At 39.2% G+C, this 72,089-nt stretch overlaps 3 protein-coding genes across 5 annotated transcripts in view; 2 read left to right on the top strand and 1 right to left on the bottom strand.

Annotated features, from left to right (window-relative positions):
- otofa (otoferlin a) overlaps window positions 1-16,278 on the bottom strand; it is a gene marked incomplete at both ends in the record, with an annotated part of 80,900 nt that extends 64,622 nt beyond the window's left edge. For both annotated transcript variants that reach the window (XM_081377703.1, XM_081377702.1), the window contains 2 exons: window positions 10,118-10,176; window positions 16,200-16,278. In XM_081377703.1, coding sequence (XP_081233829.1) covers window positions 10,118-10,176; window positions 16,200-16,278 — 138 coding nt within the window. The remainder of the gene's footprint in view (window positions 1-10,117; window positions 10,177-16,199) is intronic.
- A 636-nt stretch (window positions 16,279-16,914) lies between these two features.
- cimip2c (ciliary microtubule inner protein 2C) lies at window positions 16,915-17,726 on the top strand (the record flags this gene model as incomplete). Its single annotated transcript, XM_081378987.1, has 3 exons — window positions 16,915-16,988; window positions 17,333-17,561; window positions 17,649-17,726. The coding sequence occupies 3 exons, from the start codon at window positions 16,915-16,917 to the stop codon at window positions 17,724-17,726; spliced, it is 381 nt and encodes a 126-aa protein (XP_081235113.1).
- Window positions 17,727-22,155: 4,429 nt separating this feature from the next.
- On the top strand, window positions 22,156-62,918 carry fndc1 (fibronectin type III domain containing 1). 2 transcript variants are annotated; one of them, XM_081379543.1, is made up of 22 exons: window positions 22,156-22,263; window positions 26,258-26,452; window positions 26,555-26,641; window positions 30,003-30,062; window positions 34,850-35,059; window positions 35,239-35,337; window positions 35,447-35,567; window positions 36,093-36,280; window positions 36,762-36,869; window positions 37,451-37,639; window positions 37,737-39,941; window positions 40,047-40,162; window positions 40,632-40,743; window positions 40,831-41,193; window positions 44,948-45,112; window positions 50,313-50,549; window positions 55,601-55,709; window positions 61,078-61,157; window positions 61,241-61,270; window positions 61,548-61,709; window positions 61,923-62,045; window positions 62,162-62,918. In XM_081379543.1, the coding sequence occupies exons 1-22, from the start codon at window positions 22,191-22,193 to the stop codon at window positions 62,275-62,277; spliced, it is 5,148 nt and encodes a 1,715-aa protein (XP_081235669.1). In that variant the 5' UTR covers window positions 22,156-22,190; the 3' UTR covers window positions 62,278-62,918. The 2 variants fall into 2 exon arrangements, with proteins under 2 accessions (XP_081235669.1, XP_081235670.1); XM_081379544.1 differs by lacking the exon at window positions 26,555-26,641.
- Window positions 62,919-72,089: the final 9,171 nt, after the last annotated feature.

Genomic DNA, 72,089 nt, shown 5'->3' with positions numbered 1-72,089 from the left:
AGCCGGATGTATCCGGTTAAATTATGTAGAGCTTTGTCTTTGCAAGCGACTGTGAGCTTGTTGAAGATAAAATAATAATTGCTCATACATAAACAATAGCTGGGTCCATTCTGATTCAAATGAATAGTCTATTTGTGTGAGTACAGCTGAGACCTGAAAGGTGTACTCAGCTGCACACAGCAGGGTTAGTAAACAAGCTAAGGCCCTATGATTTCCGCGTTGCAGAAAAAGAGGACAGAGTTGTTTAATCCAATCATTTAAACGGAATGGAATGTCAGGGAATATGGCATTAATAAATGAAAATAGGGACATACAATTAATCAAATTCAAACATGGACTAGTGTCTGTGATTGTTAAACCGTAAAAAGAAATATGAAGTCTACATGTTCTGTTTGTCTGAGAATGAATGAGCAGCGCAGTTTCGTTTACTGCATATACTCAAGCACAAGTGATGCTCATGGTGTTTTCAGTGTCTGCTGTCTCACTTTATGAGGACATGAGCACATGAACGTCCCGGGTTACGTATGTAACCCTAGTTCCCAGAGGGAACGGACGCTGCGTGAAAACGCTGCGGGGAACGCCCCAGCGTGACGCGTCTGAAGCATGAATGAAATCAGTCAATGGAGAGATGTCATAGCGAGTGACGTCACCGACCAGGAAGCTATAAATATCCCTTGAGTAAAAAACGCCACTAGCTTCATAGTCTCTGAAGCAAGCGCCCCAGGGGATGCAGGGAGTATGGCAGGACACGCAGCGTCCGTTCCCTCTGGGAACTAGGGTTACATACGTAACCCGGGACGTTCCCATTCAGGAACTACCGCTGCGTGAAAACGCTGCGGGGAACGCAATACCAACGTCCCCATGCGAACAAATCCCCGTAGTGTGTGCATTAGGGAGCACAAACTGACGAGAGAACTTGAGCCCCAGGAGTGGAGCAAAAATCAAGACTATAGAATTTGATGAATGTATGTGGTGAGGACCAGCCCGCCGCATCACAAACATCCTGAAGGGCTACTCCGGAGAGGAGGGCCCTGGAAGCAGCCATACTCCTAGTGGAGTGGGCCCGTACAGCCAAAGGAGAAGGCTGACCGGCCGACTCATAAGCAAGCGTGATGGCCTCGACCACCCACTTGCTCATCCGCTGTTTAGAAGTGGGACCCCCCTTATTGGGGGACCCGAAGCAAACAAAAAGCTGTTCAGACTTCCTCCACAGGGCAGTTCTGTGGACATAGGCGTCTAGAGCCCTAACTGGGCACAACAAATTAAGCTTCTCCTGGTCTGGCGTAGTAAACGGAGGAGGACAAAAAGCCTGCAGTATGACGGGCCTAACTGAAGTGGTTGGGACCTTAGGAACATAACCTGACCTCGGGTACAGAAACGCTTTAGCCATGCCAGGCGAGAATTCCAGACACGAGGGAGCCACTGACAAAGCCTGAATATCTCCTATCCTTTTGAGAGATGAGATAGCAAGCAAGAAAATAGTCTTTAAGGTGAGGAATTTCTCAGAAACTTCTTCAAGGGGCTCGAAGGGAGCCAGGGAGAGGCCATCCAAAACGATGGCCAAGTCCCATGGTGGTACCCTCGTGCGTACTGCTGGCCTCAGCCTCAAGGTGCCACGGAGGAAACGAGATACAAGTGGGTGTCTCCCAAGAGGAACTCCATTCGAAGGGACGCGGTAAGCAGCTAGGGCCGCCACGTACACCCTCAGTGTAGAGTGGGATAACCCTGTAGAGAGACGGTCCTGCAGAAACTCCAGCACTGTACCAACCGGGCAGTTAACTGGGTCCTGCTGGCGCTCTCCACACCACGAGGTGAAAAGATTCCACCTCGCAGCATAAAGTCTCCTAGTGGCGGGAGCTCTGGACTGGAGGATGGTCTCAACGACCTCAGTCGAGAGACCAAGATCTATGAGCTGGGCCCCCTCAGAGGCCAAGCCCACAGCCTCCACAGTTCTGGGCGAGGGTGTAAGATGAGCCCGCTCGCCTGAGACAACAGGTCCCTCCTGACCGGTATCTCCATGGGAGAGCCGTCGAGAAGGGACACAAGGTCCGAGAACCATACTCGGGCCGGCCAGAACGGGGCTATCAGGAGTAGCTTGACTCCGTCCCGGCGGACCCTCTCCAGAACTCCTGGGAGCAGAGCAATCGGGGGAAAGGCATACAGGCGAGACCTCGGCCACGCCTGAACCATAGCGTCCAGCCCCAGTGGGGCTGGGTGGCTGAGAGAAAACCACAGATGACAGTGTGATGTCTCTCTGGAAGCAAATAGGTCTACCTCGGCACGACCGAAGTGCTCCCAAAGGAGCTCCACCACCTCGGGGTGAAGTCTCCATTCCCCGGGCCTCGGCCCCTGTCTCGACAGGATGTCTGCCCCTTGATTTAGATACCCCGGGAGATAGATCGCTCTCAAAGATAGAAGTTTCCCCTGGGACCAAAGAAGGATCTGACTGGCTAGTTTGTACAAAGGGCGCGACCTCAGACCCCCCTGATGGTTTATATAAGAGACCACAGATGTGTTGTCTGTGCGTACAAGAACATGGTGGCCCCTTAGGTCCGGTAGGAAATGTTTCAGAGCCTGAAACACCGCCAACATTTCTAGACAGTTTATATGCCATAGGAGATGATGGTCCTGCCATAGACCCTGAGCTGGGCGACCACTCATGATCGCCCCCCAACCCGTGAGAGAAGCATCTGTTGTTAGCACTAGGCGACGACAGGAAGCTCCCAACACAGGACCCTGGGACAGAAACCAAGGATCGCTCCACACGACCAGGGCTCGAAGACAGCGTCGCGAACACAGGATCGTGCGGAGCGGATTCCCCCTCGGGGAGAACCCCTTGGTTCTGAGCCACCACTGCAGCGGTCTCATGTGCAGCAGGCCGAAGGGTATAACGCTGGACGCTGCTGCCATGAGACCTAACAGCCTCTGGAACTGTTTTACAGTGATTAACTGGCCTAGCTTGATCTGTTTCACTGCGGCGAGAATCGAAGCAACACGAGCAGGTGACAAACATGCCTGCCTCGTCGTCGAATCCCACACTACGCCAAGAAAAGTGGTTCTCTGTACTGGAGAAAGCACACTCTTCTTGGTGTTCAGTCTCAACCCCAATTTTTTCACATGAGCGAGAACGACATCTCGATGCCGAACCGCTTGATGTTCCGACTGAGCTAAGATTAACCAGTCGTCTATGTAGTTCAGGATGCGGATGCCCTGAAGCCTCAGCGGGGCTAGAGCCGCATCCATACACTTGGTAAAAGTTCGGGGTGACAGTGCTAGGCCGAACGGAAGGACCCGGTATTGGTACGCTTGGCCCCCAAACGCAAACCTCAGGAACTTCCGATGTTGAGGAAGAATCGATATATGGAAATAGGCGTCTTTTAGGTCTATCGTAACGAACCAGTCCTCGGACCTGATTTGTAACATGATCTGTTTGAGAGTAAGCATTTTGAACTTTAGTCTCCCTACAGTGCGATTCAAGAGACGCAGATCTAAAATCGGACGTAACCCCCCATCTTTCTTCGGAACGATAAAGTAACGGCTGTAATAGCCTGACTCTCTGCTGGGAGGAGGAACCCGCTCTATAGCCCCCTTTTGAAGAAGAGTGATAACCTCCTGTTCCATTATCAAAGCTTGCTCGGGGCCCACCACAGTGGGAAGGACCCCTCTGAACCGAGGTGGACGAGACCTGAACTGAATAGCATAACCTCTTTCGATTGTTTGCAGGACCCAACGAGACACATTTGGAAGGTTTTTCCACTCTACCAAAAATTCTACTAAGGGAACCAGCCCCTCGGGGCTGGCCTCTGTTTGAATAGTCGGCGTGACAGACACAGCGCCCTGTAACGGCGCACCGGCAGGGAAACACTGGTCTGAACACACTAGAGCCCTCCTCGGAGGCGGCGAGCGTCCCTCGGGAAAACACTCGCCGGGCCCTTCTACGCCCTGTTTTGGCAGGGTTAGTAGAACAGGCCCCTGAGGGAGCCGGGAGAGACAGGGCACCATTAAAGGAGGTGGACTCGAGTCTCTCACGGCGGGGACCACCCTCAGAGCCCAGGTGCTGACAGCGTCAGGACCTTTTCGCCGTGGCCTTCTTAGCGACAAGAACTGTTCTCAGATCAGCCCTGTCGCGAGGAGGCCGCGCCTGAGAACGTCCCGTCTCATCCCTCCAGTTTGTCTGCGGGGGGGCACGAAACGCGACACTCTTTTTCTGCTGTGCTCTTCTCTTCTTAGCAGCCGAAGTACTCGGTGGCTGGGGCTGCCCTCGCTCAGCAGCCCCAGAGATACGGACTTTGAGGGGAATAAATTTATGAAATGCAGCCGTCTGCCTTTTATCTTCCTGGAACCTCTCAGTGACAGAATGAACGGCATCACCAAATAGACCCACAGGCGAAACGGGAGCATTTAAAAGAACATTCTTATCTTTCTCTCTCATAGAAGTCTGGCTCAGCCATAGATGTCTTTCCGTGGCCACCAGGGCTGCCATAGACCGGCCAATAGATTTAGCGGTCTCCCTGGTGGCACGGAGAGTGAGATCAGCAGACTGCCTGAGCTCATTAACAATATCCACGGTAATTTCCCCCTTATCACACGCATCTTTGAGCAGGTCGGCCTGATAAGCCTGCATAATAGCCATAGTGTGTAAGCAAGCCGCCGCCTGGCCAGCCGCCGAATAAGCCTTCCCGACCAGCACTGATGTATTTTTTAAAGGTCTGGAGGGAAGGGCCGGTGTATTAAGAGACGAAGATGAAACAGGAGAGAGATAGCTAGCAAGCGTCTCCTCCGGTTTCGGCATCGTTATATAACCCGCAGTTTTAGCCCCACATATATTGCCATAAGTGTTAGACTGTGGTGTATATATTCTGCTTGAAACTGGTGAAGCCCAGGTCTTCGACACCTCAGTGTGAAGATCTGGAAAAAAGGGTAAACACCGGCGAGAAGGCTGAGGAGGTGCAGACAGAAACCGATCATCAAGTTTGCTTTTATAAATAGACTCCTGCCTGTCAGCTGGCCACTCGATGCTGAGCTTTTCTACAGCACGAGATAATACACTCATCAGCTCATGATCGGCACTTGTATGCTGGAGTGACGAGTCACCAGTCTCTTCAGATGCGAAGCTTTCGACATCCAGCTCCTCAGAACTGGATAATCTAAGCTCCTGGACATCGTGTGCCTCGACCGGATCGGAAGTAGCCGCCTCAGCGCGCGCTTCCAGAACCGGGACAGAGGCACTGGATCCCGCCGGAGATGGCTGAGATAGGGCGGAGCCCGTCTCAACGTCTCCGGTGAGATCCATCTGCGAACCCCAAGTCAAGCGCCGCCGCTCTGCCTCAACAGAAGCGGGACCCGAGCCTCGGGGAGCCCGCAGCAGACCACTCTCCTCGAAGAGCGATCGCCGCGAGCGCAGAGTCCGAAGAGGAAAACGCTCGCAATGCTCACAATCAACCCCCTCGAGGGCTGACTGGGCATGCTGCATTCCCAAACAAGCAACACACAGTTGATGTGAATCCCCTCTAGTAATAAATCTGGTACAAGGGGGAACACATCGCCTGTATTCTGGCTCGCTCGTCACATTGACACTCATAACTGGTTTTTTTATATATATATATATAGTGAAAAACTCCTGCCTAGATTTCCTTTTTAATCTAGAAACAGACAAACACAATCGACAGATTCAGACACACACAGAGCGCTTGCTGAAGAGCAGAAAGCTAGTGGCGTTTTTTACTCAAGGGATATTTATAGCTTCCTGGTCGGTGACGTCACTCGCTATGACATCTCTCCATTGACTGATTTCATTCATGCTTCAGACGCGTCACGCTGGGGCGTTCCCCGCAGCGTTTTCACGCAGCGGTAGTTCCTGAATGGGAACTTCATCTCCAGAGCTGCTCTGAGAGTTCACTCCATGAGCATTTCATCACTGTTTCAAAGAAAGCTATCGTATAGCTATCACACAATCAAGAGACTTTTCTTGATTTTTCAAAAACCTTGGTCATTCCAGCCCTCAAACGCTCCTTCAAAAAATCCAACACTGAATCAATAGGGCAGTGGTTAATTATAAAGTTGTTACGGTTTTATGAATTAAATTGATTAGACATGCTTTTTAATGTTTACATTTTTAATTAAAGCATTCAGATAGAATCTAGAAAATTAAAATGGAACACAGAATTAGAGGAAAACTAGCTAATGCCTTGTTCAATTGTTCTGAGATAATAAGGCTGTGAGGAAAGAAATGGTGGGATACATGTCAGAATGAGAGAAGCAGTAGAGAGACGTAGCAGGGAAATTCGCTTAAAAGATCAGTTGACCCAAAAATTAAGACTTTGAAACACAAATAAAGATATTAATGTAATGAGAGATTTCTGTCCCAACAAAACATTGCATCAAGCAAGCACAGTTGAGCTTCCTTTCACCATAATAGATGTGCTTTGTGTGCTTTGATCAATGTTTATTTGTGAACAACTAAATTAGTTAAAATACTAAATGAAATCTCATCATATAAAGCAATCATGTTTCTTCAGAAGATTGGATTAAAACGCTTGATTCATATGGATTTTTTTATGATATCTTGTTGTACTTTTAAAGGGACAAAAATCACTAAAGTTTTATTAAAAATATCTCCATTTGTGTTTTGAAGATGAATTCAAGTCTTATGGGTTTGGAATGACATGAAAGTGAGAAAATGCTGACAATTAAATTTTTAATTTTTGAAAATCACTTTAACCCGGGTACGAATATGCATACTTTCTAGCTACAGAGTATATGCAAAAAGCAGAATGTGAACGTGAACCCACAAAATCTGTGCTGAACATACTTTCCATCTTGTGGATCGGTTGTTGTGCAAATGTACCCTGGTAATCCAGAGTTCTCGCGAGAGCTGAAGTTGAATTTGCTCAGTGAGTTACTTTGGCGTCGAGTAATGATGCTCATTAAATATGCCCTTGTATCTGAGCTGCACCAATCACATCGGGTTATCTGATATAGGCGGGGCAGAGGCGAGATGACGACTGCGCTGTGACGTCGAAGTCATTAGTGAACATTGCAAGATGGCTCTGGATGAACACCAGTTGTTTGAAATGGCTTTGGCCGCTACAATGAACGAGTTAGACTTGGCTTTTTATCTAAAAGAGGAACAGAAGACGCCGCTCGAATCGTTCCTTTGCTAGAAAGATGTCTTTGCTGTTTTGCCGACCGGATACGGCAAGAGTCTAATCTACCAGTTATCTCCGCTGGTAGCTAAGCGTATGGGGTTTATTGTTGTGATTGGTCGTAGTGTTATCCAATTGCGTGCCGTGAGATTTTCAAATGCATGCTTGGTGCCGCCCCTCGAGCTGGCCGATTTTCATTAGTCGACGCCAGATCATTAATCTTTTAGATTTAGGTCTGGATTTCCAGGCTAGTGCAGGTGCAGAAAACTACCAGAATCTGGCATGCAGACACTTATTGGCTCTTTACAATGCAGAAAGTGTGCTTGTCCACACGCCATGTCTGAATACATGCCCGGTTATAGCGCTCTTTGATCGTCATTGATCTTTGAATAAATGCTGTCATGATCAATAGAAAATGTACACAAACGTCTCTTCAAAATAAAGTCTGTTTGCTTTCTGATTATGGCCTGCTTTCAGTGCATGTCAGTATTAGGTAAACTAAAACCCACGTTACTTCTTATGAATATGAAACCTGATAGTGCGTGCCTGACAAACCTGAAAAGACAATGCGGGTGCCAAACACAAACATGCTATTAAAAAAAAGAGAAGATGGAGGGAGAGAAAGACAGAAAGAAAGCGAACATAATCTACAGTGCAGTAATAGGAGTGATAGTTCTGAACTGTCTTGTGGGGTTTGGTATGAGATCTGTGATGTAATCATAAGTGGCGAGTGGGTTCAGTCGATTTGAAGTGTGTACTGACCCACTAACCGCCTAGTAATGACTACAGTATAACCACAAAACTATGAGTGAGGGATAGAGAGGAAATAAAAAGGCTGGAGGTCAACCAGAAAGTTCATAGGGCATTTAAGGACAGCAAAATGAAATAAAAGACTGATTATGTCCCTACTTAGCAGAAAAACTGTCAATTTTATTTTTCTACATTTAGATAAACCCAAATTATAATTGTTTTGTTTATTGCCTTACTATGAGTCATTCTCTCGCTCCTTATCATACAGTAGAAACCTTCCTCATAAAAAACAATCAACAAGAAATGAAACAGCACTTGATTTTTAAATAGATTCAAAAAAGCAATTTTGTAACGCTTGCTGTTTGCAGCACAAAAAAAAAAAAAAAAAATCAACAACCCCGTCCAAACGTCAGACGAGGCTAACACTAGTGTGGGAGTTCCAATCACGACTGACAACAACACATAATTGAATTTCTGCCTACTATGAGGACACATGAAGAGGATATACAGGTATATTTTAAAGTGCCCCAATTATGCTTTTTTGATTATTACCATGCATGCAGTGTGTAATATAGCTATTTGTGGATGTAAAAGGTCTGCAAAGTCTTAAAGTGCACGACAAATAAAGTTATTGTCTCCTAAAATAAAGAATCGATTCTGAACTGCCCAAACCTGTTGTTAGCAATTCCAGGCTCACTTCCGTAACATATCTACGTAGGTTTATAACAAATTTGCATAATGCCAGCGTATAGGTCTTTATTGGCTGCCCACTAACAATGTCGACATAGTACTTTGACCCACCCTCAAACACTGTAGTTGTAGCTGAGAAGAAACAAGTTGTAGCAACATGTTGTGTTGTCGACATGTCGCGAAGACTGGAATTGATATGTTAAAACTGACGCTATATATAGAAATCTAGAAATATATATATATAGAAAGTCAGTGCACTTATATTACTTATGAGAAAAGTGCAACACAAAATGGCGGAATAGCCATTAGAAGCTGCGGTTGTCATAGAAACAGTCAGTGTTCTGAGACGCGCGCTAAGGACTGCACATGTGCATTGGCTGGTCTAGCCTGAAAATTTTTATAAATGCTATTTGAGCATAAGAAACAACATTTATGGGACAATTCATGTCAGATTTTGTTGCTGATTTGAAATGTGTTGCAAATATGACCACAGAGTGAACAGACTTTTCTTGAAAGGGACTTTGAATTCCAACACATGCTGTAAATGGTAGACCAATCACGACAGCCTGAGCCATCTGACCAATAAGAGCAGAGGAAGCTCTTGGAGAGGAGGGGTTTAGAGTCATGCCCCCCTTTAAAAAGCAACTTCTATGTCGAGCTTGTTCAGATGGTGACAAGTCAACAGTCGGAAGAATAACGATTCAGTGAAATTGGCTTTGGTGCCGTTTTATAAAGGCAGAGCGCAACAATTCTATTCACACACTTGAACTCCGTTGCAACGGCTGTTTGTATTTTTTTCAGCTGATCCCCTCCCCACCCCTGCAGTGCCCCACACTTTGGGAAGCAATGGTTTAGAGAGACTGAATCATTTATCGACCATTTCAGACACAGTGAGAAAAGAGGTGATGTGCCATGTATATTATGAGAAAGTGTTTTTTGAACTTGCATTTGGATGCGTGTAAACCCTATTGTAGGAGGCCTCCAAAACAAAATTAGGAAGATTTAAAATAGCATAATAGGGGCACTTCAAAAAGAACTTCTGCAAATTATTATCAATGCAAATAAAAAACTCTTTATTGCTACAGAATCTGAAACCATTCATGAGGACATGAGGTGCAAATCCTCAAGTCATATTTAAGAAGGAGAATGCAACAAAGCTTTTCCTGCTATTTTACCTATCAAATGTAAGGATGAGACCTGTAGCAGGGATATTTTGGAGTAAAGAGAGCAATCATTCAAAGAACTATATTAGCGTAATGGTAATTTAGTTGGTGTATCGACAGGCTTATTGCCACTTCATAGTGCTATGTTGCTTGCCTGAGGGTCTGTGCAAAATAGGAATCAGTGGGGCTAAATGTGATGCATTTGGCCATGGTTGAGCGGTTCAATTCCTCGTGTCATTTCTTCACCACATCCTCTCTTGGGGAGAGAGAAATCAAATTTGTAGCATATATGTGTATCACAAGATGCCCGAGTTAGTAGTAGAAGCCGGTGACATAGCCGGGGGGGGGGGGGGGGGGGGGTGTACTGACCTGCTCAAATCGAGCCTCATCCTCACAGTTTTCCAGCACCCGAGAGAAGAAGGAGAGACCTGCAGGGAGATAAATGGGGTAAAAGGTCAATGTGGCTCAGAAGAGACTAACATAACAGAAATAATTTTACATACAGTAGTGACCAAAAGTGATGTCCAAGGGATATTTGTTTTTAATGACAATTTGGCATGTTTTATTGCTTTATCACAAATAAAACAATTGACTCCCAGCACAACTACGCAATTTGCATTTAATCATTTAGCAGATGCTTTCATCCAAAGCGATTAACAAATGAGAACAACTGAAGTAATCAAACCAACCAAAGGGAAACAATACGTAAGTGCTGTGACTAGTCCCAGTTAGTCTAGAGGAGTACATATGCACATTTTTTTTGTTAATAAATAATTATAATAATAAATAGAATAGAATAGTAAGTGTTAGTATCAATTGAGCAAGTGTTGACAAAAATGCGTCTTTAGCCGTTTCTTGAAAGTGGTGCTCAGGTTGAGTTAGGCGTAACAGGTGAAGATGGCAATTTTCCAGCAGACATCAAACCATTATATATATTGTATATATATATATATATATATATATATATATATATATATATATATATATATACATATATATACATATATTGACATTGTGATAAAGTAGCAGTTAAAACAATGTTTTGCTGACACTATATATAACTCTCAGAAGTAAGATTTCATTCTTCATACCAAATCTCTTTACATGACAGAATTATGTACATAACCAGTTTATCAAGACCCTCAGTGTAACTCACTGAAGACCTGTTGTAGGTAACATTATTAGGATTATGCATTGTAGGCAGGTCATCACAGCCCTGACAAGTTTTGGAAACAGATAAGAAATATCATTCCAATATCATAAAACTGCAACATAGTTAAAATAGTGAAGTGTGAAACTGCTTTATAGAAGTCTGACTCTGTCTAAGAATAATACAGCTCGTTGTTTCTTGTCAGTGTGTGTTTGTGTGTACGAGTAAATATGAACACTCAATACAAATATGTTTACACACACCACCCTTATGCACTCATTCACATGTCTACACAAACACTTATATTGAGTGTTTATTTTAGTGTAAGGCCATAACTAATAATGATTTATGTATTTACCCTTTTTCAGCATTGAGAAACCAGTGTAAGTATAGGTGAAAAGGATTTTTCTCAATGCTGAAAAAGGGTAAATACATGCTGAAAAAGGGTAAATACATAAATCATCATTAGCTATGGACTTACACTAAAATAAACACAATGCAACATCAATTCACAACCATTGATTTTTATAACATGTAATCCATTTACAGTACGTTTTGTTGTGCTATTGTAGTTGTCACGTTTCTGTTTGTGTCTGTACTTCCTCATTGTTCATTGTCAGTTCTAGCCACTCAGTCCTTCATCAGTTCATCCCAAGCCTGTTTGTTACTATGGTTTCTGTCATTGAGTTCATTTGTCCCAGCTGTGTCTTGTTTCCCTCATCTGCTCTTTGTATTTAAGCCCTGTGTTTTGTCCTGTTTAGTGTCTGTCAACGTTAATGTTAAGCTGGTTGTTCTGTCCTTGTTCTTAGTCTCCTGAGTGTTTCTGTAAGTTTAAGTTTATCATTAATAAAGTCTGCTGCACAGAAATCCTGTTTCCTCGTTGTTGCAACCAGAAACCTAACAGTAGTTTTATGTAATCATACCTTGTAACATACATCAACTTGATGCTACCTGGACACATCACCAGTGATGTTACCTGGGGTCACAGAGTGTTTCGGGTCTTTCAAGCATCATACATTCGCACCCAGGCGACCCAGCTGGGGTTGATCAGGCTCCAGCTTGTGCCCAGGTAGCCCTACCCCACCCGTGGTTCTCGTCTCCTTATCCACAGCCACCTTGAGGCAACTTCTGCTGACTCCGTGACCTCCTTGATGGCCCTTCGTTTACTGGCCCCTATGATGCCCAGGATGTTGTAGGCCATGCAGAGAGACTGGCCAGCAAACCCTCTGCATCCCACATCAATGGGCTCACACCGCACTCGCTACCCATTGTTCCGGCACTCCTCCACTAGCTCAGCGTATTTTGCCCTCTTCCTCTCATTGGCCTCCTCGGTACGGTCCTCCCAGGGTACGGTGAGTTCCAGGATAATGATCTGCTTGGAGGTCTCTGAGATGAGTAACAGTCCGCAGTGTTGTAGTGGTGACAGTTTTTGGGAATTCCAGTTGCTTCCCCAGGTCAACTTTCAACTCCCAGTCTTGTGCTGTTGCTAGCAGGCCAGATGAGGTGGCCCTGGCAGCTAATGGTGGCTTCTTCCCAGCCCGGACGAAAGCAATGGTGTTCTTCACTCGGCGGAGGAGCTTGCAGTGGCCAATTCCACAGCTGATGGTATTCGCTATGGCCTTCAGGACTTGGTCATGGCACCAATGGTAGCGGCCCTCGCCCCGGGCCTTCGAACAGCAGCTGAGGATGTGCTTCAGGGTCCCCCTCTTCAGGCAGAGGTTGCAGGCTGGTGACTCCACCAATCCCAGCCAAACAGGCTCGATGGGCTCGGTAGTACATCGTAGACCGCCTGGATCAGGAACTGTATGCGAGGGGGTCTGTTTCCACAGCTCTACCCATGAGACCCTGCGGTCCACTCCCATCTTGTCCAGGCTCCCTGCTGCCGCATTCCAACCATCCTACTGGCCCGCTCCTCCTCTACTGCTGTCCGCACCTCTTGCTGCAACAGTGATCTCCTTTCCTTCCCCTGCGCCTTGTTGCAGTGAGATGTTGTGCCGCTACCCAGGCCAGCTCTCCCATGAGTCACTGCTCCCACCAGTGTCCTGTGCCATAGCCGCGACTCAGCCACATCCACCGCCTCTGCTGCCCTCCACCTCTGCCCTGTCCTCACCTCGATCCCAGCCTGGGAGACCTTCGGGTCCTGAGACTCTCTGTATTGCAGCACCTCCTGGCACGGCCCACCTTGAACTCCTCATTCAGGCTGCTGATAGGGAGCTTCAGCTTGTTGTTCTGGCCATACCAGTCGATGCTGCTCAGGCTTCGAGGTAGACCTAGCCACTTCCGTAGAAACCTCAGAAACCGTGGAGCCTCATAAATCAGAAGGGGCCAGAGAATCCGTGGGAGGATGCCATGTTGGTAAATCCAGGCCCTGAACTTGCCAGGTAGGCCTGACTTGTCCACTGCGGCTAACCAGCCTTCCAGTTCAAGGTTGGTTGCACGGATGGCTGCCGTGTCTTTCAGGCTGCAGTCGAACACCTTTCCCAAGCTCTTCACTGGTTTCTCAGTGATTGATGGTATCTGGGTCGTGCCAAGTGTGAAGCGGAACTTATTGGTAACCTTTCCTTTCTTCAACACCAGAAATCTGGACTTTGCTAGCTTGAAGCACATGCGAGCCCAGGTGGTCATCTCTTCCAGGCCCTTCAGGATCCACCTGCCCCTTGGGACGTGTGATGTTGTCACCGTCAGATCGTCCATGAAAGCCCTAATGAGCGGCTGGCGGACACCAGACTTGGTGAGGGGACCTCTACACTGGACCTCTGTAGACTTCACCAGCATATTCATGGTGAGTGCGAATAATATCACTGAAATTGTACACCCAGTGATGATTCCCTTCTCAAGGCCGTGCCAGTCTGATGTTGTAGACCCCGCAGAGACTCTCAGACTGAAACTGTCGTAGTAGTCCAGAATGAGGTCTCTAAACTTGTCTGGAATGTGGTCCAACCACTGTGTACCATGTCTAGTGTTGTCTTGATTCTTAGTTGAACAATTGAGCTGATAAATATCATGTAAAAATGTTTTAGAAGAGTAAAATTAAGAAAGTTATGTAATCTCATAATACAGACAGCAAAATTCTGTCTCAGAGAAACAATTAGCAGATCATCTCAAACTCCTTGCTGGCTGCTGTTGTTCACAAGTGCTTTTCCCCCAGGTAACATTTATAACCTCTATACACAGTGCTGTAGATCACAAAATTCAGATGGTGGAGGAGCTAGGGGGAAAATGGTTATGTAACATGCATAAATTGAGCAAAAACTTAAAGGTAGTGTAGGCAATTTTTGAGAGGCTTAGCAAACATGAACGCCTCCTCAAAACACATGAACGCGCACAGTAAACAGTTTCGAGGATGTGAACAGCTCCGGGTTGCCAGCTCTTAATTACAGTAATTACGAGATGGCGTGAATGCAGCTTGTTGTTTTGGTTCAGGATAGGGCTGAACAATTAATTGCATTTGCGATAATATAACGATATGATGAAATGAGATTTTTTTAAATTGCATATCAAATCACAATCGCAATATTGGTTAAAAAAAAATCACAGATTATTTTTTCAAAATCGTTCAGCACTAGGAGAAACTGAAAAAGGCAGCTACTGTTTGTCTGTGGCGCTCGGTGACTATCTAACTCTGCATGCATAGCCTTACAGAACAAGCTGATGACGTGTGATGCCTGTATAAGCAGGATGCGCGGAGGTATGGAAATACATGTTGACAGGCAGATAGGACATCCTATTATTGCATTTGGACCTAATGCAATGATTGGAATGATTAATATTTAAACCATTTCTGTCTGCCTACCCTACCTTCAATAAAAATGCATGGGCAACCTTTAAACCGACAGAACAATCTTAAACGGTAAGTTCAATAATGCATAGTCTTTACAAGGACTTTTCACATTGTAAAGCAATCAAATCTCATAATGTCTGAAAGCCAATATGTTTGTACATTGAATCATTTTCTATCTCCGATACTATGATAGAATCACATTGTGATTTTTCATTGTTCTCAGATCCACTCAGAGGTACTCAATCTAAGTTATGCAACCCACAGGGAAACAGGACACAGCTCAGTAGAGCCCTTCCGCTCCAGACAGCCTAGATCAGGCACACGGAGGCTGGTAGAGATCAGAGGAAGACCGAAAGGGAGGGAAGGAAAGGGTGGCAGGAGGAGAGCTTAATAGTCATTGCCCTCAGAGAGGGAGGGGGACAGTGGCAACAGGACAAAGCATCAAAATGGCTTCAATCACTTGCAGTGTCTCAATCAAATCACTAGATTGGGAGTAAGTTGAAGCAGACCGTCACCCTCACTGTCATTTCAAACAGAATGTCATTCTGTAAAGATGACAAAAAAATTCCCATTAATACCGGAAGATGTTTACTCTTTTAAAACATGCATCCGCTTTTTTATTACCAATAAAATGTTTGTCCTAGCTCATTTCTGCTTCATTTAACTAAGGCGATTCTGTAATTTATCTTTTTATATGCTAGAAACATACTATCAACACACATCTCTGGCTCTATTTTTCTCCCACCCTATTTCTCTCTCTCTCTCACACACACACACACACACACACACACACACACACACACACACACACACACACACACACACACACACACACACACACATTTTATGAAATAGAAAATGATTGTGTCAGATCAACACTTAGCAACTGTCCAAGGTGCTGAAATACAAATACAGCTGGAAAAAAAAAAAAGAAAAAAGAAAAAGAAAAGAGTCCCTGAGCCACACTGCATGACACTTAACTAATGGATTGTCAAGGCAAGCCTCATAAGACAAAACAACCAAGAGTTCAAACGAATTTGGTTCACTCTTATCAGCTTACATTTTAAGCTTAAACTTCTGGGGACCTTGAAAAAACATTTTGGAAAAGAATCCCAGTAGCTTATTAAAATGAATATCCACTTCTAGACTACAGCTAGAAATCAACAACGTATCAAACAATACTGCAGTGAACATTAAGCCTTGATACGAGAATCTAGACTAGTTACACTAGGCTATAATTAAACCAAGTAAGAAATTGTTGCGATTTATCAATAAACAGGGGAGTTTTCATCATCTAAAAAGCCCTTGTTCTTTGATAAACACATGCATTTAAGAATAGCATGGATTTCTACAACTTTTTATCAGACACGCGATTTCAAGTTACACACTGCGTACATGGCATAGACATTAAATAGAACATAAAACAATATAAAACCAACATATGTATTACCCAAGATGTTTAGTGTACAAATGCACACATTCAAACCCATTCACTGGAAATGAAAAGTATTGCTCTATACCTCTGAAAGTCACTTTTGCGATTCGGTCCCCCTTCCCACGAAGCTCCGTGACAGTCTTTAGGTACACCACTAAAGCCATTTCAGCTTGGAATAAAGGGGGGTAAAAAAAATCAAAAGCCTACAACAGAATAAAAATGTTTCATCACAAAGACCGCGGATCTATCTTGACCAACTTAACCTATAACATTATCTTAACTGCTTTTATTCACTGCATCAAACGAGAAAAAAATCCTCTCGTTGTACAGGCTGCATCCTCTGTGCGCAATAACATAGAAAGAGTAATTAATAATTAAAGAGCTTTCATTTTCTCTCGCTTTGCAATGCGCACACACATGTACACTCGTCAGATCCGCTGCGAGACTCTTTCACTCTGCTTTGATGCGCCTCGCCACTGCTCCGCACAACGCGATGACGGGTAACGCCAGCAGGGGGCAGGCACACACCGCGGACTCTCAGGAGGGGGTCGGATTCTTGCAGAAAACCCCACTACGTCTCACAAGCTTTTTATTATTTGAGAGGCAACAGGAACATACATTTTATATATTCTTTATCAATTAGAGTACAACTGACTTAATAAAAAACGCATAATGCTATACTGAAAAAATGGTTGCCAGGCAACCATTTGTTGTCTTATCTGTGGTGCAGGTCAGACGCTTTGCTGAACTTCAGCAGCTTATGATCGGATGATATTCGTAGTATCCTTGTCTATTCAGCCATGACTTTCAGGGGAAATGGGACTCTCATAACACATAACAACACAGCCTACATCCCATCGTCTCTGATGCCGGGGTAAAAACCTAGCTTATTTCTTGTTTTGATCAGGGCTGTGTCAGAAATACATTTTTAAAAGAATATTTGCCCCCTTGAATTGATTTTCAGGGGTAAGTTTTGACATTTGGGGACCTTGATTAGAGTATTTTTCTTTTCAAACATAGAAAATAAATGTGTGCTGTCCCTTAATGTTAAATATTCCAACTGAATCAATTCATTGACATACATTTGAATAAACAAGTCACCTAAGGTCTGTTTCTTCAGCATTTTTGACCTTCTCTGTGGTTAATTTCAGACAAATCATAAAATAATATTTTCAACAACAGCTAGGCCTAATTGTGCAACTGCTGAATCATTTAAAGGTACTGTGGACACATTCCTACGACAAAATTCCTGTGTGGGGAGACTTTTGGCAACGCAACCCTAAAATACTTCCAAAATATCCGATCTGCCGAAATGGCCTCCAGCAAAAGCCTCTCCAATAAGGCTGGTGTGCCTCTGAGCTCCCATACGCAAAACAGTATCTTACCCTACTGGGCCCGGTACAACATTGATTTCAAAAGACAAAAGGAGATCAAGGATTTCAACATGGTAAGAATAAGCCTTAAGAAGTTAATGTGGATCATGTTCTCAATTGATATCTTTTATCTTACTGATTAGTCATTCTCTTTTCCCCAGTTGTCACAGAAGCACAGGGAAAATTACAAAGATAAGACTGGCACTGTGCAACCTGTCAAGTACTTTGTCATGCAGTAAATGAGACTGAGAAGAAACCTCTAGAGGCAATACAGTAAGTGTACTTTACTGAGCCACCTCGGCTATTTAATTCAAATAACTATCTTAAAGGGTTAGTTAGTTCACCCAAAAATGAAAATTCTGTCAGTAATTACTCACTCTCATGTTGTTCCAACCCCGTAAGACTTTCGTTCATCTTCGCAACACAAATTAAGATATTTTTTATTAAATCTGAGAGCACGGAAGAAAATTAATAGTAAAGTAGTTATTTTTGTTGTTTTTTGCACACATAAAGAATTCTTGTCTCTTGATAAACTTAAGGTTGAGCCACTGTAGTCACTTGGACTATTTTAACGATGTCTTTACTAACTTTTCTGGGCTGGCAGAATGAAATTACCTAGCAGCCTATGAAGGAGTGAGCCAGCTCTCAGATTTCATCAAAAATATCTTAATTTGTGTTCGAAGATGAACAAAAGTCTTACGGGGTTGTAACAACATGAGGGTGAGTGATTACTGACAGAATTTTCATTTTTGGGCGAACTAACCCTTGAAGTGAGAACCAATAATGTGAAACATTGATATTTATTATGTTCCTATGAAACATTTAAAGTCGGCATGAAACAGAAGATGTGAATGACTTCCATACTGTGATACCTATATTATATTTATGACTGAAACTACTCATCTAACAAGAAAAAAAGAAGAAACTGTATTCATCGTCTGTTAATTGGATTGTGAAAAGTGAGCGCTGTATATTGGAATGGAGGCAGACCTGAAAGTGATTGGATTTTTTTTTTAAATATAGGCCTATTTATTGTTAGAAACATGCAAGTTTTGATTTTATGCTTACATTAATATTCTCTAAAAACTTGAAAAGCTTACTCAAAATTTTAGTTCTAAAAACTAAAAGCTCTTCAATTCCTTTTCTCTTTCTTAAAGGGATTGTTCTCCCAAAAATGAAAATTCTGTCATTAATTACTCACCCTCATGTCGTTTTGATTAAATCAGAGAGCTTTCTGTCACTCTCTATTGGCAGCTACGCAATTGACACTTTGACACTTCAAAAAGTTCATAAAGAGATCATAAAACTAATCCATATGAATTGAGTGGTTTAGTCCAAATTTTCTGAAGACACAAGATCGAACAGACTAAATCAGGCTTTTTTTCACATATAAACATTCATCAACTCACACATCAGTTATGATAAAAAGAAGCTAAAGCATGATCGCTTGACGTGCCAGAACCAATGAGGTTCATTCTCGTGTTACGGAGCACGTTTGAGCTTCAAAGATGAACTAAAGTCTTACGGGCTTGATACGACATGAGGGTGAGTAATTGATGACAGAATTTTCATTTTTGGGCGAACTATCCCTTTAATCCCCATCTCACATGGACCTAATTGCCTCTTTCTCACGGTCCCCTGAGACAGCCAGAGACTATGGCTGTCCAGTGATGGAGGAGTCTTATTTGCTGATGCATTACTCTGGGTTATTTGTGCTTGGAGCTCTGCAGTCTCTAGGGGTTTTTCTGTTCAGTTATGTTTACATTTAGCTGCTGGGTAGTTTCTAGAGTCATAAAGAATTTATGTTCAAGCTAAACTACCTGTCGTTGTTTTTTAATATTATTCCCTTCTCTTTGCTTCTTGTCAAGTAATTCGAGGTTATGGCATATCTGCATACACAGAAGTAGCAGCCTGATGAAGTCCACCACTAACAAGTCTGCCTCCGAGGCCCACTATTACATTTATTGTGTTAAATAAATAATGAAGGAAAAATCTGTTGCTTTTATTGTGCCTCCTGTATAAATATATGTAATTTAATATATTTTATGTAGTTAGTTGGTTATAAGTAGTTAGATAAAATAATTTATGTAGTTAGATATAAATGTCTTTAAATCACAATCTTATAAAACCAATCATGTTAGGTACATAAGCCATTTGTTCTTTTCAGTGCATGCAAGCTACAATTTAAAATACATTGTTGACCTATGACCTAAATGTAGGAGGCTATATAATTTATCTCATGCAGTAGCTGAGACACATTCAATCATTTAATGTCTTTTTACTCAAAGTCATTGCCTTGCAGAAGTTGCCGTGAAAATTGAGCAAATATAGCATTATTAAAAACATGCTGACTACAGTGAATCACTGGGAGATGGGGGTTTAACCAGTCACAGGGTTCTCAAGTCTCACGCATTGGCCGTGAGACACACGCAATTCAACCAGTTCACACGCTCACACGCCACACCGTGTATTTCTCACGCTGAAAAGGCAATGCCAACCAAGTTGTCCTGCAAGCTTTTTATATAACGTTGTATATGAGGCGCGGGCACACAAAGTGAAGTTTCCTGCCGCCAGCACGTATCTCGGCCAGATTGCGTTCGTTAATAGGCGCGCGAACACACGGAAGTTGACGGAACATTCTCGGCCACCGTACGTTCGTTACTAGATAACCAACAACATCGCGCGAACACGGCGAACACACGTCGTGAATGATGGAGAAAGTAAGTTGGAAGAAAGCTCGTCTAACATTTTTAGGCTAGAACATTTCATATATAGCCCATCGTATACATTATTAGTGATGCAGTCAAAAACTCTACAACTACTCTGCAACCAGGCCAGAAGCTTTGGCTCAGTTTGGCTAGCTTACGTTATCTGAAACTAAGGGAAATGTTAGTGGGTATGGGAAGGAATGAAAATGTATTTCTTTATTTTATTTTAAATAAATTTAAATTATTTATTTTATTTTAAATTATATATTATACTGTATTAATAGTCTTTCTAGTTACATTAATGCTATGTATTAAAGCAGAGTGCTCTAATATTTTATATCCTGTCAAAACATATTAATTGCCATTTGTATTTTTCCAACACTTACAACACAAAACACATTTCATAAGCTGGAGTGTGTACTCCAGTGTGCACACACACACACACACACACACACACACACACACACACACACACAACATAATACTCTATTTGTTCTCAATGTCCCACCACACAAATCATTATACCATTTTAACTAGACACTGTTCAAACTATATGCAGCAATTTGTTATATTTTTGTAATTTGCGTAACTTATTTGTAATTTTGATATTATAAATATAACATTAAAGAGTAGGCTATATTTGATGTGATGAATTTCTCTGTCATTTATCAGATTTACCAATTGTTATATTTTCAATTTGTCCTGGTTAATTATGAACAATGGGTAAAATTGGGGGGCGGGGTCAGGTGGGGGCGGGGCTCCATTAGGGCTCCTCCCCTAACCGCATGTGATCTCACTCCAAGCTTTTGATAAAACTTGAGAACCCTGCAGTCAGAAGAAAAAAACTACAGATCTGAAATCACTATCACACATGACCAGCACATCCCTTCTGAGATGAGAGTATCTGTGTGAAAATATAAGGATTTACACGACAATTCTTTAAGTAAAAAAGTAAAATTGCATGTATTTGATTTGTGATCACGCCAGTGGATGTTATGTTAAATGACAGAACTGGTAGGCCTATCATTTGAATCAGCAGGTTCTCTTGCTTAATTTATATAGGTATATAACATACAACAAGCTTTTCACCTTCAGTAATATATAATATATATAATATACAGTAGATAGGCGATATAAGTAATAGGAATGAGGGAATGGGATGGGAATCAAAGTAGCCTTGATTTGATTAGCCTATAATGGATAGTATGGTAAACAACTGTAAATTTGTAGGCTATTAATTTACACAGTTTAGGGATACAAACGTTCATTTGTATCAGATTCACAAATATGTGTATTATATCAGAACCTGATACACAAAATCCACTGAGTTACATATGTTGAAACAAACTGAACACAAACACCCAGTTACCTCTGCTAACCAGAACTGCTGTTTCACTGTATTTTTCCTTTGTGGTGGAAACATTTTGACTGGTCCTTTACCTTCTTCTTGAGTAATGGGGCGAACTGTGAACGACTGACCTGTAAAGTCTTCGTTTCGTATCGTTAACCGCTTTCTCAAAATTGCGCGCATGCGCAATCATTTTGTTTAAAATTTGTGGAGAATGCATATATATATTTTTTAATATCTATACTTTTAGAACTGAATTTAAATTTAAAAACCTCTAAAATTTAGAGGTCTTTTAATTGATATTCAGTTAAAAAATAATGAATATATTAAAATACAATAGCTAAAACTTAATATTGCATTAAAGTAGTACCACGTCCACAGAATGAGGCTTGGGTAAACACGTTATAAAATAGACAGCACGATAAACGAGTTCTGCATCAGAGGCAATTGTTTCCAAAGACTTTGCATAGCTTGTCCTGGAAATATTTTGGCATCCCCAAGTCCCGTTCGTCCCCGGAAGAGGGAGACAACGTCTGGGAAGGAGCGCATAGGCTGAGGGTGAGAACGGGAATCGAAGCATCCGAGCATCCCATAGCCTTTCTTCCCTCAGTGTAGCGGATCGCCTTAATACTGAAGCACTGTCTGCAATGTCTCCTGCACGGGCACGAGCTCTTCTCGGTCTCCTGATCACACTCTGCACCCAGAGCCCACTACTGTCGGGTAGGTCAATCGGCTACTTTCTATTTAAATATTCATTCACAAAATCAAGCTTTGTGTATTATTAGAATTGTTTAGAATTATTTTAAAAGTATAATTCGTTAAGTATATTTGTGTCTGTTATAATTCCCAGGGCTTTCTTTTATGCTGCTGTCATCTTGTAGTGTAAAGATCATTATGTCACGATTGATCATATTGTGCGTGGAAACCATGTGTCAAACCTTTAATAAACATTGCAAGTATTAAAAGCTTAATGCACGAGGGGGTGAGACTTGAGGCACAGGCAGGTGCACACACTTAAAAATGTGTTCTTGCTTTACTTTTAGTTTTTATGGAACAGTAATTTTTGTAGCAATATGAATCAGTTTTTAAAAAGGTCTTCATGCAGGCATGACATCTATGTCTGTTCAACTTTAAAACGATTATTATTCCTTGTTAATAATCGAGGAGGGAAAAATACATTCTTTTACAAAATCTTTAACAGTGTGGTATGTATATATATATATATGTGTGTGTGTGTGTGTGTGTGTGTGTGTAATTGAGACTAAAACTTAGGCCTACTGTTCAACTTCTACTTCGATTGATCTGATGTCATCCTTGTAGTTAACTACTGTAGTTAATTGATTGCACTGAAGGCATTATAACTCACCCCGTGGTACTCACCCCTGATCAAAATAAGTTGTTCACATGACATGTACACATGTAATCAAAATATGACCAAATTTGGATTCCCGATTTGTTCTTCACTTCAAATGTAGATAGATAGATAGATAGATAGATACTAGATAGATAGATAGATAGATAGATAGATAGATAGATAGATAGATAGATAGATAGATAGATAGATAGATAGATAGATAGATAGATAGATAGATACTAGATAGATAGATAGATATGGACTGTAAGTGCAGCTCTCAGCAAGTGTTTTATCAAATTAAAGCCAGGACAGGAAGTAACAGTTAACCTCTTTAAAGGTCATCAGGGAGTGTAAAAGCACAGATGTTTTAGACATTCTTCTGCTTCCAGCTCTTCAAATCAGTTTCAGCCACGTTTTCTCTCTCTGCCTCTCTTTGACTTTCTTTCACTCTCCCTGTCCCTCCGAATTCTGAAGAGAATGCAGAGGAATCTTGGATGAGAAAAGTGGTAGCGAAGTCCTACTGAGCTGTGTTAGCTGCCACGTTACAACGGGCCTTTTTCTTTCTCACTTGCTCTTTCTCAGTGTTTTGGAAATGTTCTTTATATGAGGTCACCCGGTGCAGCCTGTGACTGCCATCAGCAGCTGCATATTATCCAGTCTTCCTCTCTTTTCTTCTCCTGTCCATCTTTAACAAAACAAAACACATCCAAAACAACTAAAGCCACCAGCTGCTTCGATATAGTGTAGGCTGTAAAGCTTTACTGATTTCAAGTAAAAAAAAACTCTTCTAGATCTCTTAATGGTGCCCAACTGCAGCTTCAAAACCATTCCAGACATCTGCTTGACAGATAAAAGATATATTGGAAAGAATGAGGCTCAGGATTTTCTTCCACAACCCTGCACTTTAACATCACGTCTGTTGTTATTCCGGTAAGAATGAGCTTGTGTTGTCAGGTAAGAGCTCTGCCAGACAGTGAGAGGAAGAGAAAAATCATGCCCTGACCAGCTACTGGAATTAAATCTTGCTCAGATTTTCACCAAGGAATTTGCGGAAAGTCTCTGATTGACGTGAGCCAGGCTGGAAGGGTTAGAAACTCAATCTGTTGATAAGTGAGTGTGCGGCGATACAAGAAGCCAGAATGTAGTTGGCATGATGCCCACGCTCAACCTTTCACTTGGGTGTTTGAAGATTGTCTATCATCAGGTGACCCCCATCCATCCCCCCCGTATGGGTATATAAAAGCTTAGGCTGAAAAGTGTATGTAACAGCGCTACACTCTCAATGCCTCTTGCATTTGTTTGAATGTCATCCAGACACCTAAATGAAAATATTAAGCGAGTGAATGTTTGTTAGAGTTTGTTTATGCCTTTCATTGAGAAAATGATGCCAGAAAAGCAGGTGCTTGCCCTGCAGGTCTTTCTGTGAGTGCTTATAAAAGCAATCCAACAAAACTGACAGGACCACAGGGCATTTACTTTCAGCCTCTTAATAAACACCATAAAGGAATGAACCATATAAATGGCTCGGAGCCAGTGTAAAAGAGTTTCAGGAAGATTTGGGCTAGTTCTTGCGTTCGAACAATCTTACATTTGTTGACTATACATGTGATTTTAAGCCTTGCTAATCTAGACATTTGGTTTTCTGTGATTTGTTGAACATTGTTTTTACGAATTCTGCTGGTATGTCATCAAACTGATAAAATCTAATTGACTCACATCAAAATTGTTTTGTCAAAATTGCGAAAGTAAATTGTGATAGTCTTTGAATTGGTTAAAAATTGCAAACATTTTATTTTATAGCTGTCACGAAGTTAGATTAAAACATTTCCAGCTAGAATTGAACATTTAAAGCATTTTTTAATTTATTTTTATTTGTTTGCTTGTTGTTGTGTCATGTTTTTTTTTTTTCTTTTGTGGTGGGCTAAAAAATTAGCAGGGCAATATGCAAATCTAAACTAGAAAACGATCCTTATTGCTGGGAAGATTCTTATGTGACCTTCAGCAGATAAAATGTAGTCTTCCCTTTTACCAGGGGTTTCCATGTAAAAAGAGAACCACTGATCTAGGTGATGTCCACTCCATAACATGAGCCATGGTTAGTTTCCTCCAGTATAAAATGTTTATTTTTGGAGAAAGATCTAATTCTTATGTTTTACAAGTCTTGATTTAATCAAAATGTGTACCCTCCCTAAATCATAAATTTTAATATGGGCCAAGTCACAGACTGAGGTTTGATGTTTCTGTGGCCTGTGTGTGGTTGGTGTGTGTGTGTGTGTGTGTGTGTGTGTGTGTGTGTGTGTGTGTGTGTGTGTGTGTGTGTGTGTGTGTGTGTGTGTGTGTGTTGCAGTAATTGCATTGACATGTGTGATGTGGTTCCAGATTATGTGGAGGGATGTTCCATTGCCAATATTACATTATAAAGCAGTGACCAAGAGGCATATGTCCGTGTGAACACTTAAAGAAATGATAGAGATTGATCTCTCTCACCAGGATTGATGCCAAAGTCATGCTGTTGTACAGTAAACAGGCACAGCGATGAGAGATTTGCTCACTCTAACTCTGAGCAGGGTTAGAAAAACAGACTGAGCACACTTTAGTACTTCAGACGGAGTTTCGAGTTTGATTAACTAAAGGCTGTATCCCTCATTGCTCTACTTCAAGTAGTCGATTAATTTAAAAAGTTCACACAAAAGATTCTACATTACGCATGACTCTCACAAGCTAATTGTCATGCTGAGTTTATACAATTTAGTTTAGATTTTCCTATACAGTTGATTGCGGCGGTGCCATTGAAGAACCATTTTGGGTTCCCAACAGAACGTTTCAGTGAACCGATCTGAAAGATTATTTTATTTTTTTCTTTGTGTGAAGAACATTTTAATAATCTGAAGAACCTTTTTCCACTATAAAGAACCTTTTGTGTAATGGAAAGATCCCATGGAACTGTGGATGCCAATAAAGAACTTTTATTTTAAAGATTGTATGGCCCTCTGCAATAATTAATTCTGATTGGTCAATCACATGCTTTCATTGGTCAAATATTTCTGCATAATAACAACTAAACTGGATAACTGACCATTGTTCCAGAGCAATTTCCTGCATAGCTGTGGAATAATGTGTAGTCTGTCAGGCATAATTGCAAAATAAACCACTTTAAGGTGATTCAAGACCTCTCTGCATCCTTTTGGGGTTTATTTTGTGACAATGACCCCCTTACTTAGTCTAATAGTAGCTTATAAGATATTGGATTGTAGTTTATTGTTATTCCCTGCAACTGCAATCTTACAGAAACAAACTCACCAGACCGTCATTGCAATGTTATTGACAGACAACTGTACACTTTCCCTCTCTCTTTCTCAGGTTCTAAGCCACTGCCGCCACGTAATGTGAAGCTGACCTCGGTGGATAAGGGGTTAAAGGTCACATGGGATTCACCCAGCGAGCTGGACGGACAGCCTGTAGATAGCTACAGCATTGGCTATGGGAAGTCAATGAAGTCACTACGCTTCGTCACTGTGGACAAGGACAGACGGTCAGAGTTACTAGAGGACGTAGGTGAGAGCGTATATCAATCATTCTTTAAATGAAAAGCTAGAGACTCACATTGAGTACTTCAGCACTATGTCAGGCTCTCATGTGCATGTTGTGTTGTTTTAGAGCCTGGAGTCCTGCATTTTCTCAAGATGAGTGCAGAGAATAAGGATGGGATGAGTAAACCTGTCTACAGGGCAGAGACTCCAGGAGGTGTGTGTTTGCCTGTGTGTAGAGAGAGATCTGCATGTTTCTCTATGACTCTCTATTCTCTTCACTGTTGTATTTTGGTGCATGGATATATAAAGTACAGTAAGCACATAAAACACATATGCATGTTAGAATTATCCTTTAAAGGGATACTCCACTTTTTTGGGAAATTTTACAACTCCCCCAGAGTTAAACAGTTGAGTTTTACAGTTTTCGAATGCATTCAGCCGAACTTCGGATCTGGCGGTACCACTTTTAGCATAGCTTAGCATAGATCATTGAATCGGACAAGACCAGTAGTATCTCTCTCAAAAAAATGACCAAAGAGTTTCGATATTTTTCCTATTTAAAACTTGACTCTTCTGTAGTTTGGTCATTTTTTTGAGAGAGATGCTAATGGTCCTGTCCGATTCATTATGCTAAGCTATGCTAAAAGTGGTACTGCCAGACCCGGAGTTCGGCTGAATGGATTCGAAAACGGTAAAACTCAACTGTTTAACTCTGGGGGAGTTGTAAAATGAGCCTATTTCCAAAAAAAGTGGAGTATCCCTTTAAAATGTCATATAACAGGAGTTCCTCAGTGTTATCAATATACAGTGGCCTCTAAATATATGGATTTCATTGCATTGGAATATTAAATATCAAACTGTTCTCAATTTTCTGAACCACATTTTAACCATATTAACTATAGAGATATACACATTGGTTATTTAAACATGTCTCAAATGCTCCCAAAGGCTCAACTTATTTAAACAGTAATATTGCGAAATATTACAATTAGTTAGTATTCAGTGTCACATGATCCTTCTGAAATCATTCTAATATGCTGATTTGCTGCTCAACAAACATTTCTTATTATTATCAATGTTGAAAACTGTACTGCTATTTTTTTTGTGGGAACTGTGATACATTTTCTTCTGGATTCTTTGATGTGTAGAAAGTTCCAAAGAACAGAATTTATTTGAAAAAGAAATCTTTTGTAACATTATAAATATATTAACTGTCTTTTATTGTCCTTTTTGTTTCTCAATTTAATGCACCCTTGCTGTGTAAAAGTATTAATTTCTTTAAAAATATATATTACTGACCCAACAGTAAGAACAGGAGTTTGAACCGTAGTGTATATAAATTAATTGTACATTTCAAATTTTAAACATTATAAAACTAAATATACTGTAGCACAAAAATCCTTGAATCTTTCGTTCATTTTTAAGTGTATCTGAAGTGTACACATCATTTTAGTGGTCACTGTACATGGATGTCATTAAATGTCTAAATATACAGTTTTATTTGCCTCATTAATTTAGACTTGTTAGACTCTAACACACATTATTATAAGGCTTTTACAAGGGAAGTATTTATAACTTTAAAGCTCTCTATACTTCTTGTTCTTTTCACAATATTAAACCAGACTGGATGGCTAAAACACACTCATGTGTAGACTGTGGGGTGTAAGGATATATAGTTTTTTTCTGTTTTCCAAATAACTCCATTCACTGTTGGCATCTGGTGAGATTGAAATCCCCAAAGATAGAACATTTATGTGGCCACTCCTTGTTTTTGTATCCAACCCAGAGCTCGAGTCAAGAGCCTTAAGCCTTGTGTTGTGGTAGCCAGTCACTCGTCCAACGCACGCCACATAAGTTTTTTCACATACATTTTTTTCAGTATGTCCATGTCCGTCTCCAACAAACAGGATCTGAGCATATTGCTCGTATCCCACAGCACTTTCCCCAAAACATCTGTCATAATAGAAAAGGACATTAATAATCCTTGCAAACAGATCATAAATGTTCTTGGCTAAGGATGTTTTTAGAAGTAGTAAACATATCTTGTTACAGCTCCTTGTTTTAAGGATAGCTGGTTGTTTTGATTGCGGTATATGCGTAATATATATATATATATATATATATTTTTTTTTTTTTTTTTGTCTGATAATTCAGTCCAAAAAGTGCCTATAAAAAGAGGAAATTGCTGTAAATGGGTGATATGGTCACATGTGTTTTTCTTCTGTGTGACATCTGGGGATTAATGATAAGGCAATGACATTTTTCTAAATCAAAAAAAAAAATAAAATTAAGTGAATTTATGCATCACAACATTATAATGTAAAGTATGAAAAACGTTTTTTTCTAAAGATTACATTTAAAATGATAATTAATTATTTTAAAGGTTAACTGTATTTAAGTGTTAGTTGGCTGCAAAGTTGACTTTAATTGTAAAAATATGGGAAATAATCTTGTTCAATTAAAGGGATACTTCACCTCTGGAAAGATGAATGTGTATTTAAAATGGGTAATTTATGTAGTAGAAATGTGAAATTATTTTTGAATTTGGAGCCTTCTAGACTGAGAAAAGCCAGAAAGTGTATTTTTGGCTTATGTGGATGAAAGACAACTACCAGAATGCACTTGCTTCGCTACTCTACGAGGCCAGTCCCAAGCCACGCCTACCGGTAAGAGCGCGCGCAGTTAAACAACAAGACTAGGCTACTAGTGAGTCTCCGTGACGAGTCTGCCCAGGATTTCGAGATCGCCCAAAATGTCCGTGATTTGGCTTTTGCGTTCTACAGTCGCCATTCATTATGTTTACTCTGGCGAGCAGGACGAGGCTGAGGGCCGCGGGAGAGAACGATGAGAGGCCGGTGGCGTGATTACTGATGAGCAACGGAGGAGCGGGAAATTTCTTAGCAATGTTAAAAAGCACATCAACCGATCACTTGTTTAGCGTTCACGTAAACTTTACATTCAGATTCACCAATCGGAATGAATTCAGTTAGATTGAAACAAAAGGTGTGCATGTAAACAATGAATGGCGACTGCAGAAAGCAAAAGCCGAATCCCGGACATTTTGGACGATCTCGACGGCCGGACATGTCCGGGAAAAAGAGGATGGTTACCCCTACTACTCAGCTTTCTCCACAGAACAAGAGCCTGCTAGCTTAGCTTCCAAAAAAAGACGGCTGACACTATGTGTACATTCTGTGAGTGAGATCCCACCCTCTACGGGCGGGTTGAAAACATGCGGGACAGCCCCTCCTACTGGCTGTAGTCTTTAGCCTCTGGCCAAAAAATCCTCAGATGACGCAAAATGACGATTTTTGCGTCATCTGAGGATTTTTCCAGACAAAAAATACATAAATCTCTCGTCTCAGGGGGACATGAGGGAGGAAAGCACGGTAATTTGAAAACACTACGGGTTTTCTAATACAAAGCTTAATGCTAAATCCTGAAGTATCCCTTTAAATATCCAATATCAGTCAATAAGGATAAATTGAAATGACTAAAATATCGGCCAATAACAAATATGGTAACGATTTAGTGTGCATCCATATGTGTAACCACACTGCTCTTTTCTCCTGCAGGGAGAGAGTGGGTGAAACTGGACGGCTTTGCTGTCGAGCCTTTCAACAGATCCACTCCAGGTAGGTTCAATACTTTTCCAGCCTATAAACATAAAATAAGTTATGGATTTTAAGTCAAATCCAACCTTCTTGGAATGCATAAAACTACTTCAACTTCAAAAATATAGTTGTGTCTATACATTAATGGTAAATGACAGATTTCAGACATGCAGGCTTATGGAGAACATCTATGTTGTTTTTCCCTTGAGAAGAATTAAAGTTTGGACGTGTGTTTGGATGCCAGAGAGAAAGACCTCTGATACCCCAAGTTCCTGGAAAGACAGTGGCAGTTTTTCAGTTGTAAATTTGCTAAATCAAAGCTTTTATTTCTCTTTTTTATGAATCCACTGAGCCCACTTAAAGCCAAACTCTGTACATGCAAGCCTTCCGAAGGGAAGAAAGAATTCCAGATTTAAACTAAGTGTTTTAGTTTCCTACAGTCTCAAGAGTAAAAGACATAAAAACATAAAATGGAGAATCCCACGGATAAAATTACATGTTATCAATGTCCAACCACCTCTGTAAATACAGTACTACATAGACTACATAGATTTCATTACAGATTTGGGAACAGACAATATTGATTAAAATTATTTGTAAACAGAAATATTGATTGTGGTCACTTATTTACCATCTACAGAAATGCCATTTCATTATTATTTTTTTTCCCTTGGCATTTTCATAATGTTGTCCTGTCCATGTTTGTTCTTTGCTATTGCTATTGTCATGATGTTACCATAGCGTTGCTCTAATTTTTCTCTGGCTTTGCCGCTGGGTTAACAAAAGACATATGCTTCATGTCATTCTACTTTGTAACTGTGAATTGGCAAGAATCTGTCAGGAAAAGCTCAATTTTGTTTCACAGCCACCATTGTTGTGCTTTCATCTCTTTGTCATCACTTTGGCAGTAGAAATAAGTGGGACCAACTATTGTGAGCAGGTCCACATGTTGCCCAGCTGAGTCCACACATGGACATGGTAACTCTGGTCTGGCCCCTGGAACTTGGAGCTTGTTATCGCATCCAAAACATCCCACAGAGAGAATTCATGGAGATAATTCATTCAATCAGCGAACAAATCAGACCTAAGGGGTGGGAAAAGAGAATGATGAGGCATCATGGATCCAGGACATGGACTTGGAAGATTGACACTATAAAAACAATGAGCGAGGGAAAGAGTTAGAGAAGGGTGAGCTACTACGTCTCACCCCTGTTTCAAGGCCAGTGATATGTGAGCCTGCCTCAGCTGTGTTGGCTGGACTCTCTGAATGTGAAGTGGGAATAAGTGTCTGTTTGTGTGTACAAAGGAAAAGGAGTTGCTGTTACTATCATCTCAGTTCATTTCGAGACCTGACATTTCTTATCAACTTAAGTGTTAATAATGCTGGTAGAGCTTGATTATTAGGTGAGTGATGTCTGAGCAATCATAAGTTAGTCCTTAATCGTTGCGTTTAGCCAAAACCCTCATAAAAACGCTGAGCTATAAAGGATATGAAGCTCCTTTTTTCTCCCTTTTAATCTCATTCTTCAATACTCAAAATGACCTGAAGTTGGGTGCTTTCGAAACACTGCTTCATGAAACTTCGAAAAATTTACTAATCTTTAGTTTCAAACCAGTGGTTTGGAGCTTTTATGAAACTAGCCAAGTTCTCCAAGTGTGTCTGACTGCGTCTCGCAGTAGCCTACTACAAAAAAAACTACCCGCCAACCATAAAATTTACTTATTACAATTACAAAACTGAGGAAAACAAACAGGAGTTAAGGCATCTGGTGATATGTCATACGATCTGTGTGCCATATCACTAGGTGGCGATAGCGAAGCTTAAAACCGAGGGAAGTGAAGTAGAAGAGGAGCAGTACTAGTGACGACATAAGCGATTCCAGACATCCATAATGGCTGTTCATTGCATACTAAGGCTGCGTTCCAGTCCAAAATTGTCAAGCCCTTCACTCGCTAACTTCCCTCCGTCTCGTTCACCTGGATGTACGTCATTGCTTACATTGCACAAGTGCCCACTACTGGCGGAAACTGCAATGAGCTGAACTGGAACGTCCTAAGCCCTTGATCACTTGGAATCAGCTATGAAGTTGATTTATTATTATTTTTTAAAATTCATTTAAGAATTTGTTTAATGCAGCATCCAAATGTATATGTGTGTTTGGGTTGTTTTAAATTAAATTTTATTAAAATTTTTATTATAATTAGTATATCATAGAGTTGTTTGTTGTGGTGGTGATTAGATGAGATCTGTGGTGACGTCACAATCGTAATGCATAGTGGGACATATAGGTGCCTGAAGTGTACATATGAAGTAGACTCTCGTCCACTTCACGAAGTGGAACGCACTTCAAAATGGCGGCAGGGATTCCCCCGAGGGGAAGTGCTTAGGGAAGTTCGCAAGTGCATGTCTAAAAGTGGACTGGAACGCAGCCATATTGTGCATATGCATAGCCTACATATGGCCATTTCAATGGGCCGCTATGCGTAAGACGTCCACCATATTGGAGCGGTCCATGAACATTCGAGAGCGAGTTGACTGAGCAATTGCAACTGTAGTTAGACACATAGAATTTCTATATACGAAATTGACTTCAGTAGATTATTTTGCTAAACTAACACAATACAACAAGACGAAGGCGTCAGCTGACTTTAAAAAGTTACCGTAGTAAAAGTAAAAATTAAATGACCATAGTAAAAACATGTAATATTGAGTTAATACATATAAAAATACAAACCAACACATTCTCACCTCTAAAAGGTTATCCCATTTCTTTGGGAATTTAAATCTTGGCGGTTTCACAACCAGAAGCTGCGACACGCAAACCTTTGCAAGATGGCGGACGCGCCTAGTATGGATTAATAATATCAGTATTATGATATTATGGCAACGTTCGTTTTATTGCTAGGCATATATTATTTTTACATTCCCTGGGACAATTTTTCTTTGAAAGCTTGAAGCTAAATTGAAGTACTAAAATAATTTTAAGCTATTTTTTTATCAAATAGCTGAGAAATATAATTGATACCTTAATTTCACCCCATTTTGGTGATTTTGCTACACTGGTTGAACTGTCACAATCAAACTTTAAATTACACACAGACTCTAATGAGGAAATGTGACTACAACTGATCATCTGAGAATGATTAAAGAAGTGAAACATTACAGACTGATGGAGAAAGAGGGGCTGTTTTTCATTACCCTCTCAGGGATGTACTGCACACTAGAGCCCTGCGCGGGACTGTTTTCTTCATCCCGCTCCCGCCCGCGCCCGCCGAATTTCTGACCATTACCGCCCGCTCCCGCAACGTATGTGTTTCACTCCCGCCCGCTCCCGCAATATGTATGTCCACTCCCGCCCGCACCCGCAAAACTCTGAGAATTTATTCCCGCACAATAATAGAGATGCATTGAGTTTGTGTCTTCTCCCGTCCCGCAGGAAAAAACACATATTTGTATTGCTATTATTAAAGAGATTAATGGGGTTGTTTGTTTCGTTTCCCTGGGCGGCATAGCCTACTGGACACATACAGGATAAAGGAGGAAATCGAGTGTGCTGTTTTTGGATGGTTTTGTTTTCGTTTTTGCTGTTTTTTTATTCAGGATACTCTGTCTTGCGCGTGCAATGATGACGCAGTGAATAGTGATGCTTCTCTCTGAACAATCAGCAGTCTGCCGTGTTTTCACGTCACATTTTAGTATCGCCTAAGCTTGCCCAGAACCCCGCCGGAGGTGGTACGAAAAAAAGTACCTGGAAGCAGATACAGTTACAACTTTTACACAGTGGAAAACCAAACAAAGGCGAGTCGAGTCGAGCCGAGGCGAGCTGGTACTGTGTAGTGGAAAAGCGCCATTATTGACATCTCCATCATGTTGCAAGGCTACCTCCCGATCCCGCAGTGTTTTTTTTTTGCCGCCCATTCCCGCCCGCAGCAAAGTTCAAACCGCCCGCTCCCGCGAGATTTGCGTTGGGTCCCGCGGGACCCGGCGGGACTCAATCCCAATGCAGCCCTCTACTGCACACCAGAGGGAGAGACCGAGAGATGCGCGTGAAACAGTGTGTTGAAGGAAAGAGAGGAGGAAGACTGTCTGACTGTCTCATTCGCCTGCCAAGTCCTGTCAGATGGGGGATTACAGTAAAGCAATAAGAGAGGAAGTGAGATTGCACATGACTGTAAACTGTGTGGCCCTGTAACTGTACTCACTTTAGCAAATCTCAACGTCTCCACGTCTCCACAAGTATTTCCCAATGTTGTTTGTTTTATGAAAGATTGCAAACATGAGTCATCCTCTGAGAACTTCAGTGGGGTTTAAAAGTGTGAGACCACTTGTGAAAATACTTCAATTATTCTGTTCTTTCTTATTTAATACAGCTTTACAAATTATATTATGTGTGCTTCAGTGTAAGCAAGGAAATTTGACCTTTTTAAACAAAGGTGTTAACATCTTTTTATATCATAACATTTCTTTGTTTTACATTTTTCAAAATCCTAAAACTTTGTTTATTTCCATGTTTAAATTAGATTTTGAATCTAGACTTTACGGACCCCACTATGTTTAACAATGTAACATAGTACAGTATTATCACGATGAAGTAATTTCTATTAAAGTCAAGTCAGTTCAGGGCAGATCAATTTCTAAAGCACATTTAAAACAACAGAGGTTGGCAATACAGCATAAAATCATGATAAGAAAATAAGGACAAAGATTAAAGTCAATATTTCATTTGAGTTTATTTCTTTGAAAACAGAATCTCAGTGATTTTTAAACTCCAATGCCAATATTATTTGTTCTGTCTCTCTTTCATTAGACAGGATGGTGTCTATAACTTCATCACAGATTAACCCACGGCCCCCAACTCAGAGGACGGCACTAGGACAGCAGAGGGCCCCTCAGTCATCCTCAGGACCAGAGCCCCCTCATCAAGGAGGACACCTCCCTCTCCGAGCCCAAAACAAACACAGAGTGGACCTCAGCCAGCACCAAGCAGACCAGCGCAATGGTAACAAGCCCAAACTGGGTAAGGATTTCGAAGGAATTTCAAGCGGTTAAATTGTGTTTTAGATATGCATACTGTATGCCTTTAGGTCTAAGCTCAAATATTTGTAAACTGCTCAGATTGCATGTCTTCAGTATATCTCATTGCAGGTAATGTGTAATGATACGTGGCCGTATCTGGTATCCCCCTTCTGTTCGTAGCATCTGAGTCCGTCTATGTGGTATCACTGCAGGCACCCAGAGCCCAGGGGAGAAGTACACCCATCAACACGGCCACCTTGAGTAAAAAAGTGACCACAGGTAATTATACATCATAGTGGTGCTAACCAGCAATCCATATTCAATATTTTTGCTCACACAAACCTAATATTCATTCTTTGTTATACCCTTTTTTATGCCTGTATGTTAGAGCCAGAGGTTGTGGATGAAGTAGAGGACATCACAGTTAGAGTATTGTCTCCTCAGTCTGTCCTTATCACATGGGTTGATCCACTTGTTGAGAAGAAGAAGGAAATACCAGGGGGGTCCAGGTAAAAATTCTTTTTTTTTATTTTTTTATTGTGTCCCAAGTGTATGTGGGCTGCACTGCATACACTACCGTAAATAAGGAAATAAGTCTCTCATGCTCACCAAGGCTTCTTTGATCAAAAATAGAGTAATATTGTGAAATAGTATTATAATTTCAATTGAATGTTTTCTACTTAATATTTTGAAATATAATTTACACCTGTGATGGCAAAGCTGAATTTTTAGCAGCCATTACCCCAGTCTTCAGTGTCACATAATCCTTCAAAAATCATTCTAATATGCTGATTTGGTGCCCAAGAAAAACATTATTATGTTGAAAACTGTTCTGCTACTTACAACTTTGTGGAAACTTGGATTTTTTTCAGAATCCTTTGATGAATAGAAAATTTCATGCATTTTTTGGAATCTTTGGACTATATATATATATATATATATATATATATATATATATATATATATATATATATATATATTTGTATGAAGGATATGAAGGCTATATTTAATCTATAGAACTAATATGTGTGCAGGTATTACACAGTGAAATACAGAGAAAAAGGAGAGTCTGCACGATGGGAATACAAGGACACCACTCAGAGACGTCTCATGATTGAAACTCTTTCTGCGGACAGCATGTACGAGTTCTCTATTTGTATCTCACAAGGAGATCGTAAGGGGAAATGGAGTGCGTCTGTATTCCAGAGAACCCCTGAATCAGGTTTGTTTATGCTTTCTGATCTTTAACACAGATGTTTTGCTTAGTTTGCATTGTTGAGCAGCTAAATTCTGATAGTATTTATTATTATAGATATAATTATCTGCAAACTAAAAAGGTCAGTGTCAGATTGAAAAAAAATCTTTAAAGTGTTCTGGAGATTAAAGTATTCTATACAAAAATTACTATATTTTTTGTATTGTATTGTATACCCCACACACAAAACCCAAGACAATTTTGCATGACAAGAATGATCTAACCTTCCAGTTCATTGTAATGTCACTGTTTACTGCCTGTTTGGTATTTTTGTTTGGAGTGATCAGAATAACCTCATTCCTCTGGAAAAAGTAAAGCTGACTTTTGTTTCCATCTGAAAAAATATCCAGGCAGAAAAAATAAAGTTAGGTTAAAGAGAATGCACAGTGCTCTATGTTTGTATATTAATTTGATTGTCATTTCTGTTTTTATTTTCTGCCACCCATAGCTCCCTCTGGCCCTCCTGAAAATTTTCATGTAAAACCACTTAGAGGAAAAGGTACTGCTGTCACAGCAACCTGGGATCCACCTGAGCAAACCAATGGGCGAATAAGAGGTAAGACCACAGGGTAGGCTATCAATTCAACAAGTTCCATATAGACCATAAGAACCATATATTTTTTATTTGTTTATTGTGTAGTGCACCGGGCATTACTCATTTCATACAGTTGTATCTGCATATTTAGCTGGGACAGGAGAAAGTATTTTAACATTGATCATATTTTATACAGATATCTGTCAGCTCTTTCTATTAGTTTTGGAATATGCCCTAAATAAAGAACAGAAAATGACTTTGGCATTTGGAGAGTAAAACATTACTAATAGTTGACCATATGTCTTCCCTGAAACCACTTTGGGCATTGCCAAAATATATGGGAATGATAAGCCTCTTCAGCATCACAATTTCTCCAGCAGGCGTGCAGAGCACCAGTCTCAAAAGCTAAACCAATACAAATGTACATGTGGAAAACACAAATGTTCTCTGTTCATGCTGAAGGAACTTTCCTCTTTACTGTGTTATCCTTGGCCTAGATTTATTGATTCAATCTTGGGTATTCCCAGTGTTCATTGGAAAATATTCAGCTATGGTATCCAAATGAAATTGACCGTACTGATTGATTTGACATCTACTTCCAGAGTACATCCTTTCCTATGCTCCTGCTATGAAACCGTTTGGCGCAAAGTCAGTTACATACCGTGGCACCACTACCTCTGCTACCATAGATGGACTTACGCCAGGTGACCGCTATATCTTCAAAATCCGTGGAGTCAATAGGAAGGGACAAGGACCACAGACTAAAGCCATTATTGTTTCAATGCCTGCATGTAAGTATTCCCAACAGATGTTTTCCCCAATAAACATTATTACACTAGCAGCTTTACAGAAACTCGGTTAAGACTGGTATCTCAATTTTGTCTCCAGCCAGCACTACTCACTTAAGGAACACGGATAGCCACAGGACGAGTCAAAGTACCTCCAAGACATCATCCAACAATGAATCAGACAATCAGGAGCCAGATGAGATGGAAGAGTCTGATACTCAGACCACAACTCCAACCACCAAAAGGCGGGGGCGCCCTCTTTCTCAGACAAGGTCTTATCACAGCATCTTATCCTCTGTAAGGGGTTCTGTCAGAAGCGGAGGTTCTAGCTCAAGGTCAAACTCACATTCATCTTCATCTCATACCAAAGATAGAGAAGGAAATATAGATGAGGAAGAGAAGCCAACAGACAGTCCAACAAAAGAGGAGATTAGAGAAAATGAGGGTAGGGACACAAAACCAGAGAGCAGTAGCAATGTGTCACCACAAACAGAGGAACATTCAAAATACTCATCTGACACTAAAGAATCAAAACCCAATAAGTCAGACTCTGTTGATAAAACATCTGAAGACAAACGTCCTTCTTGGACCCCCCGCACATCATCAATTGTTGATATAAGCAGATTAAGAAGGCCTTATTCTCGCACACATGGTTCTCGATCAAGGATGCGGAGTGAAGATTCTTCGAGCTTGTCGCAAAACCAAGAGTCTGCAGCTACAAGAAAGGACCTGACAGCAGTCTCCTATCCTGAAGGAAAGAACTCGTACAACCAGATAAGTGTCACTGATAGGACGCCTTCGGTGATCTCACCACAGGAAACCAGGCCTGAACCAGCGAAAGAATCAGAATCATCCTTATCCATCTCTTCTTCTCCAACTTCCTCCACAGCATCGTCAGAATCATCCTCTTCTTCCACTTCATCTTCTTCAGTATCTTCTCCATCATCATCCTTACCATCATCATCTTCATCATCTTCAGGTACAAGAAGGATTTCCTCCTCGTCAGGTCGAGTCACAAGTTCAGGATCTGGTGCTATGTACCCTAATGGAAGAAGAGTTGGAATTTCAACTAGAGCTCAGAGACTCAAACCTGATTCATCATCATCTGCTTCTTCACAATCCACACTGCACACAGGAACCAGGACAAACAATCACGATACAACAAAGGAGCTTGATACCAACCAAAAGAACACGGAGCTAGACACAAAGGATGAACAACCAACTGCCATTGAGGAAACCAAAAAAAGCCTTGCTGATACAACTAAAGAGGAACACCCGGAACAAAAGGAAAATTATGATAAAGAAGAAAAAAGTGATAGTTATGGTTCTACTTCCCATTCTCCTTCAAGGACTAACCCTTCTTCAACAGGACGAAGTTCACCCTTTTCATTACCAAACCGAAATTCTAGGAAAGTTATAGGGAGTCGCAGACAAGATGGCAGAATACCGTGGAGTAGGACTGCCTCATCTGTAGGTGCAGGAAGGCCGATTATTAAAGGATTTCCTTCTCGTTCTACTGCTGTGAGCTCTCAGGACACTAGTGATAAAACCAATGTTTCACCCACAACATTCCCTTCAAAGCATGAGATTAATCCCGTCTCAAATAAACCTAGTGTGCTAAATAGAGAAACAAATATTGCAATAAGTTCCAACATTCCCAGTAGTAATGAAGCTGTAAAAATTAGCAATGATCATGAAGATGATTACCTTTACGAGGGAAGCAAAGAGACCATGGTGAGTGAAACCAAAGATGCCGTCTCAACTGCAGCATCTAAAACGACAACAACAGTTGTGAGTGAACATCAGAGACATGTCCAGAACTTTGAGAATGAAAGTGTGGATAGGGAACAAAGTAGTACCAATATCAGTTCAAAGTCACTTCCTACAGTTCCCCAAAGAGTCCCTATTTTGGCTTCTAATGGCCGGGTCCGCTCACCTGTGGTAGCGAGTCGTCTGAAAGGATCACGGCTTCCTAGTAGGTTGTACCCAGTACAACACAGAAGATTTGGCTCTGCTTCCACACTGGATACATCATCCTCCTCTTCAGCATCATCACCTGCCTCCTCTCAAAACAGTCCAGCAGAGTCACCACTTATCTCAGATCGTGACACAGCTGTCCGGAGTAATACCAATGTTAAGCTCACCCCAGGTTCAGTTTCTCGCTCTTCTCATGGGCTGTCTGCTGGTGAAAGCTCTAGTGGGAATATATCTCCTGAGTCTCGGAATCCAGTGATGGGATCGAGGATGCGGTCAGTTTCTAAGGAAAACACTCCAGTCAATGGCTACAAGCCAAGTTATGGAAAAGGTAAACATTATGTTGTCTGCAAGGATGCACATGCTGTACGTACAACAATTCCAGTGTGTGCATAAGTGTGCACTTTTACTAATTTCTACACATTTCCATGTTCAGGCAAAAATGGACGGCCGAATCTGACTGCTGCAAATGGCAGAGTATCCTCAACATCTGATGAAAATGTAAAACCAAATGGAGTCCGACATATCACAGGTCCTGATGGAACGAAATGGGTGTGTTTACTTGCAGCGTTAATTATTGCTAAATTTGGCAGCCCCGAATAACTTAAAATCCATACAAATGTTGAATAAATTATATTAGTTTATTTACTTCTGGCAAATTTATTTTATGCACTTCTTTTCATATTCCAGTTTATAAACTATGAAAGATTTAGCATAAAGTGAGCCATGGCAGGATTGTAGCCCTGATAGTGACCCTAGAATGTAACTACCCATTTCCATGACTTCTGTTACGTCTGTTGTATGGATACACTAATCAATCAGAGAGTACTGCAGTCCAAACAAAATTATCTTTAACGTAAACAAAGACAGTCATGTGAATAGACATAGTCTCTCTAGGCATGGAAACTCCACAGACAGGGAACCTTAGGGACACTTATTCAAGCAGGACTGTTTGACTGATGCCTCATTTTTTGTTAAAGAAAGATTTTTCTCCTTTATAAAGTTCCATTCACTCTTTTAGATAGTAGATCTGGATAAGGGTGTCCTAATGAATGAAAACGGAAGAGTCCTTCAAGATTCAAGGGGAAGACCCAGAAAAGTTATCCTTGGAGAGGATGGCAAGACTATTTTTGGTAAGTGGATTACCATTTTAATTTAATACAACTATAGAAATGAGCAGCATGTTTTAAACTGACCTTTATCTCTTTTTGCTATATTAGATGACCAGGGCAGCCCACTTGTAAACCAGGAAGGATTAGCATTATTTGGTCATGGAAGGGACAGTCGACCTGTGATTAATCCAAGTGACAAGTACCTTACTGTTGGAGGAAAACCCATTGTGGGCTTGGACCGCCCTAAACCCAGGACTACAACCACTACAACCACAACTAAAACAACCACAACTACAACAACAACAACAACAACAACAACAGAACCTACAACAACACAAATGGTAACAGAAACATTGGAGCCGTCAACATTAGCTGCTGAGCCTACATGTCCACCTGGACTTTATTCCCGACTGGATAAGAATGGTTTCGCAATATTGGATGCTGATGGAATACTTAACTGCTACTCTGAAGGTGAGATGAACTCATAGGGCCCTATCTTGAACCCAGCGCAATTGACTTTGTACACCGACGCATGTATCATTCCTATTTTGCACCCACGAACAGCGAACTTTTCCCTCCACAGATGCACGTCGGTAAATTAGGGAATGAACTTGCCCTCCCGGAGGCGGTTCAGCGAAAAGAGGAGGCGTGTTCTGGCGCAAACGTTCCCTGATGCTATTTTGCAGGTTTAGAAAACAATTCCGCCACTGCCAAGGAAAAACCTAGTCTAAAGTCAGTGGCGCGTTGCGCATGTTATTCAGATGCTATTTTAAGGGCGCATGCTTGGCCATAATGTAGCGTGTGCACAACGCGCACACACTTTGATTCTCTCATCTACACAGAAGCAGCAGTTTTCATTTTTGCAAATCATACATTATTACATTATTATATTATAATAAGGAAAAATATTAACACACGAGGGAAATCGTTGTGTCCATGAAGATGTGAAAAAATAGGCATAAATCTAGCTTACACATTTACCCAAATTATTACACGACTGTTTAACCGAAGCTAATTTGGGTGGGTTTCTCCCATCTCCATACAATGTCACTTCTCTGTGTTTTACGGCCCTGACGAGAACGTCGGTCTCCTCGGCTGTGAACCGCTCCTGGTGTGCGCCTGGCAAATCCACCGTTATAATAGCAATCCGCCATGGAACGCGTCTGCTCTTAAAGGGAATGTGAGATGACGCTCTGATTGGTTTATTTCACGTTACGCCCGAACCACACCTATGAATAATGAAGCTACTTCAGACCAACTCATTTTAGATTTGCATTGGGCGCAAGAGTCATTTATCCCACCGATATAATAGCAACAGCGCCCAAGACCCGCCCACAGAGTTACTTGCGTTTCGCGTTTAATACTTGCATTTCAGATCGTTAAAATAGGGCCCATAATGTCCATCTCATAATGTTGTAATGTGTGTCAATGCAAGGATTATGCAAAAGATACTTTTAAGATGGGACAGAAAAGTGTTTGGCTCAGTTTGTGACTAAAGTTGGCTCTTATATATTGAGTCTTGTCACAGGCATGTAGTTAGTACCCACAAGACCTGATCCCCTGTAATTTAGAATCAGTATTCCAAGGATAATGTGAGTTAGGATGTACACAGTAAACCTCAAAGGATATCCTCCTGTTATGCCTGAATAACCTCTGCTATGCTTTGAATCTGCCTGTGATCAGAGTTTTTGGAGAAACTCCTTTGTTGAAAACTGTAATTTCAAAGGTTGATTTCCCCCTAAAAGTGTACATACTTGGTGTGTTAGTTTGAACCACTGGTATCAGTTTAGCGAGGGATTATCTGTTGATAATTGGCAGTGTAAACATTCTGTTTAATAATTTTTGCATTTCTAGTTGGTGACGCTATTGGCAGAATTTATACACTGTCCATTTATGGAACTGGTATAGAGACAGCAGATTTTTGGTTTTGGGAGGAAAGTCGGGAGAGTATAACTGTTTATTGAAAAAGAAAAAAAAATATAGGACGGGGTCTTGGTTCTAATCATTGGTTGTTGGTTGGATTTTGAGATGTGGGCATTGCACTCAAAGTTGGTGAAGTTTGAAGAAATTGAGAAAATTTGAGAAGCCTGGCATTCTTCACAATAAGATCTATAACATACATTTACAATATAGATGGAGTGACTTTCCAATCCATGCTGACATTGTGTTTAAAAAAAAAAAAATTCTAGCTCACATTTCTATCTGAATGTGAGCTAAATCAGCATGGTATCTTATGATGTTGTTGATACTGATGAAGATGGTCTTGGCTGATTGTTTTGTTTACTGGCTGCCAAGCTTCAAGGAGTTTACTTTTGTTTTTCGTATAGCCATTTGTACTCCATTTAATTTCAACTTTACAGATGCCATTTGTTTGCTATTGTTTACAAAGGTACATACAATCCCTCTTTTTAAGGGGTTCAAGCACATAGTTCAGGCAGGCCAAACTGTATGTCGTAGAGACTTGAAACTTTGAGGGATGGTAGTACCCACCCCATCTACAACATAACAAAGGCTCGCCCCAATCGGCCTGATGATGGCACTACAGTGATCAAAAGTACAAAACCGCTCATAACTCCTAAACCGTTAGTCGCAGTCTCATTTTCTGATATTTTGGATTTTTTGAAAAATCTCCTTTTGTGAACTAATCTTATGTTTTTAACCCGATCGGAACCAAACCAGTGCAGAAAGATTCTCTGGAGTCTGGAGTTTTCATTCACATTCACGATGGGACACCAAAATATTCAAAGTGGGCGTGGCCACTTTTACTTAAACGGCTATAACTCTTGAATGGAATGAGATAACATCACCAAACTCGTTAAACCTATGTATGGGCCGAGTCTTTATTCACATGAATAAGGATGTAGTGACTGGCCACTTGGTGGCGCTATAAAAGGAGAAAAAAAAAGCAAAAATGTCTATAGCTACTCAACAGCCATTCCAAACAAGCATGCAGTGTCTTTGTCCAAGATGCCGTGATGGTCAGTGAGGACCAAAAACATGGCTGCCGTCGGCCGATGAAGTTTGAGCACCTGTTAGACAAGGTTAATGGAGGCTGGTCTGAACAAAACTCCCTGGGCCTGTTTGACTCATGGCCCTAGAGAGTTTTGTGAGAAATTTGAAAGAAATCGGCCACCGGGGGCGCCATCGCATTTTTCAAGCGCGTAAATGATTGTATATTATGAAATTTTTCACACATGCACGATATTCATACCTCGTTCTGAACAACTTTGCCTGTAGGACCACTGCAATCAATCAAATCATTCGTTAAATATTACAACCTAGATAAAAATCACTGCAGGACAATTCTCTGTATCAATAATTACCAAAAAAAAAAATTTTTACCTTAGCTTTACCCTTTGGATAGCTATAACAGAGTCATTCAGAGATGGGCTTGGCCAATTGTACTCAAAAGCCTATAGTTTCTAAACGAAAACTCTAAACAAGATTCTAAACAAGAATGCAAACTTTTATGGACATTGGGCTATAGGTAGTGCGATAACAGTTATAAAGGTTTCAAAAACAATATTTCTATTGTAAATTACCTGAAATTGTAGAAAAAGGTATTTTTCATCAATGATTTAGGTGTTTACAGGCTTGCTATATAATATGTTTTGTCTTACATTTGCGCTTTAAGGCCTTAAAGGGCTTGAACCCCATTAATTGCTACCTGCAATTCTTAATTTTCCCATACTAAGTGGCTTTATAAGTTGCAAAGTGAAGATCTGTATGATTCAATATGCTCAAACTTGGATGACCTTTCTGGAATAAAAACTAGAACTTGTTGTATAATCATTTGTTATGTAATTCAGCTGGTTTGAACACAAGACAGCCAATGTTGCCAAGTTGCATTCGGGGACAAGCTTGTTTACATACAGTTTTAATAATTACTTGGCTTGTCCCAATAGTAGTCCCCTCATTGCGACAGGAATCCCTGGGATAGAGTATATTAACCATAAAGAATAGTGCGGTCACATTCTCACTACTCTAACAGAGCAATAACATTCACTTAACTTTTAAAACAACATTGAATAAAGTGCTGTGCTAACTAAGAAAAAGTAATTGGACACTTTTAGACACTTAAAATGGCATTACTTTAAAATAAATGTAATTTGGCTTAATATTTTGTAATTTAATACATAGGCATCCAAATATTTTTGGGCCATTGTGAGGTTGGATCCTGTGGACTTTTATTCTTCCTGTTTTTGATTGCAACTCTATCTTACAGAAGAACATTTTGTGGAGACCACCACAATCCCAGTCCCACTTCCCACCACAACACTGGCTCCCACAACACAGACTCCTACAACACTGGCTCCCACTCTTGAGACAAGGCCTTTTAACAACACCCCTTCCTCTGAATTTGATGTGGCTGGAAAGAAACGGTTCACAGGTAATATATTTGCTTTACTACATACTACAACAGTTAGTACTCTGGTATAAAATGCTGTAATCCCTTTTCTTATTGGTTCCAAACTCAGCAAGACCATGTTGAGATTGAACCACTCAGGAAACACAACTGGCCACTCACAGTTAATTTCTTTCCAATCACCACAGCATTTCCTGTAGATGTGAGGCACTGGAGAGTTGAATGGTGAATGTGTAGGAAACTTATCTGGCCTACAAATGCAGCTCATTCCCTTGGTGATGCTTGTAAGCAGCAAATAAAATAGTGCATACAGCTGACCTTAGGTAGGATTTATATGCAAATATTTCTTGTCCCTCGGTAGTGGAATGCTTTTCCAAGTTCATAAAATTTTCAAAAGAGAGACAACTCCTCTGTAAGCACTTGAATACCTAATTCATAATCAAAATGATTACAAAGGTTCCATGATTATCATTGCACTATATATTCTACTGTTGTGCACTGTCTCAGCTCGTACACTTCTGGGTAGCTGCCCAACTTGTATCACTGCTAAAATTGTTGGTTCCTTAAGCCTAATCAATTTGTGTGTTTGTATGCTTTTACACCTAGCATTAACATGCATTTTTAGTAATTGCCAAATATCCGTAAATACACACAAAACACAGTTTGATCGGATTGTGATCGCAACACAGAAACTACATCCTGAGGTGTCTGGGACAGATTTTGACCACATTTAATGAAGATGTAAATGCAAACATGTTTTCATTATTCGCATTCGGCTACACAAGTAATAAATGAGATTATGCTGTAAATAAACATGTCACTTTGACAGACCGAGTCGTTAAAGTCCCGTGTTGCAAGTTCTTTTCATTATTCTGCTCTCGCAGTGTGAAAAAGACAACAGTCACACGCTCTTGTGATTATCTCACCCGCTTCAAATTATTTCACTCTATTACACTTGGAATCTGATTTCTCTCACAACAGAGAGCGCTTTTAAACTTTTCACCTCATTTCTTCGCTTCTAGACCCATTAACATCCTTTACTAAAGGGTTTGCAAAGGGTATCCAATTTTGAATCATGCAATCCAGTCACACTGAAAATACACTGAAATGAAGGTATGAATGCAATCCAGCTAAAAAATATCAAGATATGTAACAAATGTTATTGCCAAGGTCTATCATACAAAATAAGCTAACATTCATGTGATTTGACCTCCAGGACAGTTGTGAAAATTGTGCCATATCAAGAAGTTACTAGTAAACGTGTACAATATTGTTTAAAAGTTTGGGGTCTGTAAGATATTTTTGACAGTTTTTGAAAGATGCCTATGTTCACCAAGGCTGCATTTATTTGATCAAAAATACAGTAAACCATAATATTGTATTATATTATTCCTGTGAAGGCTAAGCTGAATTTTCAACATCATTACTTCAGTCTCACATGATCCTTCAGAAATCATTCTAATATGCTGATTTGGTGCACACACAAAAACATGTATTATTATCAATGAAATAGTATGCTTAATATTTTTGGGGAAACCTTGATGCATTTTTTCAAAAGTTCAAAAGTACAGCATTTATTTGAAATAGAAAACCTTTGAAATGTCATAAATGTCTTTACTGTTATTTTTGATCAGTTTAATGCATCCTTCTTTATTGACCCCACACTTTTGAATGGTAATGTATTGTAAAAAGGAAAACAAAAAGATATATTTACCTTTAGCCTCCCCATTTGGGTCATGTTACTCTAAGTTTACCTTCTACTTTCAGAGGTCTCTCCGATTTGGCTAGAGTGTAACTAACCTCGTCAACCCTCATGTCCGCAACAAATACCACATATCATGTGTTGGTAGAGGCCATTTTAGAGGCCATTGACTTTACAGGCTCTCAGGTTGTTTCATGTGGGCAGCTTCTGTAGGAAATATTGGAGAATGCCTGAGTGAAAGTATTTAGACTCCGCTCTATAAATTATAGCTGAATGTCTGTGGGTTTGGGCTTCCTTCCCAAATACTCCAAGACCCAGTGTGTGTGTATGTGTGTGTGTGTGTGTGTGTGTTAGGGTAAAGGTGTGTGCCTGAATGAGAAAAATAAGAAAGAACCCAATTTTTTTATCGGATATAGGCTATTAGGATATTGTTTCAAACAATAATTCATATTTGTTTAAACATTGCAATTGTATAAAATAATGCAATTGTGTTCAACCTATGTTACCTGACTCAAGCTTTTTCAAGTTTTTACCAAGACTGACTGTAATAGCCTTTCAACATCAGGTTCAACAGACTCCATCTTTCCGAACTTAAATCTCCACAAGCTATACACCTAGTTCTGGAACATTGTATCAGGTCCAGTTTGCATGCAGAGACTGTGCCAGTTGCCAGATGAATTTCAGAAATGGTTATGCTGAGCTGGAGCTTTGGCTAATGATCAGGCAAATTTAGTTCTGCCCTCACTGACTTTACAGTATTGCACTTGCAGTAGGGAAGTTCACTTTGCTATTGTAAGTATCTAAGCTCATACTGTACATATAACAATAAAATATATTCAAATATATATATATATTGGCTTCTATAGCCACGTTTTCAAATGTCTAATCAGTAGTTTTGTTTGCAACAATAATGTCTTATATTGGTATTTATATACTGAAATTAAATATTTATATGGGATTATTAATTTAGTCATATATGTTATTAATTTGAAATGTCTTTTTGATTGACAGCCTTATTGACTGTTTAAAATCTATGGTTAACAATGCACATTGGTGTCAGGTATCACTGATTAAGGTGCACTTCTTTTAATGTATGTATTCTGAAAAGACAGGGGTCACACTACCTACGCTCTGTTTTTGGTAATTAGCCAGCAATCCAAGAACTCCTCACGGCTCCTCTAATGTGCTTGTCTTGGCAGAAATGTGACATCAACTTCTCTGGCTAGATACATAGGAAAACAGCAGAAGAATGAGAAAAACATGATTAGCCAACTCTTCATTGTTTTATGAGGGAGGCCCTCAATGGTCCCTAGGTTGGTGATTGTAATGCATTTATATTGCAGTATTAGAAAATGGCTATGCCCAGCAGAACACCATTTAGACCACTGGAGCCAGAAGCACTGCTGAGCTCTTCAAATTCAAAAGTATGATTATTAAAAGAACCAAGGAACCAAGCTGTGCCTGTAGAGAAATACTGCATGTGGCAGTGGCTACAGGATTTGGCCTCATAATGAGAGTATTACTAATGGGTACAAGAGTAAAACTGAGTTGAGGAAGCGGTCATTACATTAGAATGATAGAGCCAGTATATAGCTCAGCTAAGATTGAGCAGAAGCACTTCAACATCAACATCTCCAGGTCCGGCTTGATCAAAACAAGCTTTATACCTATAAAAACCAGCTCCAGGAACACAGATAACACAACTCTTTGGTAAAATGTCTTATCCTCGATGCGTGGATAAATAAATCCTGACACTCCAGACTTAGGGCTGCACAACAGGCACATACTTACACATATGCAAGCCATTTAAACAGAGAAACATGTCAAGATAGACGCCCTAAATAAAACGACATGAGCTAAATGTGCTGATATCAGCTGAGAGAGTCTTCCTTCTGGCCCAAACCTCAGACGTGTCTTTTAATATTTATGGGTTTAATATGCTAGGGTGTTCTCTGCTCTCCAGATCCGCCAAAAAATCCACTATATTTCACGCTGCTCCTGTTGTGTTTGCTCCCACCTTGGTGGACGACTGTTTCTGTAGGTGTGAATGCAGTACTTTCTGTGCGTATGAAAAACTACATCAAAATGTACTGGAAGTTACATCTTGACTCTTCTTAGCATGCATTGTTCAGTTTTTCTCCCCATCAGTGGTTTCCTCTTCACACACTGTATTGTGGTTTTCGTTTTATCACCCGTAACGAGTGCACTCAATGCAGCTTGTTTTTGTGTGCGGGTCTCATTTGGTCACTGCGGAGGCACATGCACAGAAGTGTGTTTTTTGTTCTGTATCAGGGTTCAACATCACATGGAGCTTTTGATTAGGTCCAGGTGTGAATCTTGTGGCCCAAACAGACAGGGCTTTCTGGAAGTGTTCACAGCTGTGGATCCAGCTGGCACTGTGTGGACCGACAGAAATAACAAAATTTCACTGAGCCAACAGGAAAAAGTCTACAGCAAAATATCAACAATGGAAGCTTTTATTGTCTGCAACCACGAGCAAGCGTATATTGGGTACATTCTTAAACTAGGACAACAAGCTAATGCAAACAACATAACAGAAATGAAATGTTTACTGAACGGTACTTCCAAGTTATTTGTTGTCTGTTTGCACGACCGTCCATGGATGTTTTGCAATCCTTTTTGTATTACTAGTTGTACCTAATAAAACATACAGATTGAAAGCCAAAGGCAATTCATGTACTCTACCGTTTTTCCTCAGAATGGATGCGTTAAATTGATCAAAAGTGACAGGAAAGACATTTAAAATGTTACAAAAGACTTCTATTTCAAATAAATTTATATTCTTTTGAACTTGCTATTCATCAAAAAGTCATGAAAAAAAAGTTTCCCTGTTTTCAGCATAAAAATAAAAAATTATTTATGAAAGAATGATTTCTGAAGGGTCATATGACAATAAAGACGGGAGTAATGGCTTCTAAAAATTCAGCTTTGCCATCACAGAAATACATTTCTTTTTAAAATATATTCAAATAGAAAACAATATTTGACAGTATTAATATTTTTACTGTATTTTTGATCAAATAAATACAGCCTTGGAGAGCATCTTTAAAAAAAATATATATATATATATTTTTTTTTTTATTTAATGACCCCCAACTTTTAAACGGTAGTGTATACATAATAAATTGAAAATCTGGGAAAAGTTCAAAGCAAAGAAACGTTATGATGCAAAATAAAGAATAAAAATGTATGATTGTTCACTATTTCTATTTGATTATTTGATTCTTTATGCGTTCAAATAGTTTCTGGTGAAGCTCAAGATAATCTCAGATCATGCCGGAAAACATGATCTTCAGGTTTTACACAAACTTGTGCTGCTGCCATTAAAGCAACAGGGGGGAAACCAAATGCTATAAATTCAGATGTTCACTTCAATTGTCAAATGCTTATAATCTGTAATAAAAACTTTTAGTGTAGTGAAATTGTATTTGCCTTTCCTTAATTCCTCAATTCACAGCTTTTGCTTTTCTCTTTTTCTCCTCTCTCACCTCCTGCTCTCAGCTCCCTATGTAAACTACATCCGTAAGGACCCTGGAGCTCCCTGCTCCCTCACAGAGGCTCTGGAGTACCTGCAAGTGGATGTCTTAGCAGACTTGATGGAGAAGGACCAACAATCATTCAATCAAAAGCAGCCACCCAAAAACAAGCCCCATAATGTCACTGTGGTTGCTATGGAGGGCTGTCACTCCTTCGTGATTTTGGACTGGGCACTTCCACTGAAAGATGACATGGTGTCTGGTGAGTGACAGTCTATAGCAGTTCCTTTTTTATTATTTAAAGATACTGTGAAAATTGACTTCAGTCTGTAAGCTTCGCCACAAAATAGCAAAAATAAAATTACAAGCTTTCTTTTGCATCTTAATGTTTGGAAATCGGGCTTAGGACAAATTTAGATCACAATTGAGGAATTGACTGTTAACTTTTGAAGGCTTGATTTTTACTCTCAGAGTTGTGACTTATATGCTCAGGATAAGTGGTTTTGTTTAGAACTGAGTTTCAGGCCCTGTCCACACGAACACGGGTATTTTCAAAACCGCAGCTTTTTCTATGTGGTTTGTCTGTTCGTCCAAATGCAGTATCCGGTCACTTTTTTGAAAACTCCTGCCAGGGTGAAGATTTTTAGAAACTCCAGTTGCTGTGTGGTCGTGTAGATGGTGAAACTGGAAATATTGGCTTGTGACATTGGAACCGCAACCGGTAATAACCTTTTTTCCAGGCTTCTGATTGGCTGGTTTGGAATGCTCTTGACAACCCTTCATAGCGTGTTTTTGTGTTTTCACGTGGATGCGATTTTTTTTTAAACAAAGGAGGAAAATCTTTGTTTATAAAAAAAAAATACCTGTGTATGTGTGGACTAGGCCTCAGTAGCTCTTTCAAACATACCAAAGGTGCAGTGATATGTATGAAAAAACCCAGTCCAATCAATATCAGTCTATGATGTTTGGTTTCTCATTCGACAGTGCGTAGGCCAATATCCCCAAAAAAGCAAATGGATCATGTATGAGTCTATTTGATAGCAGCACTGAAAAAGATTTACAGCCCAGCATGATTTCTGTTCTTGTCTGTGTTTGGTTAATCTGCTAATTAGTTCAGTTCCGCCCCCAGCCTGTTTGTTTCCATGATTACTGATTTGATTTGATGTGAGTTTCAGTTCAGGTGTCTGGTTAATTAGTTCCTCTGTTTGCTGTCTATTTAAGCCCTGTGTTTCTATCAGTTCTTGGTCAGTTCTACATTGCATTTAGTTGGTTGTTCTGTTCATGTTCCTGAGATTGTGTTTGGTGAAGTTTTGAGTTTGTTTTTGAATAAAGCTGCTGTAGTTAGATCCTGTTTCATCTCTGCTGCAACCACCTTGTAACACGTCAACAACAATTTTATCATATGGGGCTAGTTGTTCAAAACATTTAATCTGGATCAAAATGATCCGGATTTGGAAATCCAAATGTATTATTTGACCAATTTTAAAGTTTTACTACATTTTCTTCCTGGAATCCACCTTGAAATCCTACCCCCTGTTGGGATCAGGATGATCCTGTTTTTTTGGATCAAAGTTATTCAAATCCTACTGACAAGTTTTGAACAACACAAACTGAAGGTTTGATCCAGATTAAAACTAGGATTGGATTCCGTGATCTAATCTGATTTCAGATTCCTTCTTTCCATTTTGAACAACCCATTTTCAAGATTTGATCCAATCCAATAACCAAAATCCGATCAGTTTACCTTTGAACAACTGGCCCTTGAAGATTTAGAAAACCAGCTATGCAAATTGCTAATTAACTGCATGCTTGCCTTGGGTGGGAATAGCACAACATTAAAGAGGTAGTTCACCCAACATTGAAAATGCCTGTCATCATTTACTCATCCTCATGTCAGTCCACCTGTATGACTTTATTTCTTCTGTGGAACATAATCCATTAATTGGAAGTCAGTGACCATCAAAACTGTTTTGTTACCAACATTCTTCAAAATGTGTTCTTTTGTGTTCAACAGAAGAAAGAAATGTACACAGCTTTGGAACAATATGAGAATGAGTAAATGATGAGAGAATATTCATTTTTGGATGAATTATCCCTTTAAGTGTGGCAGGCAAACAGCGCTGACATTTGTGAATTGGTACATTCCATAAAATAGAAAGAAGCTGTGTTGGGATGGCTTCGTTAAAATTATGATGCACTATTTTGGCTTGTTCAGTAATTGATTGAAATGGATTGTGTGTGGTTTGTAAATAAGATGCAAGATTGTGCTCTGAAATACCACATGCTGAAGTACCCTGATCTGTATAAGTGTAGTATGCTGAATTGTCTTACATCCCGTCTGGTTTTCATTTAATGTGCATTTCTAAACACAAAGCAATATATAACACTGCTCCCACATTATTGACCTTGACAGTTTCATCCTGATTCACACATACAGGGAAGCAGTTCCCACAGCCACTGTTAGTGTCATGATGTGATGTGTGAGGAGGTTGAAGTGCAGGGGATTCCCTGCCAACAGTCAACTGATAAAGTTGCTTAGATGAATGGTGCAACTTTTTCCGACACATGAAAAATAAAGTCCACATGCTCTCGAATAAAATTTTACAATGCAATCTCATGTTACTGCACAGTTTTTTTATACTGCTTTACACAGTTTTTACTAGACCTAAAATCATTTATATTTACTATTAATACATTTACAAATTCAACATATGTATTTATACATATTTATACTACCACATGAAATTGGGATTGGTAAGATTCATGAATCAGCATATTAGAATGATTTCTGAAGGATCATGTGACACTGAAGACTGTAGTAATGGCTTAAGCTTTGCTATCATAGGAATACATTACATTTTTAAATATATTAAACTTTTTTTGTCAAATAAATGTTCATAAGATTTCTTTCAAAGACTTACTGACCCTAAACTTCTAAACGGTAGTGTATGTAAAGTTAACAAATGATTGTTATCAACAGCTGAAATTGTTAACAGATCCTTGTTCTTTTAATAATCTCCTTTTTTAAACATTTATATTACTTTATATTTACTTTTTCAGTCATCCTCCCTTCTTTCATAAAGCTTCACTCCTGCACTGCCCTCTCTCTTTCATTTTAAATGATGGAAAATACGCACACATGCTTTATATACATCCTGCTGCCTCGGCAGGAGTTTAGCCCTTCCATGACGTAATGAAGAACTAGGATTATATTGGAGAATCCCTGCACAGACATGACATAATATGCTCATTTATTTGAATCTGTTTGAATCTCTCGCATTTAGTCTATGGTTTAACCCTTGTGCATCAATTTAAAAAAGTTACTCATAGGTCCAAAGAGGACAAAAATGTCCATGTCAAAAAACGGTCATAAAAAGTTGAAGCTTGGGAGCACAGACTTAACTTTGGTATCATTTTAAAGAATACCCTTGCCAGATTATTGCTGAAGTTAAATTTTTTTTATAAGTAAATCCAAAAAAAAGTTATATAGGTTTAAGTTTATGAAAATTATTTATGAATATTATTTTATATAAAATATATATTTTATGAAACAAGTTGAACTCTAAAACGGCTAGAAAATCAAAGCCATAAATCTAAATAAGTTGTGTTCCAAATTTGAGGTTGATATCTCAAAAAATGAGCTTTCAGTAAGATTTTGTTTGGGCGCAGTACCAAACTGTCCCCATTGGATCCCAGCAAAACTCCTCTGGTCACACAGTGATTGGCTTTGTTATTTGCAGTTGAGTTTTTCTCTCTCAATACTACAAACACACACATGCACACAAACACCTTTTTTTTTATAACACAAATACCAACCACACTCTGACATCCATACCAACACACCCACACAATTATCATTGCATAATTTATCCAACTGGCTCTATAATAGCTCAAAATTCATGCAGTTAACAGTAAAAAAAAAAAAAAAAACTTACTCATAGGTCCAAAAGGGACAAAAATGTCCAAGTCAAAAAAACTCTCATAAAAATGTTATGCTTGGGAGCAAATACTTAAGTTTGGTCTCATTTTAAAGAAGACCCTTGGCAGATTGTTGTTGAAGTGAAAAAAGTGAAAAACGTGCAACCAAATTTTTTTTATAGAAGTTTAAGTTTATGAAAAATATTTATGAACATTATAATCAATATTTTATATAAAATATATATAAGTATTTTGTGTAACTAGTGCAACATTTTTTTTTTCAAATGAAATGGGGGTGAAATAGTAAAATTACAATAAAAATAGACACCTGTGCCAAAATTAATGCAGTTAACATAAAAAAAAAAAAAAAAAAACTTACTCATAGGTCCAAAAGGGACAAAAATGTCCAAGTAAAAAAACTCTCATAAAAATGTTATGCTTGGGAGCAAATACTTAAGTTTGGTCTCATTTTAAAGAAGACCCTTGGCAGATTGTTGTTGAAGTGAAAAAATTGAAAAAAAGTGCAACCAAAAAAATGTTATAGAAGTTTAAGTTTATGAAAAATATTTATGAACATTATAATCAATATTTTATATAAAATATATATTTTATGAAACATTTGGAACTCTAAAACTGATATAAATTCAAAGCCATAAATCTAAACAGGTTGTGTTCCGAATTTGAGGATGATATCTCAAAAAATGAGCTTTCAGTAAGATTTTGTTTGGGCGCAGTACCAGACTTTCCCCATTGGATGCCAGCAAAACTCCACTGGTGAACACAGTGATTGAATTTTCGATTTGCAGTTGAGTTTTTCTCTCTCAAATATTACAAGCACACACATGCACACAAACACATTTTTTTTTTATAACACACATACCAACCACACTTAGACATCCATACCAACAAACCCACACAATTATCGTTGCATAATTTATCCAGTTGGCTCTATAATATGCCGAAGCGAAAAACTGGAAAAAAATGAGTATTTGCTTTATAGGCCTAACCTGAAAAAATGGCACCATCTGATAAAAAATGGTAAAAATGTCAATTTTGAAGCCTTGCCAACAGAATGAAAGCCTATTAAAAAAGATTGCATCATTTTATAGTTAAACGGCACAGGGATTAAAAAATGCAGTTTTAATGGGTTTCAATGGGGACATTTTTGTCCTTAAGGTCCTAAGAGGAAGTATTTTGTGTAACTAGTGCAAAATAGATTTTTTAAAGAAAATTATGATGAAATAGTAAAATTCCAATAAAAATACACACCCGTGCCAAATTTTATGCAGTTAGCATTAACACAGGCAAAGTGATCAAAAAAACAAAACTGAAAAAGCCAAAAATGTCCTCAAGGATGCACAAGGGTTAATTGTTCACTCTCTCTCTCTTTTATAGGCTACATGGTACACAGTGCATCCTACGACGATGTGCTAAACAACAGATGGTCAACCAGACCCTCAAGTGGAACACACCTTCCTGTTGAAAACCTCAAGCCCAATTCCAGGTGCGATCCAGCATATGACAGGACTCTTGCACACAGATAAAAAAATATCCCATCAATCCATTCACTATTTTACATGCTTTGTATGTTCATTCATGTGTTTTCTATTGTCTGCAATGATTGCAATTGAATACAAAGGAGTTTGCATGTAAAGGCTCACAAAAAGAAAACTGGAACGTGTTCTCAATGGAGATCTTTTGGGAGCCTTCCTAAATCATGCTTAATCCAACAATATGCTGAAGGCTTGCTGGTATACAAAGCTACAAAATCATTTCCACTTCCTTTATTGGACATAAATTTATATGAATGGGTAATTCATTTTCCCCTTATTGTGCAACATCATCTAGGAATAGTTGTGGTGATGTACATTTTTCCAAACATCTTTTGCTAAGTCCATCTCTGACAAGATAACTGATCTAAGATATTCAACATATTGAATATGTTAAATAAAAGACAGGTTTAGTCATGGGAGCAAGGGACTAATATATAATTAGTAGGGCTGTCATATTGTGTCATAACTCGTTAATGCATCCATTCAGTTTGACATATTTGTTTCATTCTGTCCTGTGTGATTTCTGAGTCTTTGGAGCAGATTGGAACTGATCAATCAAGCCCAGATAGGAAGTTTGACAAAAGTAATTTGCATTTTTTTTTTTTATAGTGAAATTTAATTATCATCAAATCTCGTCTTTTTATTTTTTTATTTTTTATGATGCATTAAATCGATCAAAAGTGACAGTAAAGACATATATAATTTTACAAAAGATTTCAATTTCAAATAAATGCTGTTCTATGAACTTTCTATTCATCAAAATCACGCCATTCCACAAAAAACAGCACAACTGTTTTGAACATTAATAATAATAAGAAATGTTTCTTGAGCACCAGATCAGCATATTAGAATGATATTGAATGACTGCTAAAAAATCACAGGAATAAATTAAAATATACTAAAATAGTAAAGAGTAATTCATATTTCACAATATTACTGTATTTTTGATTAAAAGAAAACTGCAGCCTTGGTGAGCATAAGAGACTTCTTTCAAAATCAATACAAAATATTATTGACCCTAAACTTTTGAACGGTAGTGTACATAAGTTATTGTTGTTGTTAAGCGAGTAGGGGACTGATGCATACATTTCATCCACACAAAACTGCCTGATCTAATAATTACACAAAGGTGTATTATTTAGTCTTCTTGAAATCAAATCTTTTAGACTGAGAGCCATAATAATTATTTAATAATAAATAATTATTCTCCTCACCCTCCAAAAAAACAGAAGCGTAAGTGAGTTCACTTACTAAAGAAATTGCTATTTTATGCTGAAAAATAATAAAAAATAGCAATACATAATTAAAAGTTAAAACAAATAAAAGCAATTTAAAAAAATAAATACAGAAAATAATAAATAAAGGAATAAGTAATATAAAAATACATTCAGGATTAAATTAAATTAAAAATGTTTTATCAAGACATTTATTCCTTTATTTTCATTATATCTATCTATCTATCTATCTATCTATCTATCTATCTATCTATCTATCTATCTGTCTGTCTGTCTGTCTGTCTGTCTGTCTGTCTGTCTGTCTGTCTGTCTGTCTGTCTGTCTGTCTGTCTGTCTCTCTATCTATTTTTAATTTCTGCAGATTTGGTCCTCCATACCTCCCTGTTTTGTCCAAGCCTCAATTTCAAGCACATTTCACTGAACATTTCACCCGAATGCTGCTCTCACTTTGACACTGTAAACCCCTACCAACACATTTGAGCAGCAGTAGATAAAGGAGGTGTTTATGGGCTGTCTGGACATTTTCCAAGGATGTGAAGTAATTTCTGCCTACCAGACCCTTCTAAATGCTTTCTTCACCAAGCAGCAACAGCGGTGCATTACGACACCCACGAGCTGGTCCACAGATTTCCACAAAATTGAAACGCCCGCCATTCAGAAAGTTCTGCACATCCCTTATGCGAGTTTGTTTATTAAATGTTTTCTGCCTGTTCAGTTATGATTTTCAACAGTGTTCGAATTGTGTCAAAGCTCTTGGGGGGTTCCCCCCCGCCCTCCAAAAAAAACCAAAACGAATAATATACATATTTTCATTTATTTTTTTCATATAATACTATAATTTCATTTACTTAACTTTTAGTGTTTCAGAACACGTTTTTGCAGCTGAGCATTAACTCTGTGCATAATTGATGAACAAAGACTTTTCTATTGTAATAATCCGGATTTTTCCTGGCTCAAAATGAGGCGTTGGTGCTAAAATCCCAATCATGTATTTTAATAAGATAATTAAATCATATATTTAATATAACTTATATATAATATTTAATATAAATATAATTTAATACATCATATAACTGTTTCCCACAGTATTTTTGTGGGTTGAGCTCGGTACATCTAGGGGGGTACGGGGGCATGCCCCCCCGGAAGAAAATTTTGTACATTTTAAAGATAAATTCATTAATCTGGTGCACTTTGAGTCCCCCGAATCTGCTGTTAAAAATAAATAATCCACCCGCCAACCTCCCAAACCTATATGATATTCTCTGATTTAGATATCTGCATCTGATCATCACATTTCAATTATTCAAATTCTCAGTGTTAAGCATGATAATATGATAAAATATCACACTGAAGTAGGCTGATTTAAAATTAAGATTTATTTAAAATAAAAGTTCTTCTTTTGTCAAAATTATCCAGTCTAAGCAGAGACTTTCCTCCCTTCAAACTTAAATTGTCAATGTTTCATTACATCACTGTTGGAAAACACTCTTATCAGAATAATTTTTTTATCTTTATAAAGGGCATTTTTTCCCTAATTTTTACTCTCTATAGCCTACTCTTTCCCTACTCTCAGGGAACTGAGGTTACGTTAGTAACCGAGTAGGCCTACGTTATTTCTTATTTTATTTTTTTGATATTGAAAATTGTTTTAATCAGGGCATTTGTCCGGTTGGGCAAGTACAATTCTCTTTCACTTGTCCCTTAAAAAACACGTACACGCACGTGTCCCGGACAAGCGTTAATGCTGAAATTCTATTCAGATCTTTAAATTACCAAACAATCATAAAAGAGAGAATATTATCTTACCGTCATCGTGAGGTGAAAATGAGGATTCACTCTGCCAGACTCTCGTGAAAGTGCTCATCTATAGCACGAAATTTATTTTTCGTACCCTTTATTCGCAAAAAACAGTTTTTGCGTGCATATGATACGCAATTTATGGCGTGTAATACACATGAACTACACACCCCTAATCCTACCCAAGGGGTTTGCAGTGCGTATCATTTACACGCAAAAAACAAACAAAACTGTTTTTGGCGTATAAATGGCACGATCAATAAAATGTATCTGTTTATAAATTTGAGCGTCTTTTCAGACGCAAATCTAATTTGAATTACTTTCTAATGGGAGCGGCAGCGCAATACTTTGATTCAAAATAAATATATTACCTAATAAATTATGTTTCTATTATTTTAGTTTTAATGAAAAACCAGGGGACCCCCCGAGATAATTTTTTTGGGCCTTATGGGGGGTCCCGGACCCCCCCAGCCCCCCCTCAATTCGAACACTGATTTTCAAGTATAGTACTCCCAGAACAGATTTTGCTTCAAAATCATGCAAAAATCATCTGCAGATCTCATGTAGTCCTGCACGCTGGTTACTCACACATGCATAAACGCATGCAGCTGTGTGCAACACCCCAGGTTTGATTGACATTTGTTTTGTACACTTTCCCAGGCATGCAGATGCACTCTCTCCATCACTACCTTGAGAAAACACTTGAATGCAAATCCACTCATTACAGATGTTTGGTTCATACATCAAATGTGGAATGTAAGGATGAAGTTGTTTTTATTGTCCCCTGGGATTCATTTAGAAGCCTCTGTTATTCTAGCCTCTCAGCCGAGCTCAGTGACTGACAACTTTATAATTCACGCATGAAGTGTTGATAAGTTTTATGAATGATTTGCAATAGCTTTTAGATCTAGGTAAATAGCCCACACTGTGGACAATAACAGCTCCCTCTTAGTCAAAGCAACAATGACAAACCACTTGGATGGCATATCGAGACTGGAGCTTTCATCAATTCCATGAGGAATTATGGTCAAAAGAAGAAGGAAAAATAAGACACACATCCACACATTCTTAAGTAATATATGGTCAAAAGGACAAGGAAAACTGCACATGGACACACACATCCTCACTGAAATATGGCAGGCCCCCTCCCCACTCTCCCTCTGGCGGTTTGACTGTAATTGTCCATTTTCTCTTTATTTTGGTCAGAGTTTCCACGTGGCTGTGCTAATTTGATCCAGCAGTGCTGATTTTATGTCATTAAACGGGTCCTGAGTTAAACTAAGTGAAGCCTGAGCTTACTGAACAGCTTCTCACAGGCAGAACAGTGCCGTTAGCTCAGCCCCTTGAACTTCATCACAGTTCTCTGGTTTAATTTCTTTGCTTGTCTATTTTATCCTCAGAGGTAAAGAATGTGCCAGAGTCAGAATAAGTGCTTGGTCTGGTATTTGTAACAAAGAGGTTTTGTCAGATTGGAAATTCCATGTTGATGTGTTATTCTCTCGCTCACCCTCTCTGACATGCAGCCTCTTCTTGTCATTATTCCTTTTCAACCTTTTCTTTTAGCCAGAGGCTCATTCTTATCTTATCATTTCCTCTCATGCATTTTATAAATGCACATTTTAACTGTGCCCTTTCCTTTTCCTTTTCCTTTTTTTTCTTTTTATATTCCAACTTCTTTTCCTCTTCAACATTGTCATTTTTCAGTTATTTATTTTCATTTCTGTTCTTTTTGTTTTCTTTTTCTTTTTTTCTCATTTTCATCTTCAGTTTTCTTAACGGTTTCCTTTTTTCTTTTCCATTTTCTGTTTTCTTTTCCTTTATTTATCCTACCCCTTTTCTTTCCTTTCATTTCCTCTTTTCATTTTCCTTTTCTTATTTTTCTTATCCATTTTTATTTCCTTTATTTGTCCTACCCCTTCCTTTCTTTTCTTCTTTCTCCTTTTCTTTTCCTACCTTCTTCCTCTTTTTCATTTTTCTTGTTTTTCTTTCATTTCAATGCTCTTTTTTTCCTTTTATTTCTTTTAATTTTCATTCCCTTTTGTTTTCATTTCCTTTACTTTTCCTAAAATTGTTTTCTTTCTTTTCATTTTCTTGCCCTTTTACTATAGTTCCCTCCATCCCTTGTCATTCAATCCTTATGGTCGCACTGTAAGTTAAGTTACGAGTGTTCAGTTGAGTTTTAGATGTACATACAAGATGCTTTCATAAAAATAGTCTCTTCATGAAAGCAAACCATGCTGTAAATTTGACAGATTTTATACGTGTATGTTCTCATTTTTGTTCATAGGTATTACTTCAAAGTTCAAGCAAAGAATATATTTGGACTGGGGCCACTCAGTGAAACTTTAACATACGTCACAGAGTCAGGTGAGTCTTCTCTAGTCTGAACCCACATATAGGTTCAAAAAATTGTAAAAGCACAAATTAAATTTGTGTTTTCTTTAATCTAGATGATCCCCTGCTCATAGAGAGACCCCCAGGTAAGAGATACATCATTAAACATTATTCCTGTGCTAAAAAGACTAGCATTTTTTTAATGCTGATGTGCTGGTGTTAAAGATTACTTTGGTCAACCATCTTCATCAGAAATGATTGTACAAATCAAGCTAGGTTTTAAGTCAGCATAGCTCTGTTTGCACTGACTAGCAAAAAACAGCTGATCTAAGCAGGTCTTTTTATAAGAACCATTGTTCCCTTTTTCGTGACAATTTTCAAATGCGATGACCTCTTTGTTATTGACATTCATTCCCTTTCCAGGTGGGGAGCCCATCTGGGTCCCATTCTCATTCAGATATAACCCAGCCCACAGTTCCTGTAAAGGAAGTCAGTTTGTCAAGCGCACTTGGTACAGGAAGTTTGTAGGCGTCGTCCTCTGCAACTCACTGCGCTATAAGATCTTCATGGGAGATGGACTGAAAGGTACTGACCTTCCTTTCTAACAACATAATACATTTAAAACTTTGATCTAGTGCTTAGTGTGTCGGTAATATGAAGCGGTCTTTTTATGGAGTGCTGGCCTTAAAGCCTTGGAAGTATCCAATCCAAACCACAGTTTCCCTCAGCTAAACACAACGCGCTGTCTGAGGTTTGGGTCCTGAGGGATACTCAAGCTACGAGTGTTTTCCATTTCAGAAACATTCTACAGCGTCGCTGATACATTTGGCCACGGAGAGGACCACTGCCAGTTTGTGGACTCCTATTTAGATGGAAGGACAGGACCACACAATCTCTCCCTCAACCTACCCACAGCTCAAGGTACGAGCACGCTCTGTAGTTTAACTTCACTTGAAGCCTCAAATCTTCATGTCACCTCTGTGTTTGCTCACTGTGATCAATCAGCACTGTAACATGATGCCGTTTGTGGATTTCAGGATATTATCGCTCATACAGACAAGAGCCAGTGAATTTCGGGGCCATTGGCAGGCGCACACCACATCCTTTCGTTGGCTGGTATGAATGTGGAGTTCCAATCCCTGGAAAGTGGTAACAGGGGGAAACTCCAAGAGGACATTTCCACAGGCAATCACATACCACGTGTTCTCTTCCTATATCTACCAGCCAATCACAGAGGTGAACTATTGCTCACCATGGCAAACAAACCTAAATCATATAGCATCTGCTTCTGATGGAAGGAATATAGTACTTTGAGTAACACTAATATTTCTACGTATCATACGATATCAAGCACTTTTAAAAAAAAATCAGTCTGTATATGAGGAAATTGCAGCATGTGTATTTGAGTTTATTAACAGTGTTTTATTTTCATGTGTTCTGTATCAGTAATTATTTCCCATTCAACTTCACCTGGAATATTTATCTTACAGTAACTTCAAAGAAACACTAATTGTTGGCTTGTTAAGTATCAAAGCACAGGATCAAATGAATTAGAAATGTCTGAGAACAAAAATATGACATTTGCAATGATGTAACAATTTTATCTGAGTGATGTTTGCTGTTGTTTATATAACTTGCTGAGGTTTTGTACTCTTACATTTTTGTATTACCCTCTTTTTAAACAAAAGTTGGCATGGAAGTATTGCCCATATTAGGGCAGATTGAAAAAAAAAACTATTTTTATTTGCTCAGGAAGGTTCAGATTTGAATAAAGGTGCTATGGAGAAAATGTAACATGATCTTCTTCTCCCTTTGATGAATAATAAGGTGCCACAGACTTCTGTTCATTACACACCAAGTCTGTGATTTATTATATTGTAATTTTAAAGAATTATATTTTATATTAATTATATTGAGATTACTGCGAATCACTTTTCAAATCACACCTTCTTTAAAGACCCACACTGCTACATTTCTAGAAGAAGAACAAAGTTACAATTAATTTTTGTTATGTGTACAATGTATTAACAGAGTAAAAAAAAAAAACAAGAATACAAATCAGGGAAATATTACAGTCACCATCTTAATGCATTTTATATATCCAGAACACAGTCAAGAACGGTTGAATTCTTTCTGATTGAAACGTACGTGTTTGTGGTCATGCAACTGTGGTGGGCTTTCCACATAATAATAGGTGGTAATAACTTATCCTCCTTTTCTAAATCTATTTCGAATGAGGTGTTTTAGAAATAACCCTTTATTCTGACACATTTAAAAGCCTATAACTTCCAAAATTACAAATACCTAGAAAGTCCTTTCCTCCTACACGCAATGCAATAAATTTTATTGCACTTTATATGCCTTTTTTTATCATTCTTAGTTATTATTCCCATCTTTTGTACAAGATAAAGACTGAATACTTTCCCATCATTAAAAAGAAACAATAATTATGGGATGCCAGCTCAATGACTGGCATCCATCCATGTATTCTGGCATTGTTAGAAAGGTGCGTCATCATTTGGCATGCCTGCCATAATTAGTCTCACTTTGGCATCAGCTGGATTCAAAGCAAGAGTGAAAAGGCAAGGTTTCTTATCTATAAGTACAGTAGTTTCCACTGATGTTTTATTTGGCGCCTAATAATCCACATGCCTTAGGGATCTCTTATCTGTTTTCCCAGAGTTGTGTGTTGTAATGGTTATTTTTAAACAACAGACAAATATGAGAAGATCTTCCATCCATCCAATATACCAGAACGGTTCATAACTTGCCCTCATTTAGTCTACAAATATCTGTAGAGCTCAAATCACAAATCAATGAGAAACAATACAAATCCAAAACTTTTGTCTATTTGCAAGTTCAGAATGTACCGACTCATCGTTTGTAAGAGGAACAGTCTTTACAGATAATGAGTTTGAAGTGGGTTGCCAGAGAGAGGACAAACACATCTGCTAAAGATGTTAAAAGAGTAGGGTGTGAGAGAGGCTGTTTCTACAAAAGAGATTTTTGCACAGTGGCGTGCAATGGAACAATATATTGTGGCAATATATTTACAAACATGGAATATGTTGAGGGTTTGGAGAACATGAGGGAAATTTGAGCAGGTCACTGATCTTGTCATCGCAACGACCACACAATATTGCCACATGGGAACCATGATCAAATATCTAAGGCCCCATCCACACCAGCGTTTTAGCTGCGGATTAGAATTGATCTCCGTCCACATTAAAACGACTGAAAACGCGGATCACGTGACCATTCACCAACACCGGGCATGCGCATGCCGGTGTAAGCCTAGAGACTTTCAAGCATCAAAATGTCATTTATTAGTATGTATTTATGTCAAAATGACATATAAACATCTTTTCTTATTCTATTTTGCCTGGAAACGCTTCCAACACGCTTGCGTGTCGCATGAAAAATAGGTGTCGGTTCTATTTCTAGCATGCACGCGTTTTCTGCGCCAGCAGCGCCTCAGACGCGGCAGTTTCTTTTATTGTAAGAAACTGTTCCAGCGGGTAGAGTTTACTGGTAGGCTACTGAATATTACCTGTGTATACTCCATGACTGATGACACTCAATCATATAGCCGAGCGTGAGCCTGTGCGTCATCGTTTCTAAAGTCCTCCGTTTTGACCCGTCTTCAAACGCCCTCCGGAGACTCAAAACGCAAAACGGGGTCGGCAGCTTTTCTAAACTTCTCCATTTTGGGTCTTCGTTTTTGCCGTTTTAGTCTGGACGGGAGGTGCAAACGTAGCAAAAGGTCTCCGTTTCTAAACGAAAACGCAGTTGCGTGGATGGGGCCTAAGGTTTCCAGTTGCTTTCTATACTCCAATGACAACTTTAAACTAAACCGAAAAGGTCAATTTTCAAATTTCATTTACCTTTTTCAAGGCAATAACAGACTCAGAGAGACCTGCAACAGTCAATGGTTGCTGATTGGCTGCTGATTAAAGCTAGTTACTTTTTTCATCATTTTACTGATGGCAGTTTCCAATGCCACAGACTGACAATAAAAAAGGTCTGTTTGCTATCATTTAGGCCTAATTGTGTATTTGTGGTATTATAAGACTAATTTGTGGCATAAAAGATAATGTGCTTATCAAAGATCAGTGACATGTAAATGCAAATGTAGTGTTCTGAAAAACTTTGACAATACTGAAGGTCTGCTGAACGAAGCTTTACAGGGAATTAAAGCATTAAAAAATAATTTCCCTATAATTTAGTGGAGAACCACACATGTGAGGCATCTAACTCTGTTAAACAATCCCATTAATGGCTACACACGTAGTGTTCTCTCTATTGTTTGGGCCAGTTGCATTTGTAAACCCTAATACCTGTAGGCAAAACCAAGGAAGTTGCCCAAGCAATTACGACTGCCTTGTAATGTGGTTCATTTCAGCTGCAGATTTACAATACGTTTGTTAATCCGTATTTTCTCTGTTTCTAGAAGTTAGATTATTGCGATTATCGCTCAGTAATTTTCATCAGATGAGACCCAGTTTCATTACATTTATGAGGTAAAATTACCTAAAATTTTGTATAAAATTAGAGTTATTCAAATTGAAGTAAAGCAGGATCTAAACTGTTTTCCACATGCTATTTGTGCATCTCTTTTCAAAGTAGGTCATGCGCTACTTGGGCTGGAAAAAGTTACCACTCATACTAAAAGGATTAAATCATCGAAAGAAAGTCAGGAGAGAGAGAGAGAGAGAGAGAGAGAGAGAGAGAGAGAGAGAGAGAGAGAGAGAGAGAGAGAGAGAGACAGAGAGAGAGAGAGAGAGAGAGAGAGAGAGAGAGAGAGAGAGAGACAGAGAGAGAGACAGAGAGAGAGAGAGAGAGAGACGACGAAATGCCATAATGCTTATAATCCACCATATAGCTGCATGTTTATCACTCATATCTTGTTCATGAATAAATAAATGTATAAAATATACATAGTTCTCACATTAAACTCTAAATGGCACAGGCTGATAAGTCCTTAACTCAATCTGCTTGCAATCACATCATTCTCCATAGGAAACAGCTGATTCCTGCTGCATCAGTAGCCAATGAGCTCGCTGATCAACCTTCAAATACTTGGTCAGCATTTTATGGAAGCTTGTTTCCGCCACTGAATAAAAAATAAATAATAATAATTGTGACTTTTTATCTCACAATTCTGACTTTTTTTCTCACAATTGCGATATATCAAGTCAGAATTGTGAGAAATGAAGTTGCAATTCTGAGAAATAAAGTCGCAATTGCGTGTTATAAAGTCAGAATTGTGAGATATAAACTGTTCTGAGGTAAAAAAAAAAAAAAAAGTCCGTCTTTTTTTTTCTTAGAATTGGACTTTATATCTCACAATTGAGAGTTTATATCTCACAATTCTGAGAAAAGATGTCAGAATTGCGAGATATAAACTCGCAATTATGTGTTATAAAGTCAGAATTGCGATATATAAAGTCAGAATTGCGAGATATAAAGTCAGAATTGCGTGATATAAAGTCATAATTGCGAGAAAAAAAAAATTATAATACGCAATTGCGACTTTATTTCACGCAATTCTGACTTTATATCTCGCAATTCTGACTTTATAACACACAGTTGCGACTTTATTTCACGCAATTCTGACTTTAAATCTCGAAATTCTGAGAAAGATGTAAACTCGCAATTGTGAGATAAAAAGTCGCAATTATCTTTAAAAATGTTTTATTTTGTGGCGGAAACAAGCTTCCATAGCATCTGCTGTAGCAGAAACCCTCCACCTTCCCCAGCTCCACCTGTATAGATCTGCTTGGGGTAATTCATGTATGCTATTTTGTAAAGCAGCAGCATGTCTTATGCTCACAGCAGTGTGTTGTGTGTGTATTGGATAGTAGAAAGTCCCATATACTTGCTCTGCAGCAGCAGCAATAGCAGCAGCATCAGATCTATTCCGCTAAGACCAAACATACATTTTCATATCCATTAGCATGCCAAACATTCAGAGAGTTGTCATGACAGAAATATATTTTGCTGAGGTAAAGCTCTGTTTAATAAATTTGGCATAATAATATATAATCTACATGTGTCCTGATACATTCTTGCCTCTCTGCTTTGTCTTACTCACAGTATCTGTGCAAGATTACCAGCCTCAGCCAGTGCCAGACTAAAGCAGACTGTGCTGACGGCCAGTTTGAGTTTTATGTCCAAACTATACAATCCAGGACATAACAGAATGACTTTAGCAGTTCTTTACAGTGACAATCAATAAGGCTACTACATTATTGGGATCATGTCCTCATCATGAACTTATTGACTGGCACATAGGAGAGGGATTCTGGCTTTCTGCAAGTCTCACACTATAGTTTGACCAGGACAGATAGGCTAAGTCATTTATATCTGAGCTCTGGTGTTCTTCTAGCGCCTGGAAGTTTAATATGTACCCTGTGCACTTTTAACATAGATTTATATAGACTGGGTTTCCCTGCCAAACTGGCAGAGTTTAATGTTTTAAAACTACCACCATTCCCAGTTTGTGATTGATCATTTAAAATTAATCTCTATAATGCCATGTTTGGCACCCAATTTAGTCATGCGTAAAACCGCTGTGCTTTGTGAGCGGTACCGGCCCCTCTGTGGTGAAGGGCAAAAGGCCCACCGCTGTAAAATCGTTTAAAAGCAGTCAAAGGTTGTGCTGGTGTGGTGTATTGTGCACTGTTGATACACAGGAGAGAGTGTGAGGCTGTAAATTGAAACATTGTTGACAACACAGTTGGCCATGAACATAAAAAAGTCCATTACATCACAGGTCAGATGTGTTATAACATGTAGAAAACACATACGGCACCTTCAGTTTTATGATACAAAGCTTTAAGACTGATGCTTACAATATAAAGGAGGTAAATAGATTGATTTCAGTATAGAAAGCACAGTGCTTTACGTATTCATCCATCATCTTTTTTCTTTATGTTTTTTTTTTTTTTATGTTTTAGTTAACAATAACAACTCTGATTCACCAGGAACCTTTTAAAATGGAATGATAAAAAAAATATATATTTGAAAAAAGAAAATGATTTTTTTTCATCCATAAATGGGAATGTGCTTAGAAAGGGCCCTGTTACGATGGGAAATTGATGGTCATTGAACAGAGACAAAATACACCAAATTTGGAACGCATTAACGCAAGATCTGGTTACGTGGATATATCTGTTCATCGGAGCTTGTAACAGATATCATCAGACATTTATGTGATTTATATTCACATTGTTTCCCTCGTACCTTGTTTTTTACTACCTTTATCACAAACTCCAACAATCAAAGGAAAATTACTCACAGGTTTTTCATCTCCTAAATACCTGAGACATGATGTAATATGTTTCTGGAGTTTTCTGGTGGTTACTCCCTCTTGCATTGCAGTTATTTCCCAGTTTTTTCATTCCAGCTAGGAAGAAACCTGCCAAAACACAGACTCACCTAACCTCCACATGGAAAACCTGTCATAACTCAAGAAGAGATGTAAACATGCAGCAGAGAGAGCGAGGGCCCACAGCTCCTGCGTCCAGCCGGTGCTCCCAGCCAAGTAGCCCTGCCATGGAGAGGCATTACGTTCCTGGGACTCTGGAAATCACATAAATAGTGTCATATTTCAATATGCATTTATATTTTGTATAATATTCATATTGGCATGAGCACATCTTGTGCAATAACCAAAAAGTCTGAAGATTTAGGTAATTACTCCAGCAGTACGAGGACACTGATATTAAACACAGTGTTACATAATCATCTCTCTGCCTGTGCACATTATGGCTGCTAGACATGAGACTCATGAGGACAAAAAATGCAGCACTCCACCCGTCTGACAGAGCACCATTTGTTATTGTGTTTGGGTGTAACCACGGACCACTCCACGTGACAGGACTGCTGTGTGTGCAAAAGTATAGATATTTTTGTTCATTTTTTAATATATATTCAGTATCTGGTTACACTCACATACAACATGATTCCACTTTTTCTTCTCCCAAGTTGAGGAAGTGACATCCATACAAATGGCTATTGTCTGGTGTAAGATGAATGGTCTGAAAGGGCTTTTCCAGTGTGCTTGCTGAGGGATGAATGAAGATTAACACCTGCACTGTGCAAAAGGTCTTAAGAACACTATGCCAGATGCTTTATTGTACCGTAAAACACTTTCATCGTGTGTATACCGGATGTGAGGGATACGCTGTGACGCGTCAAAAGCAAGAACCCAATATCAATGATTCTGTCAACAAAATGAGTTGCGCACATAGCGTGTAGAGGCAGACCCTTAGTTCTATTTCTGACGTTGCTAATTCATAATATCATGCACTAATTCGACAACAGGAAAGACTTAAAGTCACCATTAAAGACCAAAGCAGTAGCAAACCACAGCAATCCAATTATCCAGTCAATTACCAATGGACAAAATCAAGTCCCGCCCTACAATTATCTTGTTCATGAAGCCATTTCACTCATAAAGGCTACATCACAATAGGGAAGAAAAGACTATCACAACTTGTTTGTGGTTACGATAAAAATAATATAACAATTAACAGTTAGCAACGTCTAGTAGCAAAACTGACTGATTTTGTACAGCTAAAATAACTGTAAGCAGCTGAAACCTGAAGCCTCACACAATCAAATGGCTGTGCACGCTCTTAAAATAAGGTGGATAAACGTATTAGTGGCCACACACCAAACGTTAGATCATTTTCTGCTTGTTGAAAGCTCGCACTGCGGTTACGTTCTGTGACCATAACTTTAGCGTGCTTTAAAATAATTTTTGCTTCGCTGTCAGTGTTTTTATCAATTCATCAGTTATAAGGCATAACGCATAAGGCAAACAACTGAAATCAATGGAGTGCCTTGCGCGTCGAAAAATTACATTAAAAAGTGACGCCAAGGGGTCCTGACCAAGCGTCAATATGTGATGAGAACGTGTTGTTATTGTGGTGAGGACTCTGCTATTCTGCTAATTAGAATTTTTTTTTAAACTTTATCGTTAGTTATCGTTCTTGGCCAGACACATACATCACCCAAGTACGCCAACATAGACGTGAGAGCAAAGTCCCTTTAAGGCAAGTCATTTCACTCGGTGGCCATCTTTGAAATGCCAGTCATGCAAGTACAGCTCCTATCTCTTTGAATGGAGAAACATCAAGCTCTCCAAAACTGTAAATTTCATATTTCAAATCACCAATGAAATGTGACAACAACTGTCTCATAAATTTTGTTTAGAAATGCTCAAATCATGAAAAAATCTGCATTTTTCAGGCTGGACCAGCCGATGCACATGCAGTCATAAGCGCATGTCTCAGAACATTGACTGTTTTATAGCAACATGAGCTTCAAAAGGCAGCTGCAGTGATGCATGACTTTACCAATCAGCGATTGGCTCTTTTATTTAGAAGGCAGGACTATTCTGCCATAGTGCGTGTTGTATAGCTAGCATATTATATTTTAGGGACAGTGTGCTTTAGGAAATAAATACTTAAATGTGTATTTATTGCAGTGTCAAGGTTCTTTGTTCATTGATGAGATGTGATGCAAGTGCATATAAAAAATACATATACAGTATATATATTTTTTTTTTCATAGAGAGCACCGCTCTAAATCTTCTGGAGATCTACAGAAATAAACACACATTCAGGCAAAAACAAAAGTACTGGCTTGTAATAATTCTGTGGGCAGCTCGGTTGTCGTCTCTGGGGAATCCCTTTCCTCCTGCTCCACTTGTTCTTTCCTTTGATCACAAGATCCAAAGCTCAGTTTTACATCTCCTTAACAACAGTTATAAATCAATCGACTGACACAGTCACACTAACAAAATCATTCACATTCCTTACCTGTGAGTTTGATGATGCCCTGAACTCTGGTTCCCCATCAAAAAAAAAAAAAAAAAAAAAAGTGACCAGTTGACTTTTTGCAGAGGTGGACAAAGTACACAATTTCCCTACCTGAGTGAAAGTACAGATACTACTGGTCAAATATTACTCCCTTTACAAGTAAAAGTTGTAAAGACCAATTTTGACTTAAATAAAAGTATAAAGTACTTGTTTTTAGAAGTACTTAAGAATCAAAAGTAAAAAGTAAATGTCAATGTATTGTTTTATTATTGTTGCATTGTTGTAAGTAATACTTACAATAACTTATGCCTCTGAATTTATGCCTGCCTACCCTCATATCAATATCGAATGTATTTCTAGAACACAGTTCCAGTTGTGGGATTGAAAGTGAGATTGAATAAGTGCACACAATAAAGTCCACAATGGTTTCAGACTCCCAAATGGCTGTTCCATAAATAGTGCCCTATTTAAAGTTTTTTGGCTTTTAATATTGCTGCTGAGCTATTTAAATAGAGCTGCTGAGTCCAGCCACTTTCAAGAAACGTCTGAAGACGCTTCTTTTTCGACAGCACTTGATCCAGTAATACCAACACTTTCTCTTCTATTCTATTCTATAAAAAAAAAATTAACATGTACTGCGTTAGACTAAGGGTCATAGCACTTACATATTGTTGTCCTACTGTTAGTTTAACTGCTTCTATTTTTCTCATTTGTTAGTCGCTTTGGATGAAAGCGTCTGCTAAATGAATAAATGTAAAATGTAAATTAATATGAATATGTTAGCCTTACTGTTAGCTATAAGCTAGTGTGCTCCAAAACAATGACAAAATTAGCATTTAGAAGAGCAAACCCAACGTTGAAAATTAAAATCAGGTTGATGTCAGAATCCAACGTCAGATTGACGTTAATCTCCAACGTTGGACAGTGTAACGCAGCTGAGAAAAGCAGGCGAAGACGAGGATCTAAACGCAGGGGGATTTAATAAAGTAACACAAAACAGAGAACACAGAAGTCGAAGAACAAAGGAACAAAACCTTGGGAATCACAGAGAGAGGCAACCATTACACGTACAACAACTGACAAAGTAAGTGAAACACAAGGGCTATAAATACACAGGGACAAACAAGCTAAGCTA

The sequence above is a fragment of the Scardinius erythrophthalmus genome (assembly GCF_964197995.2).
Source record: "Scardinius erythrophthalmus genome assembly, chromosome: 11".
NCBI classification, from domain to species: Eukaryota; Metazoa; Chordata; class Actinopteri; order Cypriniformes; family Leuciscidae; genus Scardinius; species Scardinius erythrophthalmus.
This window is presented reverse-complemented; position numbering and strand designations above follow the sequence as displayed.

What these genes read in the sequence shown, in the direction of transcription:
- fndc1 (XM_081379543.1), top strand. Translation starts at nt 22,191, where the DNA reads ATGTCTCCTGCACGGGCACGAGCTCTTCTCGGTCTCCTGATCACACTC. An exon ending in CAGGGCAGAGACTCCAGGAG is followed by an intron (nt 26,642 to 30,002) that starts GTGTGTGTTTGC and finishes TTTCTCCTGCAG; the next exon opens with GGAGAGAGTGGGTGAAACTG. An exon ending in GCTCATAGAGAGACCCCCAG is followed by an intron (nt 61,271 to 61,547) that starts GTAAGAGATACA and finishes TTCCCTTTCCAG; the next exon opens with GTGGGGAGCCCATCTGGGTC.